The 72,089-nt window shown below is 35.4% G+C and overlaps 1 protein-coding gene and 1 long non-coding RNA gene across 3 annotated transcripts; both read left to right on the forward strand.

The window, feature by feature from the left end:
* The first annotated feature begins 13,604 nt into the window (after nt 1-13,604).
* On the forward strand, nt 13,605-15,624 carry LOC149919096 (uncharacterized). The gene has a single exon (XM_090135953.1). The coding sequence runs from the start codon at nt 13,620-13,622 to the stop codon at nt 15,156-15,158; it is 1,539 nt and encodes a 512-aa protein (XP_089992079.1). The 5' UTR covers nt 13,605-13,619; the 3' UTR covers nt 15,159-15,624.
* A 3,337-nt stretch (nt 15,625-18,961) lies between these two features.
* Nucleotides 18,962-45,014, forward strand: LOC149919097 (uncharacterized). 2 transcript variants are annotated; one of them, XR_016464433.1, is made up of 6 exons: nt 18,962-19,635; nt 28,877-28,972; nt 30,119-30,217; nt 30,569-30,700; nt 43,014-43,096; nt 44,748-45,014. It is a non-coding gene; the product is annotated as an uncharacterized LOC149919097 (long non-coding RNA). The 2 variants fall into 2 exon arrangements; XR_016464434.1 differs by lacking the exon at nt 30,119-30,217 and having other exon boundaries at nt 30,460-30,700.
* The last annotated feature ends 27,075 nt before the right edge of the window (nt 45,015-72,089 follow it).

Raw genomic sequence — 72,089 nt, forward strand, 5'->3', positions numbered from 1 at the left:
TTCCCCAATTTTCCCATACCAAGCTGGACCTACAGGCCAGATCCTCTGCCAGTAAACACTCCTGAGCATTCTCTTCCGGAGGTAAGCAACTCTGGAGGAAGGGGCTTTCCAATGTTCCCAGAGGGATGTCAATTTTCACACGGTAGCACCCATGACTTGCCTCCTCAGTAAATCATTTAGAGTCTTATCACAAGAAATACCTCAGGAAGCAAGCTTTGAGACAAAAAAACAAAGAAGGATTCTCACATACCCTTTACCACTTTTGCTCCCTTCCTGTAAGGAATTCTTTAAGGATACCACCACAAATTCTCATACTAAGGCATATTTTCAGTTATCCACTTCAAATTCACTGTTCTTCCCAAAGATATTCAGTGACCTTCAGATCCAAAATCTGGCAAGAAAGAACTGCATTCATTTGACCTAAAAACAAAGTTGTATACTTAATGGTTCTAAAGCTCTATATGCAAACCTCTGTATTCCCAGAATAATTCAAACTTTCTTTATGTCTACGTTATGTAAATAATTTTTTCCTTTACAATATTACGCATGGCAAGTATGGTCCTCATACCTGGGGAAGTATTTCAAGAATATCTTGAAAGAATATCAACGTATTAATTTGATTTCCTTCATGAAGGGAAGTGGTGGATGTAATTCTGTTGGGTTTTTGTAAGGACTTTAATACCACTCATCACAGCATCCTTCTGGACAAATTATCCGACGATGAGCTGAACAATTCCATACTATTATGGGTTTGCTGAATCAATGGTGGAGCTTAAAGTATTGAAGTGAATGGGGCTGCATCTGCTTGGCAGCTGGTCACTGATGGTGTTTCCAAGGCCTCAGTTCTGTTCAGTCTGTTCAACATTTTTATCAATGATCTGGATGCAGAGATAGAATATATTCTTAGCATATTTGCAGAAGATATGAAACTAGAAGGTTCTGTTTACTTCCTGGAGGGATGAGAGGCCTTGTAGAGGGTTCTAGATAGATTGCCATATCGGATTATCATGAACAACATGAAGTTCACCAAAGGAAAATGCTGAGTTCTTCACCTGAACAGAATAATGCCAGACAAAGGTACAGATTGGGAAATGAGTGACTGGAAAGCAGCTCAGCTAAGAAGATTAACAGTAGGCTCAACACGAGCCAGCAGTGAGCCCTGGTAAATAGTCTGACAAACAACATTTTGGGGTGCATTAAATAAAGAATATCCAGCCAGTCAAGTGAGCTGTTTTTCACACTATATTTAGTACTGCTGTGATCTCACCTTGACTATTGGATGTTGCTCTGTTTTTCACAGATATTACCATACTTGAATGTATCCAGAGGACAGCAAAGAAGTTGACAAAAGAGCTGGAAGTCATGTTCTATGAGGAGAGACTGAGGACATTTGGACTGTCTAGGCTAAAGAACAAGAGACTAAGAAGTGACATCATTGCTCTCCACAGTCTCCACAGGGAAGCACTGGTCTTTTGTCCCCAGGAACCAATAATAGGATGAGTGGTAGAAAACTGCACTAGGTGAGGATCAGACTAGATATAAGGAAAAAAATACTTACAGTGTAGGTGACCAAACACTGTAACAGGCTTCCTAGAGAGATGGTTGATGTCCTCTCAATGTGCGTGAGACATCTGGATAATGCCCTTACTAATATGATCTAACTTTCAGCTAGCACTGAAGCGGTCAGGCAGTTAGACTGAATGATCTTTGTAGGTCTGTCCCTTCCAACTATTCTACTTCTATTCTACTCTACAGTTTTCCACCTTTACATGAAAAATGTAGGGAGAAAAGAACCCAAATGCTAGAGCACATAGAAATTAACATTTCTTTTAATAGCCTAGGTATATAAACTAATACATTTCAGTGTAATGGGCAAATCAGTTTCAGAGGACTTCTGACTCTAATTCTGATACCAAGCAGCTGGCATGGTGGTTTGACAAAGACGCTAAATACTCTGTATTTTGATAAATACTCTGGATGCAGTGGTTTCTGAAAATGGAAACAGTTCTAACACAATAGCTTAGTTGAAGTGATACTCTACTAATAGGAACTAGGTTAAGATTGAACAGACAAGGTACTAATAAGAACTTTTTTTTTCAGTAACAAGAGAAGAATAGCATGGCAGAACTGTAAATAGACACATCCAGTCAAGCATGAAAAACATGAAAAAGAGCAGTACGTAAGAAAGGGATAAATCACTCCCTATTTATCTAACAATAATAGTTTCAAAATTATGAAGTTATTTCTTACCTTTGCATTTTAATATAACATACTTTTCTGCTTATATCTTGAAATATTAGAGATGATAAATGGATAATAATGGTATTCCAAATAAGCAATGCTACAAACCAGGTTTTGTTCAGCATAAATTATATCAATATATTGACAGAAATCATTAAAGCAATTTTTGCATAAGCAATAAATTTCTTAATAGTCTCAAACCAGATGGGCAGAGATTTTCAGATAAACTTTGTACAGGTTCCTAAGCAGAGTATAATCTATTTCAATAATTACAGTGCAAGAGTAAAACCTAGCATCCAGACCAGATTTCAATGTGCAGTTTGGGTCATTTTCTAAAACAAAGTAATTTTCATATTCAGTAATTTTTTATTAGCTTTTGGGTACCTTATAAAAATGGTTATAACTTTCTGATATGATATCAAATAATATTTCACACAGTGAAGAATGTTAATGAAAAAAGAATGACCAGTATCTTCACAAAGTACCCAAATCTCCTCCTTCATAGGCAAATCAAGTCTCAATAATCCCTTGACTTTATGTTATGAAGTGACACCATTAATGGACAAGGGAAGAGCAACTGATGTCTTCTACATTGATTTTTACATAGGAAATACTAAGTAACAGTTTGAAACAGTGAATGAGCATCTAGTGGGAAGGCAGGGTCAACCCAGGAGAACTCAGGTACGTGCCATTCACCTGAGTGACCGGAAGGAGTGGATTCTGGCTCAACTCCCAGACTTCATTTAAGGACTGATAGTGGAGGTAAGAGGTGGTTTTTGTTTTTCTTTCTTTCTTTCTTTCTTTCTTTCTTTCTTTCTTTCTTTCTTTCTTTCTTTCTTTCTCTCTCTCTTTCTCTCTCTCTTTCTCTCTTTCTCTCTTTCTCTCTTTCTCTCTTTCTCTCTTTCTCTCTTTCTTTCTTTCTTTCTTTCTTTCTTTCTTTCTTTCTTTTTCCTTCTTTCTTTCTTTCTTTCTTTCTTTCTTTCTCTCTCTCTTTCTCTCTTTCTCTCTTTCTCTCTTTCTCTCTTTCTCTCTTTCTCTCTTTCTTTCTTTCTTTCTTTCTTTCTTTCTTTCTTTCTTTCTTTCTTTTTCCTTCTTTCTTTCTTTCTTTCTTTCTTTCTTTCTTTCTTTCTTTCTTTCTTTCTTTCTTTCTTTCTTTCTTTCTTTCTTTCTTTCTTTCTTTCTTTCTTTCTTTCTTTCTTTCTTTCTTTCTCTTCCTTTCCTGGAGATCTCTGTATACTTAAGGCATTCAGAAGGTAGGCAGCTTCTTTCCTTTATGTCTATGTCTGTGCCCACAGCTGTTGCAGTTGAGCAAATCACCACTTGCTGAAGCCTGGGATCTTGCTATAATGCTGTCATTGGTATGCTTTCTATTGCATTTGATACTGTCCCTCACAGCATTTGTGCATCTAAACTGGAGAAATTTGAAAGGTTAACTGTTATGTGGATAAAAAATTGAATGGATAACCACACTTTAAGAATTGCAGCCAACAGTTCAATGCCCCAAATGGAAACCAGTAATGAGTGATGTCTTTCAAAATTCTGTAATAGATATAATACTTTCTAGTATCTTAATTAATTATGGAGAGAGTGGGATTGATTGAACTCTCAGATAGTTTGTGGATGGTACTAAGCTAAATGGTACTGTTTCTATGTTAGAGAGAAAATACTTCCAGAGGTACTTGAACAGGCTTGTGGAGTGGGTATATGTTTACCTCATAAATTTCCGTGAGGCAAAATATAAGGTCCTACACTTGAGTCAGAGCAATCCCTGATATCAGTGCAGACTGGATGATTAACTAATATAGGGCAACTCTACAGAGAGGGACATGAGAATACCAGTGGATGAAAAGCTAGTACAAGCCTTCTTGTAGCCTAGAGAGGCAATCATATTGTGGGCTGTATGGAAGAAAAAAAAAGTTCAAAAATTTGAGGTAGATGATTGTCCACTTATGAAGTTGTTTAAAAGGCTTCAGGAAGAGCCTTCTTATGGTATCTTCTTAATATTTAGAAGGAGCATTTAAAATATATGGAGTTTTTATTATGGCCTGTAGTGTTAGGACAAAGGATAGTTTTGAACTGAAAGAGGGTAGATTCAGACTGGATATAAAGAAAAAAGTTTTTACAATTTGTGTGGTGAAACATCAGAACAAATTGCCTGGTGTAGGTGTGAATGTTCTGTCCCTCTAGGTGCTGCAAGTTATGTCATATGGAACTTTGAGCAACCTAGTCTAGGGAAAAATATCCCTGCTCATGGCAAGGGATTGGACTAGATGATCTTTAAAGGTCCCTTCCAACTGAAAATATTCTGTGACTTTTACGTTGGTACAGAGTAAAAAATTAAGATTCAAAAGGGCTCTGTTCTAAAATGTGTTACTTAGATGCTCTGTTTTTCTCGTGATATTAAAAACATGTATAGAACTATCTGCAGTCTTAGAATCATTTTTTCAAAAGTTTTGTCAAGTGCAGATAACACTGGCACCTTTTAGCCTGCGAAAAACGTAGTGGCTTCTTTCTATATTTTTCAGAGTCTAATTATCTTTAAAAACACTCAACAATTATTTCCTCATTGCTTTTTTGTATGCTATTCCTGTGTTTTTATTAATCCTTCTCTTACTACACAAACAGAAAGAAGAAAAAGAGAATTGCACCAGCATTTCTTCCAGGAACTCCTATGGTTTTCAAGGCACTGCATACTTAGCAATCCAGAACTCAGAGATGATAAATTTCAGCATGCAAAAAAAAAACAAAAAACCAACAACAACAACAAAACCCAGAACCTGTGAACTGAAACATATTTGCCTTTGTTCATCAGTCTTGTTTTCCTTTTCTTTTTCTACCTAACAAGCTGCTTTTTGTTTTGTTTTGTTTTCCACACTTGATTGGAGTTTCTACTCCTTCCTGCAAATATACTATCTATAACTTATGTTATTACTGACAAAGCAAAAACACTCTTTTTACGGCCTTGTCTACTTGGTCACAGCTTAACTTTTAACAGTCCTGTATCATTTCAACTAAGCTGGAACTGTCTCTGCCTTCCAAAGCTAATATATCCAAAGTAAAGCATGGATTTTTCCACTTAACTCTTTTGAGTCTTTTACCTTTTTTTTTTTTTTTTTTTTTTTTTTTTTTTTTTTTTTTACAGTGTCAACATTGCTACTTAGGAAAACAAACAAACAAACAACAGTAAAGGTGAGTTTCCAACTCTTCCCAACTCTTCCAACTTCCTTCTGTCTAGTGATGTTTGCCAAAAGAGTTCTTGAATCTTTTCTCTTTATTATACTGCTATTTCCCTGACAGGTGACAAAATTCTTCTAGAGAATTTGTGACAACTTCACAAATTTCCGAATTTGAGGTGAAGAAGTGACTTTGAACATTTTTATCCATTTACTTTTACATTACTTATGATCTGAACTATAGTTCTGATAAGTGAATTTGATGTTACATCTTTTATTATATAAGTAACCCATTTCAAATTATTGAAATTCTCCACTACCTGAAAAGCTCTGAGAAGACACATTGTATGCATTTGTAAAAGAAATGTTTCAAAACAGCTTGTGTACAAAAAGCACATAAATAAAGATACTGTCAGAGTGAAATTAAAAACAAACAAACAAACATGAAAAAACCTAGAAAGTAAAAAGTTAGAATGTATGCTATTCCTTCCAGAGGGTTTCACAGTTTTACTGCAGTCACATTTAACTGATTCATATTTAGAGAACTGCATTTGAGTGGCACTCAAGAACTGAAAATTATTTAAATTAGTGACAGTATTTGAAATCTCATATCTTTACCATACAGTGTGACTTTCACATTTTGTCCTTCTTAAAATCTCCCATTTGCCTTTGTTATTTTAGAAGGCATTCAGTTTTCTTGTTTGGATTGAGTATTTTAAAACTGGTATTATTTTTCTTCTTCCTTTTTTTTTTTTTTTTTTTTTTTTTTTCCTGTTAGAACATTACTTTCATCAGTGTAAGGTGTGTTAACTCTCCTATCCTTACATACAATTATCTCTTAAATAAATAGTGGCATCTACTATTTATGAAATGCAATTTGTGATTAGATTTAAATTTTAAAAAGTAAATTAGGTTAATCTGTGATTCTTAAAATATATATAAATATTTTCATTTGATTATAGAAAATAATTACGTTGGCAAGCAATATATTTGAAAGTGAAAGTGGGGTTATGAAAAATTAATACAATCATTGAACTGATAGGTTTTGAAAATGTGATATGGTAAATCAAAGAGATGTCCCTTTTCAAAGCAGAAGAAGCAAGGACTGGACAAAAGTAAGTATGCTATGAACATCAAATAACATTATGAAAAAGGAAATGCTGTCATATTCAGATAGAATCTTTAGACATTTATTTCTGAAAGTCATACCACACAAAATTCCCATACCTATTTGCCTAGGAGATTTTACAAAAATAAAATTGCTACAAGGTGATTAAGTGAAATATCTGATGGTTTAAAGGGGACAATTAATTCTTAAATGTATGCTCTGCTATGAATCTGGGCTTTCCTAAGTGGTCTAGTCAATGAAATTCTTCACTCCATCTTAGAATTCATGTTTGCATAACATAGCCTCAGAAAGTATTTGGAACTTCAAACTAGATGCGAGAATGAATGGCATATAACCAGTGTTATAACCCTAATGAGTAAATAGGTAAGTAAGTAAAGTAGAGAAATTCTAATAGTAGAAGTACATGTTCCAGTTCTCTGCAATGGGAAACAGAATATATCAAGCAGTTCTGAATGGCACTACAAAAAGTAGCAAGAGAGGGTGGGAACTAGCAAGAGTAGGAAAGGCAGTGCGTGCCCTTAGCTAATAGGGAGTACTAAGCATACATTTTCCTTACAACTAAGTGTGTGGATCATTCCTCAAGGATGCATGCTGTTTCTGGTCATTAGCATCCAAAATAATTTGGGTAAATACTTTATTCAAAATGGTAATTAAAAATAATAAAAAACCAATACTGCTCACTTACTGTTTAGAGATAAAAGAAAGGTCTGCCTGATGTAAACAATAACATATATCTGCATGTCCTGTATCTGAAACTGTACCTCCAGTTTATGATCTTTTGACATGTCTAAGGCAGATTTTAGAGAGTTTTGGGCCAAGTGGCAGGATTATAACATTGCACTTCTTTCAGTAAGTACTTTCTTTTCTCTGTTTTATTAGGGAAAGATGATGATATTACCACACATCACAGTCATTCAGAATCAAAACATAACTTGCACTGCTCAGGAGAACATGTAAGTACAAAGAGGATTGGAGAATATTTTTCCTATTTAGATAGAGAGATAGAGAAGACTGGAAGAGAAAGAAAAGGGTTTTTTTGGTTTGTTTTGTTTTTTTTCAAGTACTTAAGGAAGTTATGAGGAAAATACAAACCAGAGTTCTGTTGTCTGTGTTCATAAATGAGTACTTTTAATACAATTATTTAGGTTATAATACAAAACATGAAGGAACTGGAGTACAGTACTTGTTTCCATAGACAAACCCCAAATGCTAAACAAGAATTATCCTGTCATCTTTTTTTTTTTTTTTTTTTTTTTTTTTTACATATTCTGAAGAAGTTCCTTTCTTATTCATCTTACAAGGCAAACTAGAAAAGATTTTCTATACTCAAGAAAGCAATCAGGACCTTTGATGAAGAACCAGCATTTCAGTTCTGAAACTTAGAATAATTACATTGCTTAATGTCAGTCACCCTAGAACACAGAGAAACTGTGTTTGCCTGTTATCAGCCCTGCAAGCACAGAGGAAGGATGATGGGTCAGTGAGCTATCTGCAAAGTTTTCTCTGCTCCTGGGTATGCTGACTAGTTTGGAGCTGATGGAGTGAGGGGAAGTAAAAGGTCAAGAAGAAGCTAAACATAAACTATTTTTAAAGTATGGTAGATATAAATCAGTCTGATATATAATATATACAATCAGTATAATTAATGGAATATTATTAAGACAATTCAACAATAGAATCATAAAGTGATATTCTTATTACTTTCTAATGCTTAAGCTTATAAATTCTCTGTTCTGCCTGAATCTACAGGAATACTAAATTCTTATTTGTTCTACTTTTCTACTGCTTATTTTTAAGGTAAATATAATTTTTTTTCTAAGTGAAAACGGAATTAACAAAAAAATTATCAAGGATTTAAAGAACATAATTGAAATATTTCATCAAAGGCCTAATCAACTAGGAATTTGAATTGATCAAACTCAACTCATTCATGGATATCATACTTATTTACCCTTTCACGTGAGGGGATTGAATGTCTTCTATGTTACCTACTTGAGATCCTAGGCTACAGTTTTGGTATTTGCAGAATCTGATTTTCAATTAGTACGGTTCTAGAGTAACAGTATCATAAATTCATCAGCATGATGATAATCACATTTAACAGTTTTTCAGAGTTCAAAACATTTTGTTAAGAGGATAATCATCCCTTGTACTACTTTAAATGTAGGTTAAATACAGCATAGAAAGTCAAAGTGACATGCTGAATTTTTTTGAATCTGCTCTTCATTCTTTCACTGCAGTTAATACAAACATACATTACTAGTATAGTTATGTCAAGATTTATTATCAAACATTTTTATGTGATTAACAATCTTCAAGTTTTACTTATTATTAGAAATTTTAACAGTTTTATATGATAATGTAGATGTTACTAATGTACCATGAATATGAGTGTCATCACTGCAATGATAGCAAAAGTCGAGTCTTTTTATCCACTGCAATAAATTAATTTGCCTATTTTATGTAATTATGGATTTTTCTTCAAAGAAAACTTCATTAGCTGTGAAGGGAAAGGAAGGAACATTTTAATGCAAGCTATGGCTCTAACTACTGACCTGTATGTACGATATTGTATTGCTTGTCTCAGAAATACACAGACATAATTTATAATCACAGAATCATAGATATTGATAGATATTGCTTTTGAAGTCTCTTTTAAATAATCACCAATCCAAAAACAAAACAAAACAAAACAAAACAAAACAAAACAAAAAAACCCACCAAACGGTTTTGCTTTCATATTCCATTAAAATTGTCTTTATTTTCACAGTAAATGCACTAGTCTTTGAAATGGACTTTCTCATAAGTAGGTGTAGTAGTAGTGTTTATAGCTTGAAACTGTGAAAGGCAGCAGATGCATACTACTTATTTTACTTATTAATGTAATATTGATTATAATATAATGTATGGGATGGAGATTGATGGGAGGACAAAGCAAAGAAGGAAAGAGAAAAAGAGGGATTGGGAAACAGAAAGAGGGGAAGGGAAGTGATGCGGTATATGTAAAAAAAAAATAAATTAAATTAATTGAGTTTCCAATCAGCAGAACTCTAAAAAAAACCCAGCTCATTCATGGACATTTTTATATTGTATTACTTTATTATGTTGGTGCTTAGTTAAATAGAGGGAAAAATATCCTGTTTCAATATAAAATTTTAAAAAGAAAACATGACAAACTGCTGAACTTTTTTTTTGAATATTTTGAGACTTAAAATCTTTACCATCTTAAGCTCATATAGATATTTTGTGAACCAGAAAGCCAGAAAGCACTGTTTTAAAAAAATTCCAAACAGTATATGAAGTTATTAATCAAGAAAAAATATTGTTTTAAACTTTACTTTAGAGAACAATTGCCCACTATCCATAGGAACAGATAATTTTCAGATATGCTATTCAGAGTATATTAGGTTTGTGAGTTACTCAGTTTGCATAAGTTCAAGAAATATGAATGCAATATCAAGTAAACTGTAATTCGAAGGTAGTTAGTGAAATAATATGTCCATACTGACAACTCAGTATAACTTATACTTTCTCCTTACCAGCCTTCAATTCCTACAAAGCATGAGAATTCTGCTTTAGGCATGCCAGGTATCAAATGAATAATTCCTCTCCATCCTTATCATTCCCTAATTTTCCAAATGAAAGGGATCACTGATCATACCGGATATCCTCCATGGAATGGAAGAACGTATTTAAAACAAGTCATTTCTTTTAATTATATTGGTCTTAACAAACACCCTCATATTTTCACTTACAGTTCAGACTTCGGAGGAGAAAATAAGTGGTTATCTTAAATGCTCTCCGCAACAAAATATAGTTCACTCAGATGGTTTATAATTAGATCTGCAAGGTGGACATGGATGTTAAAATACTAGACTGTGTCATGATTTGTCCCATCTAGAGCTTAGAATGGTGTTCAGAATGCACTCAATTTCCTACATTATTTATGAATGTAATATGAAATAGCCCTGAGAACTTTTTCAAAGACACTGTTTAATTTTTCTAATGAAATAATTATTTTCAAACATTCTTTTCTAATGTAAGTAGTAGTCTCATGATAAATAAAACATCAGCTCACCTTGTGATAGTATCAGAAAGCCAAGTCTCCACCAGAAAGTATGCTCAGTAGCAAGACATTCTTAAGTGATTTCATTAACTGTTGTGCAGACCTTGTTCCTTTTTCTCTGGGTGATCTGGAGTACTGAAAAGATTGGATTTGAACAGTCCCGCAGGAGAGTGAATGGGCTTTGAGTTTTTTTCAATTCCTCTGTGAATTCTATGTTGTATAAAAATGGGAATATTTAATTTAAAAAAAACAAAACAAAACAAAACAAAACAAAACAACAGTGACAAAGACTGAGGAAAAGCTAGGTGAAAAATAATCTAGATTCCCTAAGTAATGTGACTTCTGTGAGTGAATATGTGTATATTTGTGTGTGTGTGTGTGTGTGTTTAAAAGCATAACATTAAAAGTCAAAATATAATGTTCTTTTTCTTGGTTTTATTTTCATCAGAAAGTACAAAATAAAATAGTTCAGTTGGAAGAGACCTACAGAGATTATGGAGTCCATTTGTCTGAAGACTTCAGGGTTAATCAAAAATTGAAGTGTCTTAATGAAGGTATTGTCAACACTGACAGGCACAGTGGATCAAACATCTCACTAAGAAGCATGTTTTAGTGTTAGACCACCCTTGCGATAACAACATTCCTAAGGTCCAGTCTAGCATAGATTTGAGCTGTTCTCATGTATTCTGATATCAGTTACAAGGGGTGAAGGGGCAGCACCCTCTCTGCTTCCTTCTCTCCATCTCACTAAAAGATCTCACTAAAAGATTGACTAGTAGCCATCTTTCCCAAGAAAGAAGGAAAAAACACCTATAACTATTCAAATATAACAATTTTCCTGTCATAGAAATAAAGTACATTAAGAAACAGTCACAAAAATGTATCATCTTCCTTTCAAAACAAGTTAAAAACTAATGCATGTTTTCTTGAAATTAAGCAGTGTATTCAGACAGAAGTCTGGGATGTCTCATGAGGTGTACTGATCACACAGTTTTTTATAATACTCTACTAACCAAATTGAAATAAAATTTTAAGGTAAGTCTTAAAAGTACTCCTTTCTTCTCACCTTATTTTCCTTATTTTACCAAAACACAGAGAGAACTCCAGGGAAGAAAAACAAATGGGCAAACAATAAGAATACACAAAAAAATGCCAATAGATCTGTGCTCAGTAAAATGTATGTGCCAACACTGCTTAACTGTGATTTTCTCTATTGTCTTGTTAACACTGTAACAACAGGGAAATGAGATTCCTGATGTAGAAGTGATTTTCTCCTTAATAAAAAAAAATATTAGTGGAGGAATTATTTGCAAATATGAAAGAGGGATATAAAATAAATCAGGTAATAAAAAGAGATCCACATCTTCAAATGGTAAAAATTAGCATAATTCCACTGAAGACAAAGAAGACTATTTGTATTAGCAGAAAATTTAGCTATTATTTGACACTCAGAGAGCTCAGTGATGAAAGAGCTGTAAGGCAAACAGTGAAATAGAAAGTGAGAAAAGGAGAAGAAAGGAATGAGAAGGGATTAGAATACATATTGATTCTGACTGTGCAGATCATCTATCCTTCAGAAAGCACAGAGAAGCCTCATACTCACTGGAAATCCTATCATGTTTATCGAGAACTCATTCTACCTTATAGATCTTCTTGAATGTTGTCTGTCCTTCTGTGAGAATCCTTCTTTGTTTTTTGGCTCAAAGCTTGCTTCCTGAGGAATTTCTTGTGATAAGACTCTGATTGATTTGTTGAGGAGGCAAGTGATGGGTGCTACCGTGTGAAAATTGACATCCCTCTGGGAACATTTGAAAGCCCCTTCCTCCAGAGCTGCTTACCTCCGGAAGAGAGTGCTCAGGAGTGTTCACTGGCTGAAGATCTGGCCTGTGACTAAATAGCTCCAGCCTGGTAGGGGAAAATTGGGGAATGGTACCATCGTGTCCTGTGAAAAACAGGATGCAGATGGGCATCCCTGCTCCCTCTTATCTGCTGGCACGGCCCGGAAGGTGGGAACAATGGAGTTTCTGCTGAGATCCCAGAGCCAGAAGCTGTCACTCCAAGGAGAGCTGACTCAACCACTTTGGATTTGAGCTGCCACTCCAAAGACAGCTGACTCAACCACTTTGGATTTGAGCTGCCACTCCAAAGACAGCTGACTCGACCACTTTGAAAGCATTGAAAAGGAGCCATCATCACCATGGTCGTTGTCGTCGCCATCGTCGTTGTCAACAGAACAACAATGCCCGATGACCCACCACTATTGAAGATCAAAGGCTGAACTACGAACCTCGCTGGATCCATGGTGGTGACTATGTCCCTCTTGCTTCCTATAAAGACTCCTTGCTTCTTCTTTCTTACCTTTTCTATCGCCCTCCTTCCCTTCCCCATTACCCTAATTCATAATAGCGTCCGTCCTCCCCTTCCCCATCTCCCTAATTAACATCTGTAATAAACTGGTCGGACCAACATTTGAACCGTTGTTTCTTAATCTCATGCCGGGGATATAGATATTAAAAGAACCTCCTCTCCCTCCTGTAAATCGGAGCGAGACATTTTATTTAATGGCGTCACGGACAGGATCCCCACCGTGAGAGTGTTGTCCTTCCAGATATAGTCTGAAACTTTCTTTGTGTGTACCTCCTGGAGTTGCATGGAGCGATATTTTTGAAAATTTAAACGTGAGTCCTTCTCCAGGAAGACCGCTCCATATTCTGAAACTTTACCTTTTATGTGTATACCTCTCGAGGACGTATGAATTAATTTTGATTACGTGTGTGCCTCCTCGGGAAGACCTTTTCTGCATTTTTGTGATTTAAGTATCTTGTAACTTAAGTGTGAAATTTGAACTCTTTTGCGTGCTTCCCTCAGAGAAAGGGAAGAGTGATTGGAGCATTTGCATTTCTTTAGTAGGTGTCGTGTGCCTCCCTGGGGGGGAGGTGAGGAGTTACCTGAGCTTTTGAATACGTATACCTCCCTCTCTCTAAGTGTAGATCTTTCAGCGTATTGAGAAATGAGTGACAGCATTGCCACCAAGAAAAGTGAAGATGTATTATTTGATCTCTTAGAAAAACATGGTGCTCGACCCTCTTTATCAGGTGTGGATTGGGCACGACAGAACTGGTATAACTTGCAGAGTGTTTCGGACCGTATTCGTATTTTACAAAATGAGGCTCGTACCCGAGCCGGAAAAGGAAAGTCGTTTATTTGTGCCGTACTCGGGGCTGCTTTAAAAGCTGCCGTGGAGTTCCGAGAGGAAAAGCATTCGGCAGAAACCCAAACTATACAAGCACTACAGGAATCAGTTAAAGTAACACAAGAACTGGTAAAAACTTTGCAGAATCAAATAGTGAACCTTGAGGAACAGTTAGAAAAAGAGAAACATAATTCGGCTTTGTTGCAAATGGCTTTTAAGGAACTGTTAACGTCTAAGCTTGCCGACAATTCTAGTCTGCCTCAAGAAAAAACGTTTCCTCAGGAGGAACTGCAAGGAATGAAGGAAAGGCTATATAAATTAGAAATGCCAATAGCCCCATTGCGCCCTTTGATAAAAACTGAATACGCATTCGATAACGGTGAGGATCTAGATCCTCAGATGAACGTTAAGGAAATTCCCTTCTCATCCACTGAACTAGCAAAATTGAAAAAAGATTTTAGCCGCTTTCCAAACGAATCTGAAACAGAGTATGTATGGAGGGTTAGCCTCATTGGTGGAGACCAGATTCTGCTAACAGAAAAGGAAGCAGAAGGTTACTGGGGACCAGGAGTATTTTTAACTACTGGCAACAATCGTGCACCCTGGTCCTTAACACAGAGGGCTGCCTATTGGGCAGGTGGTCTCAACCCTTTAGAAAGGGGAGATCCTCTTGCTATTACTGGAACAGTTGATCAGTTAGTAGAAAGTGTTCAAAAAGCTGCTTGTCTCCAAATGATGTATGATAGAAAGCTGCAGCCACACCATGAGTCACCTATGATGATGCCTGTCGATCCTGAAAGGATGACCACCCTAATTAGGGGGCTTCCAGAGTCGTTAAAACCTATAGGTATACAACTGCAAGGAAAAATACAGGCAATGCCTCAGGGAGAGAGAGTCCGGGCAGCGTTGGAAGGAACAGTAACCCCCAACCATCTGCAGTCAGGATTCAAAGTATGGACATGGGGGGAGGTTGCCCAAGAGTTAATTAACTATGGGAGAAAATATGGGCCAGTGGTTTCTTCCTCCAGTAAATTTGAGCCTAGGGGAATAAGACTTGCAGCGGTCAGCCTTGCCCCCAGGCCACCTAGCCCAAAGCTCAGTGGGACTGGCAGGGTCTCGTTGCCAGTAAAAACTGGTAGGCGAAATATTGATCATAAACGTCATTGTCTCTGGACACTGGGCTGGCTAAAGGGTGTTCCACGAGATCTGATGAATGGATTAGCCACTGTCAAGTTAGAGAAATTAGTTAATTGGTGGCCAGAACAAAAGCTCAGGGATCTGGAGGAAAGCAAAACCCCAGGTCCTGGGGCCTCTCCCAGGGAACCTGAATGGCTATCCAAGCCATTGGAAAAATGATGTCTTCGCCCCTCCCAAGTGAGCGGGGTGGGGGCGGTGAAGGGTGGATGTATTAGAAAGCTCACAACAAAGGGAAACCTGATCCTCATTTAGCACCTTCTGTCCAAAGGCCTCACCACTCTTGCCAGTTATCCCTGTGAGTCACGATTGAATGGCTGATAAGCCAGGGAAACTCTTTTATCTCCCTGGCCAGACTGTGTCGATTGACTCAGCTAACCTGAGGCCAGTTTCCCTAACCTTAACAGAATCCCTCAACAATTATCCTTGGAAGGCTAAAGACACCCCGAAAAAGGAATATGAAATCAACACTTGCTGGATTGTTCCCTCATTTTTTAACCATGTTAACAAAGCCCAAAAAGGGCAAGTTGGTGTCTTGTTTTATTTTACAGAAGATCCCCGTGGGACCTTGATTGGACGCAAAAAAAAAACTTAATAGCTGATTTTAACCATTTGTGTTTTGTGAAGAAATACTGAAGATTTGATCATGCTAGAATACTGAATATACCTTGATTACATTTTTTGGTTGCAATAGCATTATGTTTTGTGTCATCATGAGTGCGAGTGGTGATTGATTTTAGTCCTTGGATCTGTTAAACTTCACAACTGGGTTCAGAGTTTCTTACAGGTCATCCTGGCTTACTGATACTCCCTGCACAGTGATAGCATTTCTTTTGAGCCCTTCTTTCACCCCTTTTTACCAAACTGATTATGATTTGCATGTAACTCCTCCACAGTGTTTCCAAATTCATAACAAACTGGGAAATGAATCAAGGGACCCATCTAATATGTGTTAGATGTGGTCACGAAAGAAATCTATCATAAATCCTTTTGCCCTGATGCTTTTCAGTGTCACACCAGTCCAGGAGTTCCATCCAAAACATGGTTGTTGGAAAGTACCTAAGTTTTGATAAGAGATGCATATGTATCTGGTATTACCCCTCTTTGATGGTTTATACTGTGGGGGTATCCTACACACACTATCCTGTGAAATGTTCTGTACACTGTAATAATACTTGAATTTGTCAAACTAGTATTTATATCTCTCAGCATTTGAATTGCTTTGGAAATGCTCACGTGGTGAGTTCTCATGACACTAAATCATCTTAGAAAACATTATGTTTTTGGGGAATTAACTCAAGTGTAATATTGTATGGCTATTCATAAGACCACAACCTCTACTGAAGAATTCCCATCCGGATCCTGGCTTACACTGGGAGTTCCTGGGTGGGGAAAGCAGCTGACACAAATAACTCTATTTGTTTTACTTATTTATTTATTATTATTGGTTATTGTTAAATGTATAGTTATTGCCAAATGAATGGTTGTCTCTTTTCACTTTCTACCTTTTATTCATTATAACATTTGTGTTACCACTCCTGAAGAGTCACTGGGTGGTGTCTGTGGCAAATTGAATGACTCTAATTGTTGTCTAAAGATTGATGATAATGGTAAAGTTGTTAATCAAATTGCCCAGGGTATATGGAAAATAGCCCATGTTCCTGTCCAAACCTGGAAGGGCCTACACTTTGACTTCTTATCCTGGCTTCCAGGAGGCCCGTGGGTGAAATGTATTCTATTTTATCTACTGTGTGTTGTTGGAACTCTTATGTTTGTACCTTGTATGATTCCATGTTTCATTCAACTTATTCAACGAGTTGTATCCTCCATGTACTTTGTAACCACTTCAACTGATTATGAACAAGTCCAACAGATCAGGGCAACATTTATAACCAAGCCCAAGAAATGTTTTGTAGTAATTGTGTAACGATTACCTTCCCCTTCTCCCCCTCCTCCTGCCCTCCTGCTTCTTTGCTGGTTTTATTTTCTCCCTTTTCTTTTCCTCACCACCATGGAGGGCCACTTATGCTTGATTTCAAGCAAGCTTTGAGCCACGGGGTGGTGTGAGAATCCTTCTTTGTTTTTTGGCTCAAAGCTTGCTTCCTGAGGAATTTCTTGTGATAAGACTCTGATTGATTTGTTGAGGAGGCAAGTGATGGGTGCTACCGTGTGAAAATTGACATCCCTCTGGGAACATTTGAAAGCCCCTTCCTCCAGAGCTGCTTACCTCCGGAAGAGAGTGCTCAGGAGTGTTCACTGGCTGAAGATCTGGCCTGTGACTAAATAGCTCCAGCCTGGTAGGGGAAAATTGGGGAATGGTACCATCGTGTCCTGTGAAAAACAGGATGCAGATGGGCATCCCTGCTCCCTCTTATCTGCTGGCACGGCCCGGAAGGTGGGAACAATGGAGTTTCTGCTGAGATCCCAGAGCCAGAAGCTGTCACTCCAAGGAGAGCTGACTCAACCACTTTGGATTTGAGCTGCCACTCCAAAGACAGCTGACTCGACCACTTTGAAAGCATTTGAACCGTTGTTTCTTAATCTCACGCCAGGGATATAGATATTAAAAGAACCTCCTCTCCCTCCTGTAAATCGGAGCGAGACACCTTCTCATTACAAGTCTTATACTAAAACAATTATCAAAGGATATAACCACACTATGATCTTAGTCTTTCTTGAGTTTTTTTTTTTTTTTTTTTTTTTTTTTTTTTTTTTGTGAATTCTATAAACCATGGTAATTAACCTAATCTCAATTTAAAAAAAAAATTGAAAAAATCTGAATTTTCTGAGTTTCTGCTTTATTGTTCTGGTCTTTTAAAGCAAACTAGTCTTCTGAAATAGCGATATTTATTAACTCACAGGAAAAAATGTGCAGTGTTTTTCACATTAAGAAGAAAAGAAGAAAAAAAAATATATACACATAATTATATGTACTGTTTTTTCACATACTGACATGAATGGAACCCATTAAAAAAAAACTAGTGTGTTTTATAAAGTGATGATTTCCATTTACTGCCATAAGTCACTATATTGGGACTTAACATAAAATAGGATATAACATACTATCTAATGCAAAAATGGGTTTTGGTTCTGTCCACAGCTGTATCCACACTTGAGGCTTATTGACAAATCTTAGCTGCACATTATATTTTCTAAATGCAGATCAGAATGAAGATAGTTTATCTGCAAATTTTCATGAGTACAAGTATGAGGCAAGTATGATACTCTCTACGCAGTGTGCGTAACATGTTTTCCTATGGTTACTGTATATCTGAGCTCCACATAGTATAATATGATATTTCTAACTTAATATTCCATTAAAAGCCTTCCTTAATATAACTAAGATGGTTCTGCCCATGTGTGAGCAGCTGCTGATTCTGTCACACATCTGTTATTTCTATGGACAAATATGCTTTATTCTTTATTTATTTATTTATTTATTTTTAGGATTAATATGGTCTTATGTCACCAGAAGTTGAATTAAAGACCAATATTATCTAAACAAATTAAAGATTATTATTTTCAACTCAGTTACTAAGTGGAGCTGTGGTGATATCTAGTATTATCTCCTGTTGAGTAGTAAAGTCTTACTCCTGTAGGCTAATGCTGCTTAATATTTTTGTATATAAATATCAATATGCCAAAGTAATAGTTCTAAACTAATAGAGATCAGCATGCCACTTTGTCATTTGTTGCAAAAAAATTTGAAGCTGTACTGCCAAAACCATTTGCTCTTGATAGTTTCCTCATGTCTATGAGAACAAGTTTCACTGACAGGAGTCCTACTGTCCATGTATGTTTTTCTCTAGGAGGTTGATACAAAATCAGATTTCAACTATATGTCAGAAGAATCTATGATTCTAACCATTCAGGAAACAGTCTACTCACAGGTGAAAAGTTAAAAATGGTTAAATATATATATATATATATATATAACAAAATCAAATCCTGAAACACGACTCAGATTTAAAATCCCCTTCTCTACCTCTGGTAGTATAGAGAACTTTCTCCAGCAATAGCACTTCTCATTGCAAATCGCTTCCCTTCTGTGAGAATCCTTCTTTGTTTTTTGGCTCAAAGCTTGCTTCCTGAGGTATTTCTTGTGATAAGACTCTGATTGATTTGTTGAGGAGGCAAGTGATGGGTGCTACCGTGTGAAAATTGACATCCCTCTGGGAACATTTGAAAGCCCCTTCCTCCAGAGCTGCTTACCTCCGGAAGAGAGTGCTCAGGAGTGTTTACTGGCTGAAGATCTGGCCTGTGACTAAATAGCTCCAGCCTGGTATGGGAAAACTGGGGAATGGTACCATCGTGTCCTGTGAAAAACAGGATGCAGATGGGCATGCCTGCTCCCTCTTATCTGCTGGCACAGCCCGGAAGGTGGGAACAATGGAGTTTCTACTGAGATCCCAGAGCCAGAAGCTGCCACTCCAAGGAGAGCTGACTCAACCACTTTGGATTTAAGCTGTCACTCCAAAGACAGCTGACTCGACCACTTTGAAAGTATTGAAAAGGAGCCATCGTCACCATGGTCGTTGTCGTTGTCGCGGTTATTGTTGTCAACAGAACAACAACACCTGATGACCCACCGCTATGGAAGATCAATGACTGAACTACGAACCTCGCTGGATCCTTGGTGGTGACTATCTCCCTCTTGCTTCCTATAAAGACTCCTTGCTTCTTCTTTCTTACCTTTTCTATCGCCCTCCTTCCCTTCCCCATTACCCTAATTCATAATAGCGTCCGTCCTCCCCTTCACCATCTCCCTAATTAACACCAGTAATAAACTGGTCGGACCAACATTTGAACCGTTGTTTCTTAATCTCATGCCGGGGATATAGATATTAAAAGAACCTCCTCTCCCTCCTGTAAATCGGAGCGAGACACCTTCAGAGTGTCAAAAAGAATTAGATCCTTTCCCAGAGGAAGAACCTTTACAGTACTCTATTATTACAGAGTATATATGAGTATCCTATTTTTTATATATAATTATTTAGCAGCTTCACTCATTCAAACTTGTTTCCCTTAGACATTGTCAAAGTCAAGGTGATAAAGGTTAACTGAATGGAAGAAAGGATCTTAAATTAGTTGTTAAGGAGTTATGTTTTTCGTATTTACCTATACATTACTTGTGTTTTTAAAGATATGTATTTTTTAAAGTGCATAAACTATAATATTGTATATTTATATCTTCACACTTTTTATATGTACTATGTATCTATAAAAACTATGTACGTATAAAAAGAGATCAAACTGAATATAAGAAGCCTGTTTTCGTACCCTGTTGACTTAACACACACTTCACCATGAATAAGAAACTTCTTACTATACTGTATCTGAACAGATAAAACAGTATTTGCTTCCCCCTAAAATATACAGTTAAGGTGGTAAGGAAATCCTAATATTAATAAATAAATTTTTACTGGTTGTTTAAACTGCATTCTATTATAAGTTTATTTATTTATTTATTTATTTATTTATTTATTTATTTATTTATTATTTTATTTATTTATCATATTTTCTATTATTATTTATTTATTATTTATTATTATAAGTTGCAGCTCGGAAAGCAAGTGGTATTCTGGGCTCCATCAAAAGAGGAGTGGCCAGCAGGGACAGGGAGATTGGCCAGACTGGATGGGGCCCTGGGCAGCCTGGTCTAGTATTAAATGTGGAAGTTGGTAGCCCTGCCTGTGGCAGGGGGGTTGGGGATTCATGATCCTTGAGATTGCTTCCAACCTTGACCATTCTGTGATTCTGTGATGTTTCCCTTTGTTCTGAGTATAAAAACTAAATATAAATATTTACATGCTGTGATTATGTTCCTATAAAATTATTTACTTTTAAAATATTTCTTTGGATGCAGTTTTGTTATTGAAAGATCATTCTAAAATAAAAGTAATAGACTGAATTACAAGAGACCAAGGCACGGGTTAAATCTACTCCTAAAAAAGAAGACACACTGTGAATTATATGTTTTTATATGTATCTTCAATATATTTCCTTTTACACCTTGCACAACTTTAGCAAGAAAGACTTTTAGATTAATATCTTCCCTCAGACAATAATTTGAAATCAATTTCTCATATAATCTAGAATGTATCAATGTCTATACTAATGATATGGAAATAATTATAGGGCCAATTCTGTTCAACATATTTATCAATGATCTAGAATGGAATGTGTCCTTAGTTTGTTGATGACACTCATCTGGGAGGTGCTGTTGACTTTGAGAAGAGATTGGAGTTTTAGTAAAGGGATCTAGATGGGCTGGAGCATTGAGCAATCACCAACAATTTGATGTTCAGCAAGAAGTGCTGTGTTCTGCATCCTGGAAAGAGTAACGCCAGACATAGGTACAGGCTGGCAAAAAAAAAAAAACAAAGTGTTTGGAGAGCACCTCAGCAGAAAGAGCAGAAAGTGATCTAGGGGTCCTCATGACAGACTTAACCAAGGGGGCAAAAAACATTTTGGGGTGTATTATACTCAGCATAGCCAATTGATTAAATGAGCTATTTATCACAATATATTTAAAATTGCTGTGGCCTTACCTTGAATATTGGATGCATTTCTGTTTACCACAATATAAAAATATTTTTCATTATGATTCTATGAATGGAAATAAAAATTATCAATTAAAAATGAGTTTGACTTCACACCATGGTTGAATAGCACAGATCACTGTAATATTCCAGAATATTCTTTTTTAACTCCAAACCTCAATTTCCGAATGAGTTTCAGTTTTTCTGATAGCTCTGATGAAAATTCCTAGTGGTGCTTCTTCCAGAGAACCTAGAAACTCAAACTAATTACTTAGCATTTAAAAAGGTTTAAACTAAATATACAGCAGGAACAGATGCTGTATGTATTTTGTTGTAACATGTTGTGCCTATAAGGAAACATAGTTATAAAAATGCATAACATGACTTTCATTTTCCAGATGATTAGTCTGCCAGAGGACAGCAGAAAAAACTTTTTATCGTTTCTTTTATTTCTGCATACATATGAGTTTCCTTGCTTTTGGGAAAAATAGTAGAAGTATTACATTTTGTCTATAAAGAGTATCCCACTGGAATTCTTAGCAAAAGTCATCATTATGACAAGGACATGTCTGCCATTTTAAAAGCAGCTTTTTTTTTTTTTTTGTGAAACTCAGGAAAATTCAGATGATATTAAGCACTAATCACCATCTTCAAAATAGAATTACTATCATTGATATGAGAGGCCTATTCCCTTTATACTGTCCTTTAATCAGAATCATTTCCTAGACTTCTGAAGATCATAAGACATGTCAGAATTTTTTAGCAGCATGAGTAATGTGATTTTCTTGAAATATAAATGAAAACTCACCTGTTCAACAAATAAGGAGAACTTATAATCTACAGCTAAACTGACAGCAAGACAGTCTGTGGGACATTTAATGACATAAACAGGCACTGGTGGATCTACAGAACAACATATTAAAATATAGACATCTTCACTTCTGTTAATTAGCATATTTTAACAGGTGCAAGTATGAAAAAGATGTATCTTCCTGGGAAGAATGAGAAGGTTCCATTTTATAAATACTTTTAAAACATAGCCTAGAAAACTTGCCCCAAAATAAGGACCTGCAGGCATATGCATTCCAGTTGAGATGATTTAGCACCTGTGCAGACGTGTATCGGATTTTGAAAAAGACATTAGCTATAAAACCAATCATCCAGTTTCCCAATGAATTAAATATATGCTAGAGGATGCTCTAATGGCTTGTGTCAAGGGAAAAGAATCTTTAAAAAATTGAAATGTAGGCAAGAGGACAAGGATCAATGAGCAGTCCAGGATACACCGGATGATAATAGTTAAAGTATGAGGTTTTTTCACTTGAAATTATTAGGACAAAACAATCTTCAGAATATATAAAGGAGACAAAAACAGGTTATATCCTGTATCTCAAATCACGGAAATATCAATCTGACGAGATCTGATCTGAAAATAGAAATTTGGATGAGAATCTGTAAAACTTTCTTACAGGTATTAATATTTGATTACAGTAACTTCTAAATCAATAAGATACAAATGCAAAAGTGCTAGAAGATGAAAGATACAAGCAAGATTAGCTTATAACTTAACAATGAGAGATGTTACAAGTATGTGAAAATCACTGTTTTAAGCACATATTTGAAAAACTGCTAAATACTAGAGTTTATTCTTTCTGACTTTTAATAAGAGAAGGTTTAGCCCACTGCTCAGTTCTATAATATAAACTGGTAGCCTGAACTAAATACCCAAACAAAATATTTGTCACTTAAAAAAAAAAAAAACAAAAAACAACCAACCAACCAAAGAAAAAAAAAAAACAGTTTAAATCATGCCCAGAGAAAATCAGCTTACAAAATGGATCATACTGGGATTTTAAGATTGAATTAAGCTACACCATTCCCTTGTGGCTACATAGTGTTGAATGCCTTAGTGAGAAGTTCAGGTTAGGGAATCATTCTTAAGTCCCTACATGGGCAAAAATTTATGAGATTGACACCAACAGAAGACAACTCAGATAAAAGTGGACTAGATTGTGACCAGAAGATGTTTGTCTTCTGTATAAACTCGATAGTCTTTGAAGGGGCCTTACAGTCAAACTACTCTGTCTTTTTTTCACTGCTAATATTTGTAGCACGCAGATAATCCACTTAAAACTTAGTATTTTAGTTCTGTGTCTAAGCTCAGATTGGATCAAAGCATTAATTCAGTATTAAGACTGATTTTATCATAAATTGATTCAAATATTTCAGTTAGAATAAAATGTAACAAATCCTTAGAGAGGCAGTTTAATTGTTATTTTTTCAATTATCTCCATCTCATGTAAAGTGTAAATGTAAAGTGAGTTTCTATGGCTTGAGCTGAAATATTGCTCTCCTTATCTAGTAATTTTTCAGCACAGTATCCTTTTTCAGTAGGTGTCATGGAGTTAACTAGATCAAACTATGCCCATGATCGTGGAGCAGTAGGCCCCTGGACCCCCCCCCGGCCCCACAAAATGGGAAGGAAAAGAAGAACAATCAAGGAGATTGGAGCCAGGCTCAAGGAAGGAAAAAAATCAAAAAACAAAAAACAAACAAAAAAAAAAACAGTGGCAATGATCTATGGAGAAAAACTTATTTTACTAACTATGATATCGGAATGCAAGATAACACAATATAATACAATCTCATTGAAATTGAGACTAATAAATCAAATAAAATAGGACAGAGAGAGAGTTCCTGAGACCCATCAAACCTGAAAAGCTTGGTAATACCCCCTGCAAGGCAGTAAGATACTGTCCAATCAGGAAGGGCCAGATCCCATGACTTTTGCGACATACAGGGACAGGTACCCAGAATTGGAGCACTGATACTTTAACTCCCAGTACACTACATGATGTTTTCGGTGGAATACCGAAAACCAAAAATCACAAAACCGTGACAGTAAGGAGAGCAGGAGGTGGATGAGTACCATGTGAGTCATAACTGATTGTGCAGAATTTTAGTGGATTTTAGTGAAGAGGAAGTCCTCTCATCAGTTGATGAGAAATACTCACTGAAAATTGTAGAGAAAAAGAATGGAGAAATTTATTGGTAAGTGTATGAAAACATCCCATACAAAATATATTACATAGTTATCATTTGCATATTATAGAATATAATTTATGTATTCCATATATTATATATATGTAATATGTCACATGCTATACATAATGTTGTTTAATAAATAGTACAATATATTTTATTAATTACAATTATTAATAAATTATTAATGTATTGGTACATATTGGTATATTCATAATTATATATTATTATATGATTTGTACATGCGGAATATGGATTACCTATTATTTATCTATTATCTATTTTAAGAAATGTTTATTTATATATTTATATACATATATGCATAACTGAGTTTCCACAACTGAATCTCTCCAGGAACAAGTAAGGTTATTAACAGTTACAGAAAGGAAGTTATAAAGGAATTAAAAATGTTGAAGTTACATAAAAGCTGTATTTTTGAAGTATTACAAGTAAATAAAATTAGTTACCAATTTTTGCAAAAGGACAGATCTAATATAATAGTGATGAAAAATATCATATTTTATAAAAATGAATACTTTTTCTCCATGGTTTAAAATCATATAATGGAGTTCACTAAAGAGCAAATCTAAACAAAATCAACTCAGGCAATGAATATTTTGGATCATGAGTCCTTGAATACTTCAAGAGGACCCTCAGTTCCTCCATAAAAGGCTGATGACTGAATGATTTCTGAGAAACAGGTTTCAGAACTAGGCCTACCCCTAAACATTTATAGTAGGATAATTCTTCCGTTCTTAAGTTGTTTTAAGTATACTAGCATATTGTGTTGCTTTAATAATCTTTATTCTATGAGATAAGTTCAATATTTGGTTAGTTTTACTGGATAGTTTTGCAAACTTGAAAATAAAACTGCTCCATCGCTTCAAAAGAACTGGAGCAAGAGTTAATTACTCTCAGACTTCACTCTATATTCTGTAATACAAAGACAGGTATGGGGTAAACTGTTTATTACTTAGGAAATTTAATTTTAGAATAAGTATGCTTATCCTGAACTTTTCACTCAGAAGATGCATCCAAATTTCTGAAGATATTCATCTTGTTTGGAGTCCTCTTATGTAATTTCAGTTGATGCATTCAAATGTAGCAGAAAAATAATTGCTTTTAGGAGTAATGCACAAACGACAAATAGCACAGCATATTTTAATTAAAGCACTTGATTTATTCTGGTCAGAATTTAGAATAAAACAGCACTTATTTTCTGAAAGTGTGAAGTGAAACTATCTATTTTATTCAAATTATAAGTGTTTCATATACTGCAAGAAATGACAATGATCTAACTACATAAACATCCTTGAGAGTGAACATGAAAAAAATGTTATTTTTTTATGAAGTTGATAATATTACTATTGAATAAACTGAATAAATTGAATAAATATACTTTGCATTGGTGTATGTGCTACACCTGCTTCTCAGGGCTCAGATGTATCATTCTTGGGATTGTACATATCCTTCAGTGATATTCTAGAGTCCACAAGTGAAGAGTCACACTGAAAGCTAATAAATCAGCTTTCTTCAGCATTTCCCAATCTGCTTACCTGCATCATTCTAATCTATAAGGGTTCTCTGATTAATTTTAAAGGGACATTTAAACACCACCTCCAGGAGTGATAAGTACTTTGACCAGTGTGCAACATGTAGGCTTCTCTCTCTTGCATTCCTCTGTCTAGAGAAGCGTGTTTATCATAAAGCATCTCTCATTTGCATAAAATGGCATTTTAAGCATATATACTGGTAGTTTTGTAAATGTAATGTGATCTTATGTGAACATTACACAAAACTTGATGAAAACTTTGGGTTAGAAGGCCATAAACCTTAGCCTTGCTTGACTTACTTGCTAAAGAAAATATTGGCAACACAGACTGCAATCTTCCTTTAGCATGCCAATCTCCTGGCAGGAGCTTCTAGAAACAATCAAAGTAAATTAGCAGTATTCTTTCACTACTTTATATTCTGAGCAAGCAGCAAATAATAGTAATAATTTTATAAAAGAATATTAAATAAAGTGTTAAACATGAACCATAAAAGTACACATTTCTATTAATATTATTTTGTCCTTTATTTAAGAAATTTAGATTTGTTATCAGTTACTTGAAAAATCTTGGTATTATCCATTGATTATACAGAATAATTTTATATTATCATATATATTTATATCTCATATACTAATATGCATTGTATAAGAGATTGTGCATCATATAATACAATACAGTTATATATTGTATAATATAAAATATTTCATATCTAATAATATAGTATTATATAATATTAAATTATTCTGCCTTTTCCACCCATAATTTCAGTGGATTTGTTAATTCACAACTCACCAAACTGCAAATTAAATGCATCAAAACAGTCATACCTGCTCTAAAAGATGTAAAGAAATACCAAAAATTCAGCAAACAAAGAAATTAGTAAACATATAAATAAAGGCAAGGCTAAAATCAAACTCATAAGTGCAAATATGTTGAATGCACAAATAGGAAGAAGATACGTGCATAATTCATAGTGAGAAAAATATGGAATGGATGAAAGAGCCAAAAGCATTCAACGGATTTTGACACCTGTAAGCTATACTTCATGGCTAACTGAAATGCAGACACTTAGCAGCAGGACATAAATCTCCCAGTTAGAGGAAATGTTCCATGGAGCTCTAGAGAGATCAATAGTTGAACCAGGTTACATACTACTGCTGATTTACACAACTCAGACAGAGAGACCAACTACAAAACTGATCATTTGTTCATGGTAGAATAAAGTAACCAGCAAGTTGAACTCTGAAAAAATTGGATTGCTAATAAATAAGACATGAATCTTGGGAATCGGCACTATACATTTAGGGTTTATGACTTGAATTTAATAGCCTACTCCTCTCTAAATATTCCAGACAATATGAAATAATGGATGGACTAAAAAAGTCAAGCACTGTTTTCAACTATGCACCCAACTATATGAACACAGTGGTGATCCAAATAATAACCAAAAAAGAAAACCAAATAAATGTAATTACACTCACTAGATTCATTTTCTGCATTTCTTCTTCTCATCCATTTTCACTATACCTTTTGTGTGTCTGTGTGTGTGTGTATTAAATGAAATAATTTTGGCAAAATATTAAACCGAGAGTTTTCTCAGAAATATATTGTTTAGTGTAAATATTTGCTTCCCAATTCTGTAACACAGCAAAAGTACTAACACAAATTTATCATTTAATAACATTTCCTGGAACCACTCAGATATTATAACACAGCTGATTCACACTCAGGATCGAACAATTATAATGATTGTAAGTCATATATAGAGAGAATTTTGTATGTAGTTTAATTATATGAAAAGTGAGAATGAAAAGCATTTTTGAAAGAAAGATGGAAGATAAAAATAAAAAACAATAGAAACCTGATAGAACTAAAAACTAGCTTCAGAGAAATGTCTTCACTTGAGCATCAGTTACATAAACAACTGTAATTCTCCCTTTCCTGAATATTATTTTAAGTGAAAATGGAAAATCAATAAAATAGCTGCCTCTTGGCAATGTGAGCCACAAACTACATACCTTTCATTTTATCTGGGGAGGAGTCAAATGAATACCATCCTCTGACCAGAAGCAAAAAGTTAGTGCAAAACTAGTGAAAATACAGGTCAATCAGATCTGCAAATCTGTAATTGAGAGAGGACATTAATATTTACAGTACAGACTTTCAATTACATTGCCAAACTATGAAATCATATTCTCTGTCTGGCATTTAGACACCATTATAATATTTGAAACTTCAGGGACATTATGAAGTTGAACCTAATCACTTTGCTAATACCGTTTGTCATGGTTTTGTGATTTTTAGTTTTCGGTATTCCACATCATAACATCATGTGGGGCACTGGGAGTTTAACTGTTAATGCTCAAGCTCTGGGTACCTGCCTGAAGAGAAGAAGAACTACATTCCCCAGGGGACTTTGCGGTCACAGAGAGTCTCGAGATATAACCCCTGGCAAGGTCACCTGATGTGCTCTTCTTCACCCGCTTTTCGTTGGCGCTCCTCTCTTTTCTCCCTGCTGCTCAACTGGACTGCACATCTCACCTCAGCGTTGTGGTGAGGCCTATCCACCTTTCGGACATTCTCTCTCTCTTTATATTTGATTTATTAGCTTCAATTTTAATTATACTGTATTATAGTGTGTTACCTTGCATTCCGATAATATATTTAGTAAATTAGTTTGTTTCTCCTCAGATCGTTGCCGCTGTTTCTAATTATTTTGGGGTCCCCTGTTCCCTTTTTCCAGAGGCGCAGATCTGTGGATCCCTCCGCCCTGCTAGTCATGGAACTGGGCCGAACCAGCCTGTAAACCGTTGACACCGTTGAATCATTAAATTTAAAGGTACAAAAATACTTAGCTTACATTGACCTTGGATATATTAGAAACATTAAAACACCAGCTGTTTATGCATATAACTAATGGTGGAGAATGGGAGAGGGGAGAGAGAGGGCTTTCTTCCTAATAAAAACTGTGGTAAGGTAGGCAGTCAGTGCCTTAGCCTTTTCACTGTCCTGTGTAACCAGGTACCCTGTTTCAGTCAGCAGTGGGCCTGCATTTTCCTTACATTTTTGCAAGTAAATTTTAACTATATTCATAACACTTTTCTAAATTACTTCAGTTATATAGACTTTTAAAATATCAACAGTAGTTTTAGTTTAATATGAATTGCTTTCTTTTGCCCAGAACAAGATTTTAAAAGTATAATTCAGCTATTAAAATAACTGTACATTCTCAGTAGTCCTTTAGGCTTAATTCAATATCATTCTTTACATTAAAAATAATGTCCTAATATCCTACAGAAATGATAAATTAAATATGTCCAAATAATGTACAAAGTTTGAATTCACTTAAAAACTACCAGTATACAAAAATCAGGAGAGATTAATTTTATTAATCTTGAACTTATTTCATTAATTTTCAGTTTCTCACCAATGCAGTCTAGTACCCTCTAGGACTACTTGTGTAAAGGTGTCTTTACCCTCTCAAGTAGGAGGCTTCAGTGATGCCTCATCTGCCCCTCTCATTCAGGTCTTCTTCTGGCTGCAGCAGATTAATACCCCATAATTCGCAGATTATTCTTAATTCTTGACTAGACCTTGAGATTCAGAAACAGCACACCGTTGATTATGAATTTCATAGTAGTACTCTTACACAAGATATAGTGAAGTCACTGAAAAAAACATCTGTCATGTTTTCACTGCACTTACAAATAAAATTCAGTTCTCAACTAACTGAATAGTTTTCAGAAGGAAGAAAGGCTGGCACAGCAAATTTCATACGCAGTAGAACAATAAATAACTTGTAATTGCAGAAAGAAAACTGCACAACTTTCTGTAGCTTGCTGCAAAGCAAAATCAAGACTGCGATTTATATAGAATGATTCCCTTTACAAACAAATGTTCTTCATGTCTCTTCCTGCATGGACAGTAGAAAGGAAACCTACCTGACTGAAATGGAAAGAATTGTTTCTAAAGACTTATCTTACAGGGTTTGCTGACTCAGCAACACCTAGGAAAAAAGGAGCAGGCATCTACACTGCCTACTGTGAAGTTCACTAGAGAAATAAATGAAATGCATGTCTTTTCAGTAAGTAGTGAATATATAAAATGCTAACTTGCAAATAAAAAATCAGTACTTTGGGGAAAGACCTTTCATCCACAATGAATATTATTTTAAATTGGAAGTGCTTTGGTATGAGATTTGTTTTTTTAAACCTTTATTTTTTTTTTTTCTGTCTAAAGCACCACTGGCATATGATTTATTTTAATATTAATCATGCTATTTGACTTTTTTTTTTTTTTTTTTTTTTTTTTTTTACTATTTGTAAGGGAACTGTTATGTTGCAGCCTGAATTGACGATTGAGTGTTTTGTGAAAGGAGTGGCTGGCCCAGGAAGCACCAATGCAAACAATTTACCTTTTCTTCCCACATGACCAGACGAGGTGAACTTTGTGTCCTCACATCCCTGGATTCATTTAATGGTTTACCTCTAACTGGAGGGTGTTTCCTGGATGAAAGCTACTTTCTGAGAAGGAAATTTCTATAGCTGGAGAGACTGTCACCAGTTGGGTGAGTCAACTTTTTCCTTTATTCATGTTACTAATGATACTTCACCTGGCTGCTGAACAAGAAATTTAGATGCTAGGAAATCATGATTAATTATATACTGAAGTGTATTACTTTCAAAAAGAGAAAAAAAAGTTTGTGGGGGATTTTATGGAAAGGAAGTAAGTAGCTCCTGGTTTTTTATTTCCATTTTGATTAAGAAACAAATGGACCTTTTAGGGAATTCAGCTGTAAGTGTGATTAATAGATAAGATGGATATGTTAATGAAGTAAGTGTTATGACTAACAAGCACTTATAGGTCATGGAACATACTTATGTTTAGGTATTCTGTAATAACAAATAACAGGAAAGCAAGAAAGGTTTTCTTTACGAATTATGCAGCCAATGTCAGTCTGCAAGTTGTAATCCTCAGTTTTATCTTAAATTAAAAAACAAACCAAAAAAAAACAAAAACAAAAAAAAAACCACTAATATAAGTAGTTCCTCATTGTCTTTATTTCACTAAATCAATTTATTTATGTGAAAGAATAAATGTATGTCCTAAAACTTGTTATTATATTATTTTTATATTTGTCTGAGAGTGCTGACAATGCATTTGATTCAATTAATGACAATAAATTCTCTACTGTTATAAGACCTAGATTGTAATAATTGTACAAATAAAGATGGAATGATCTGCAGTCAACAAAAATTAAAGTCAATTGAAAGTATAGTGTTTTTTCTCTATTCACGAATTTAATGGTAGGAATAAGAGTATGGCAAGGTATTAGGACCTTAAGACAGAATATAACTAAATAAGTAATTGGAGATAAGTAAATCATGTGGCCAAGGCTATGTAGTATAATCAAGTGCTGGTTGTAAGCCCCAGCTGTTGAAATACTAAAACATACCAAGTTTTAGGGTTTTCCAAGCTTTGTATGGGTTGTTTGAGCTTGAAAATATTTTAGCATGTTTTTGCATGAATTTGCAAAATTATCCTGCTGTGGTGTCAATTTGCTTTATTATGAGATGGCTCTTGTCTCGATTGTGGTAGTGTTTATGGAAGAATAGTGATGTCTACAACTTGACTTGTGATGCTCAGCTTTTTTACAGACATTTTTATGCAACTTCAAGTTTTCCTTATTTCTTTTGCAATTCATGGTTATAAAAAAATAAAATATATATTAATAACAACAACAACAATAATAATAATAACAGGAATAAGGAATTCAGTCAATTGGTTGTATTCAGTAAGAAAACATAATGATCAAAACTAGAGAATAATTAAACAGTAGAAATGCAGTGGTCTATCTTTGTTTTGATAATATCAGTCGAATTGGGTATTTAGGAATAGTATGTGAGGCAGGTGGTTATCTGTTGTCCCTCACAGTCACTGGATAAAGGTGTTTAGAGGATATCAAATAGTTAAAATATAGATACATGGTCCTGCAGTCCACAAATTTGTATAAACTTTTTTTCAGCCATCTGATACTAGCTGTCTTCAGACCTCTCTGTGGCAAAAGATTTCAGAAATTCATTATATGCTGTATAAATATATATATATATGTTTCTTTCTAAAGCAGTCTCCTACTATCCCCAGTGAAAGACTAGTATTATTATTATTTCAGAATTCAATAAATAATTTAAAAAATAATAATTTCAATAAATAATTAATTGAGGACTGCCGCAATGTATAGAGTTTAAGCAGTATGTAGAATCTCCTAAAGCAAATTTCTGACAGATCTAACAAGAGAAAGGATCAGTTTGAAAATAGAAATCAGACTTCTGAAGATAGTTTGGAATGATGGCCTCAGAGAGATGTTAAAACTGAATTTTAATGTCCTAAGTGTATTTCACTATTCTTATGAGAAATATATAATTCTGGTTACTATTAAATTTGAGAGAAATATTTACCATCCAGAAAAACGACAAAATGAAAAATATATTATGAAAAAAAAACCATGCAAAATTGAAAATTAAGAGAGAGAGGGGATAAAATGAAGATAAAAAGGAAGATGAAGAAAGAAATAAGGAAGAAGGAAATAAATGTCTGGCCTACACCAACAGATGGTTTTAGATAATCTAAAGGAATTGAAAAGGGAGCAGGATACTGTATTTCATTTTAATAGGAGGAAAACATACTTAAAATTATTTTAGTTAAGAGTGTAAACAAGTAATTGATCTGGATATAATCTGGTTTGCAAAGGAGAGGCACCTTCAATTTTATGTGCAAGGTAGATTTTCCGTCTATAAAATAATGTCAAAAAATTACAGTTGATAGTTTTGACTCTAAATTTGCACTTGCTACAAAAGAAGTGTACTTACAGACAACAAGAAAGGATCAGAAGTATCTGAGTTAAATATAAATTGAAAATGTAAGGTGCTTAAAGATAAAACGATCATTTTATAAAATCACTACAACTCTGATATAATGGTTTAAAAACACACCAGTATTTTTCTGTTTCAGTTTTATGTTAACTTTGTTTTTGTGGAATATTTGGTGTGTCAGGCCACTGATGTCAACGGTTTATGGCCTGGTTCGGCCCAGTTCCGTGACTGGTGAGGCGGAGGGATCCGCGGATCCGCGCCTCCAGAAAAGGGAAACAGGGTATCTAAAATAATTGAAAACAGAGGCAATGATCTGAGGTGAAACAAACTAATTTACTAAATATAGTATCAGCAAAATATAATGAGAGAGAGAAAGTGTGTGTGAAAGGTGGATAGGCCTCACCACAACGCTGAGGTGAGAAATGCAGTTCAGTTGATCTGATGAAGAAAAGCAGACGGAGAAGAGAAGAGCAGACGGAGAAGCGCAGGTGAAGAAGAGCAGGCGGAGAAGAGAACATCAGGTGACCTTGCCAGGAGTTACAACTCCTCGCTGACCGCAAAGTCCCCTGGGGAATGTAGTTCTTCTTCGCCTCCAGACAGGCACCTGGAACTTGAGCATCAACATTCAATTCGCCAGTGCATTACATGATGTTATGATGTGGAATACTGATAACCAAAAATCATAAAGCCATGACAGTTGAATAGTGACAAGACACTGAAAACAGTATAGAATGACACAAGATAAAAACATTTCTTACTCCCTGTATCTGCTAATCAGTAAGAAAATAAATAACGAAACAGAAGATAGTAAAAGAAATAGTAAAAGAAATGCTATCCAAGATTATATAAACCAAACAGACTATTTGGGTGTGAACTGATGGATTACTTAGTGTGAATAACTATGAACTTATAAGAAAGAGAGGAAAAACATCTCAGTGTTCGACTGCTTTCCTAGGTAAGTACTGTAGAGCAAAACACAACAAAACAAATGAGATGGAGAAAGATTCCTCTATGTTTCCTTTTTAAAAAGAAGCATTGCCTTATGAATGGTAATGTATGCAAGTAGATGAGAAACCTATAACAAAGCCAAGGTAAAACAACTGAATGGTATTTACAGTGAATGAGTATTCAGTGAAAATACTATCAGCCTATAACAAGGACAGCAAAGAACACAAGAGAGGCAAAGGAATTTGTCTTTTTCATGTCCCCAAAAGAGTTCTCCATGGGGATGGTCACAGAGAAAAGAGAGAAAGTGGAGTGGGCAGAGTAGTAAATCAGATACACTTTGGAATAAGCTGCAATAGATCAGGCCTTAGAACAACCTATATTTAATGAGCAATAAATAAATGCTATAGGAATTTCAAAGATATCAAACTGGTAATAATATCTACTGAAATGAAATAAAACAAGTTTTAAATCTATTTGCCATTTTCGAGAAACATAAAAGTCAGCATAACTGCAAACGTGATGCCTCCTATATTATTATGTTGGCCCACTCTGGAAGAGGCAGATGTTGACTACACGGGAGTAGAAGTTGAACCTTCCCACCAACATTCCATAAATTTTGTTGCTGTTAGACAGCAGGAGAGTACTAGTCAAACTGACATCTGACATGAAGTGCGTATGAAGCAAAGATGTGTTATTTAATTCTTTTATGTAGGGAGAAAAATGGATTCACTGACATTCATTGTCACTTGTTGAACATTTATGGGTACCAAACAATGGATGTGAGCACAGTTACTTGTGAGTAGAAGTGGTGACAGTGGGACACCTCCACTGGTGTAGATTTTGACAAGCATGGCATGCAGGCTCTTGTTCTATGTTGGTAAAAATGCATAGCTAACACTGGTGACTGTGTTGAAAAATTGTGTTTTATAGATTTGCTCTACCAAATATTGTCATTGTGCTCTTTGTATCTGTTGTAGTTTCCATGGAAATAAATATGAGGCATTACTTTTGGAACTAACCTCAGATTTATAATTATTTTAATTTTAAAAACTACCATAGCTCCTTGTAAATACTTTTTATACATAGCAATTAATCACTTACTGAATGATATGAGTTTTGCGGTTCCCTCAATAGAAGTAAAGTACAAGTTGAAATGTCCTTGGCTCTGCTCAGCAACAACTAGACCATCAATGTGTTATCAATATTATATTTTTCCTAAAGCCAAAACATTGCATCATACCAGACACTATGAAAGAAAAATTACCTTTGTCTCAGCCAATACCAGGACAAAAGTCTGTGGTAAAATGATATAATCTTAGGAACACTACTCTCAAGATTCGTGCAAAAAACATTCAAATTAAAAAAAAAAAATCAAAGAAATCACGATGAACTACTGCTGTAGAGGACTCTACAGCACCTGTCTGGAAAACTATTGTGAAGAAACATAGACAGTTACTCCAAACATTCACATGAGATTTACATTAGAATTGTGAATTTTCAGACAAATCAAAGAGAGCCATAATATCATCATGCAAGCAAATCACCCAGCAGGAGAGGATTTTAACAAAATATTCTATTTTCAACTTCTTTGAAGTCTCTTTATCAACAAAGAAAAATAACACACACAAAAAAAGTAACTAGTAAAACTTAGCTAAGAGAGCAGCATGGCTAGAACAACCATGACTAGTAATGACAATATAGTTCAGTCTCTTAAAGCTTCAGATGGATTTAGTTTTCTGAAGGTTTTTGAACCATCAGTGAAGTGACTCAAAACATTGTATTTGTAATGAACTTGGTCTTTCAAAATCCCCTCAGATAGATATCTTCACTACATTACTTTTTTATAGAATAAATGTTATTAGATAAGTTTAATGAGTTTTATGCCAAAACTTATCTAAGCATTACTTATGCCTTTAACTAGAGTATTGAATGATATTTGTTCTCTCAGAGCGTGACTACAAAGGGTTAGAATGACAGCAGACAATTTCATACTTACAGCTCAGTCTTTTAATCAGTCGTATTTCAGAGCTGTATTGTTAAAATGAAATTTTCTGCGTTTTTAAAACATCACAAATGCATATGCAGATATAATTGCTTGCACAGCTAATAGACTGTTTTAGTATCTTCTCTGTGGAGTGCTTTCTTGTTAACTTAGCCAGCACAATCCTGTCAAAGTGTAATGCTTCAGATGTAGCATATAATTTTAATCTAATGCACAGTACTTCTGATATTTCAAACATTATGATATGTGCACTGAGACAGAAATGTGTAGTTTGCTCAATAAGCCTTACACATACTGTATTCAAAACGACTTGATCTTTTAAATGATTTTGAGATTAAAGGCAAAAGTTATTTGATTGTGGGTTTTTTGTTTGTGTGTGTGTCATTTTTTTTTCTTCTGGGTGGTTTTTTTGTTTGTTTTTAGTTAGTTGGATATAGTATGTTTTGAGGGGGAGGTTGATGTGTTTTCTATCTGGTTTTTATTTCATTCTGCTTTATTTTATTGTGTTTTTTTTTTTTTTGCTTTTGTTTTTGTTTTTGTTTTTTTTTCTAAATTTGGCTAAGTAAAAGCCTGGGTGAGAAAATTCAGCAATACTCAGCTGAGGAAAATATGTGTTTATTCTGCTGGCAGTCAGTGTTAAAACTGAGTTTTTGAGAGATGGCTTTTTCTCTCTTGTGCTTTATAAAATATCCACTTAATTAGCCATTAATCTTAATCTCATGATTAAACATCATGATTTTTGATTATGACCTCAGACTTGTCATTAAATTGTCAAATGCATTCACAGAAAGAATCATTTGCATTATTCTCATGCTGAATATTGAAATCTTCAAAGAGTTACAATTTTATATTAATTTTCTGCCTTTACAGAGAAGCTGTAATCTCCTTTGTCTTTCTGATTAAAAGGCCATACCTTTGGAAACCTAGCAGAGATAACAGGCATACCTCGTATCAGAAAAATGTTTAAGAATCCAGGAACTTATACCTGACTAGAGTATTAATGTCTTGTTCTGAATTCCTATCTTATAGACAGATAAATGGACTATATTTCACGGTTTTTGCATAAACTATATAAAATGAACTCAGTGGGATTGAAAACTGTTTCCCAGTTAGCTTTTATCATCCCACTTATGCTTTGCAGCTGATTGTACAGATATAAGGAATGTATGCAGCATGATGGCTACAGCATCCCTGACAGCTCTTAGTTTTCCCTTTCTCCGAGGTACAGTCTCTTGTATTGATGATGTACAGTAAGCAAGTCAAAATCTAACACACATGGACCAAACTTATTATGTTTTCCGCCTTTTGCTTCTTGACAGTTTAATCTGTTCTGGAGGGACTATAAAATCCAATTATCATTTGCATTGCCAAAGAGTATCTATGCTGGTCATTTGCCCAGCCTTGCAGAGATAAATTAATGCAATTAATGAAATAGGTCTGCACTGGACAGCTTGTGTAGAAATAAATATAAGTTAGGTCACTCTGTGCTCATGGGTGTATTTATATGGACAGTAAAATACAAGACATTTCTTCTCAGTCTAATGACATAATCAGTATGGTGAAAATTATCTTTTAGGCCATATTTCTCTGAACACATTTTGAAATCACTCGCAAACACAGCTTTCAGATCCAAGAGGAAAAATATCTTTTTCACACGTTTTCAAAATTTACTTTTGTTTTCTAATGGTTGAGAATGAGACAAAATGTTTCAAAATACTTTACTATCATGTTTCTCAACCTGTGGTCCAAGGAAGAAGCATATTAAACAATTATTACTTACTCAAACATATTTTAATCATATATTCTCTGTAAGATGGGAGGAAGCAAACTAAGAGGAAAAAGATAACAGCTAACTGCTATGAACACGCAACTCAAAAATTTTAAGGAATGTGAAATTGAACATAACTGTTGAAATTCTGTGTGTGATAGCACAACTTCAGCAATGGATTTATTATTTTTCTATGAAACAAAGAGCTGTTTCTTTTCAATTTGGGAATAAGAGCTCCAGGGGATGTAAAAATACTAATGCTATTTTATTAAATAGTGCCTAAATTTAAATATTTTTCCTTCAACTGTCATATTTTATATTTTGTACTGTACAGGATATTCAAACTGATAAGTTGAAGAAAAACATGGCATATTTGATTCAATAAATACTGAAATTGAACTGTACCCGAATGCCTCTTTGCAGAAGAAAGGGTCCCTTTCACAGAAATTCAGATCTGCTCAAGGAAATTCATTGGTAAATGATTAAATATAACATCTGGTGTATTTAATGCATCAGTTTTTTAATCCTGTTCCTTTGGAGCAAGACTGTGGTGTAGAATATCCAGCTCATACCAGCAATGGCATTTGCGAATGCATGGAACTATCAACATGTAAATTGAATTCAACATTTTTCTGATAAAAATATACAGTTGCAGATATATAACTCTTTTACCTCATCAGGTAGTTATATATGGTATTAAAAAATAATTTTTGCACAGGGGTAGTTTTGTTCATTATTTTTGACTTTTACACTTAAGTCATTATCATAATTTAAATGTAGTTTTTGTACATGCAGTATAGGCATTGAAGCTCAGTTTTCTTCCAACTGGGCTGTAAGATACACTTTAAGACCAGACTATGTTTAGATAGTTTCAGCATATGTAAAATCACATTGAATAATGCCAATTATCTCTTGGAAGTTTCTCAAGTACTTTGATGCATTCTATTGCTCTATATTTTCCTTCCTCATCAAAGTCACAGTGAACTCCCATCAGAGGCATTATAAGATTATATCCTTGGGGTTATGATTTATTCTTAAGTAGTCTGACTAAAACTTAATTTTCTCCTTCTTCTACGCCACTATTATTCAGCGGGGATTCAGAAACACAAAGTCTCACTGGCTTAAATTCAAAAGGAATTTAGAAACGAAAGTGTCTGAATACTTAACTTTTAAACACTGGTCCCAGGGATGGATCCATAATGCTAATCTCCCTGTATGATATGTTTAAAACATTAAGCACTTTAAAATAGTATCCAGAAAAATAGAAGAGGAATCCATGCAAAGTGCATTTAATTTGTTCTTCTCTGTTTTGAAAAGATATTTTCATTTGCCATGTTCTTGTAGGACTGGTCTAACACCCTTGTTCTGGATGCAAGCACAAACTCAACAGATAAGCATTGAAAATTATAGAGTGGATCTAATATCACTCAGCCATAAGGAGTAGCCTGCTAGATTTTAGTCTTAGGACAAGAGCTTTCAAGGAAGAAGTGAGGAAGACTCAAAGCTATACTTTCCAGTTTTTCTGATCTTTATTCGTTGATTTTCATTTTGCATGTAGATACTTTCGTTATGTTTAGGCAAGTAAGAAGTATGGACTAAGACTGATATTGCTACAACTAAACTATCATCCATCCCTCAGTCTGAAGGTTGAACTTCAACCATACTGCATGGCAAGCGTACTCTTTGCTCTTCTCCAAAACCTCTTTCTTTGCTCTCCTCCAACCTTGCAAAGGCTTGCTTGTGTGTTACTTGTCATGAAATAAAAATTCCAAGGAACATGTTAATGATTAAACAGTCGTGTACTCAATTCCATGCTGTGCTCACTTTTGGTTTACTAATATAATAATTGTAGGATTGGGTGAAAATTCATTGCCTCCAGATTCTCAGAGAAAGAATTGCTATTACTCAGCTTAGTGGGCAAAGGATGTTTCTGATTCTCACTCTTGCATGGCAAGTTTATTCCCCTACAATTATGTGATGGATCTGGGGGCTAGGGGTGTGAAGACCCTTATCTAGCAAATAGATATTGATTTCCTCTATTTAAAAAGAGGAAGAAATAATCATAATTTTTCTCAAATTTCTGATGAACAATTTAACAAAAAGAAATCAGATCTTTTCACCCTGAAGAGATGATTCAAGGGGAATCTCATCACAATATTTCAATATTTAAAGGTTGAATACAAAGATTATAAATTCTGTCTTCACAAGTACCTACATGGAGAAAGCAAGTGGCAATTTGTGCAAGTTGTGAAGAGAGAGGTTTCATCTTTGTGTAACGAAAAAACGATTTTCAATTAGAACCATCCATCACCAACGTAACCTCCGAAGGGATGTGGTAGAATCTCCATTACTGGTGATTTTCAGGATGTGAATGTATGAGGTGCTAGATAATCTAATTTAGGCACAGTTTCCCATAAAATATTGGTCTTGGTGGTCTTTTGAGTTCCCTTCCAATCTGGTCTCTTTTATGAATCTACAGTGATGAAAAGGGAAATCTCAAAGCATATATTAGTAAAGACTGATGAGAAATAAGCTGTGGAACACTGAGTTTATGAATCCTAATAAAACATGGGCAAGGGAAGTCAATCAAGCTATACATTTAAAACTTATTTTTACCCATATGCAAAGGAAGATCAGTGCAGCAGATAGTTTTTCAGGATCACAGTTTTGAGCTAACATATTTTCTAGTTGTCATAACTTTATATTCTTTAATAAATTACATGCATTCAGGTTATTACAGTAAGGTTCACTTTCTCTATTTCAGTCTGAGTTGAACTTAAATTAGACATATAAGAATATGTCTAATTTAAGAAACGGATAAATATGCATATATCTTTGTGCTCTGATGTCATGATGGACCTGAGGCCCTCATAAAGCATTTAAGAAATTCACATAAGCAAATAATAAGAATCAAAATAGGACTCCCCTAGTTTTCTTGCAACCTGTGATACTCTAGTTTTATGGCAGCTACACACTTCAAAGCATAGCAAGGGAAAGCAAGCATGGATAACGTGGAAAAAATGGACTGCACTCTAAATGGTTGCATGATTCATAGTCTGAGAAACATACAAAAAAGCATGTATAAAAAAGGAAATAAAACATAAAGATTGCTGGAAGCTGCTGGTGGATAACTGAAATATTATGTATGTTGTAAAAATCTTACTTAATAGTTACAAAAACACTGTGATTAGGGAGTAATTCTAATGAAACCATGCACATAATTTATATTTATGACCTTAGTAAGAACTGGCTCTATTAACTTGAGTACAGATGGTCAGATATTTCCCAGGACAATATTTTCATTAAAGAATCTTTCACTGAGGCTGAATGTTTTGTTTGACTCATCTCTGATTTGACCACGTTTGTCAAATCATCCTGTCCTACCTGGCTGCTTTAGAGCAATCAATTTATTGCTGCCATGTTTTGGCAGGTCTTGTATTGATTGACAAAGACTACATCCAAAAGAAAGCCTGAAAGCTTTGCTCATCAGAAGCTAGAGCGAGTTCATGTAACTGTTTTTTTCTGGATCAGTCCACATAATGGATATGCTCTTACAACCACTGACCCTGGAAGCTGTTCACTATGGCATTTCCAGTTTGGAATAAGTTGCCTACTAATTGACAAATTATCAAGTTCCCGTGACTTGAGGTCTGCATTGCAAGGCTGATGGCCTTAAACTGCTCGTCTGAGAGCCTGGAAGCCACAGTGTGGCAAAGCTTGAAGAGGCTCAGGTAATCTCACAGAGATTGTAGTCCCCATGCAGAAAAGCTAGCACCTAAAACCCCTATATGGATTTCTCCAGCCTGCTTTCTAAAGATGATGTACATGGTGGGACATCCTCAAGACATAACTCCAGAGCTGCTCAAGAGTGTTGTTTTTCAACATCTCCTACCTACCTACATCAACTAGCTCCTAAGGCTCATATACAATTCATGGTAAATATTTATGTGTATATATACATATTGTTTACGTATCCATGTGTGCGCATATGTATGAATTCTGGGAATCAAGTCATTTAGAGGGATCTAATTACAAGAGCACATCAAAAGGACAGTCTCCGCAGAATATCATACTTAGGGGCGCACCTCATGAATGTAGTAAATATATATATTATACATATAATAAATACATATAATATATATTATTTTATATTATATATAAAAATATATGTATAAGATATATATTATATATATTATATAATTTACTTCCTTCCATGATGTCACACTATTTTATTGTTTATGAATCCAGTGTATATTATGTTAACACTGGATTCAGTGTTAACAGAAACAAATAATTACACCCAATAACAATAGTGCAACAGTATTATAGCTTGACAAACTGATTTTTCAGGGTTTACTGACAAATTTAGCTCATGATTTTTACCCAAACCATTCAGTCTGTTCCAGATCAAAATAAGAAAATGAGTATTTTTGGATCCTAAGTGTATTGAATAAATTTTATGCCACTTTTACTACTTTTTTTTTCCCCTAGAGATCTTTTCTTTCTTCTGCTACTTAAGAAACTTCCAAAAGTCTGGGAGAACAGTTTTAAGAATTGTGTAGAAATTATGCAGTTCTATTTTGAATGTTTAAAATGAAATATCTAAAAAAAAAAAAAGAAAAAAGAAAAAAAAGTGTGCTCTAAGAATTCTCAAATGGGGAAATCTGAAATCACTTGTTTAAATCTGAATTTCTGAAGTTTTTTCAGGTTCTTTTTTTCCCAAGACTTCTATTGCATTTGTGACAAAAAAATACACAAACCTAGTTACATGTAAGTTTCAGTGATAACACAAGTTAAAGTAATATAAGGTAATGCAGCAAGTCAGTGTCAGGCCAAAAACTGAACATCTTTTATTTGATCTAGATAAAAGATCACTCTGAAATGTACCAAAACAGAAGTGAAAAGGCAACAGAACTTATACAGCATCCTCAGTAATCTTTTAGAAGGATGACATCATGGAAAATAAACAATATTGGCTTATAATCAGAAATTGTAAAAGAAAAGTTCAGGTGTACCTGACCTACAGTAACAGAGAATAAAATTCAAAAGAGACTCTGCTTAGATATCAGCAGTTATATATAAATTTAGCTTCAGATCTGAAGTTGGAATCAAAAGATCTAAAATAAAATATCAAAACTTTAGCAGCTCACTAAAATTTTCTTCCATCAATTGCTGTCTCAGTGGTGAATTTTCTTCCATCAATTCCTGTCTCAGTTGGTTTTGATCTCATGCCACTTCAGAGACAGATGCCCAAAGAACAATACAGACTATTTTACTGTTTTCATTTTAGGAAAACTGAAGGAAGACCACACGCTGGGCAGAAGAGCATGAAGATTTCTTGATGATATTCCATTAAAGTGAGCTGACAGCAAGGTTAGAAGATAACTGGGAAAACCTTGCAGGGATAATATCTAGGAAAGAAAAAATGGGTTTGATATTTTCCAGGTTAAAATTTTCACAGTATCAAAAAGGAAGTCAAGTCTTTCTGCTTAAAGGCAGCTCAGCCACTTCTTGGATAATTAGCTCATTCTGGACTGTGGAAATCATTGTCTTCCTATGGTGAACATGACATATAGAGTTCTAAAATTGCACTAAGTATTGTACAAAATATTGCTGTAAGCATACTATATCTTCCTTTTTTTTTTCCTCTTCTATTATTGAAAGATTCATTTAACTGTTAAAACTTATTCCTTTTTTTTTTTTTTTTTAATACTCTGTCATATCCTCATTAACATCTCATTACTAAGCAGTTAGCTAAGGAAAAGGACAAAGAAGGAAAAGAAAATTAGATGCATCTCTATAGGGCATATTTTCACCTTGATGAGCAAGAATAACTCATTAGTGGGTACTCAAAGTCACACATATACTTCAAGAGAATAATGCCCTCAAGATATTTTGAAATGATTAAAATGTTAAAGTGACAATATTTGTTTTTTTACATAAAAGAGTAGTTAATCATAGATAGGAGTACATGGATTGAAAATATATTCACAAAAGAGAAAAATAATTAAGAGTTTTGGAATTCCTTTTTTTTTTTTTTTTAGTGAGGGTGGGAGGGAGAAAATGTGAGAATAAAATAGCATTGTAATTTGAAGGGTAAAATTGTTAAATATATTCACTAATTGTTCGCAACTTCATTGCTGCTGGGACTCATTCACTTTTGGAGATAAAGAGAGGAACAAGGATTGAGAGAAATATCTGAGGTCTGATTGAATCTCAAATCAAATGCAAAAGTTATCTGACCATATAAAAACTGAGCCTTTTTGAAATTAATCAGGGTTTAGTCATGAAAGGTACAAATGCTGTAGAACAAATATGTGTTTTAGCGCTCTGCTGGAATACATTCAGAATGTTTTAACAGAGAAAATGACCTGTTCTGACCTATGATAAATTCCTGAAAGATCCAGTACTTGTGGATGAATGGCCATTGGATACATTCTGTTAAGTTGCAGTGTCCTGTCAATATACTTTTTTTTTTTTTTTTCCAAACTGCTTTTCTTGAGCAGATGCAGTTCTCTCCTGTTTTGATGGCATACATGACCATGATGCATTCTTAGTAGAATTTCATGGAATTATTTTGAAGGGTTGAATTGAAAGGGTTAACTGTCATCACACAGGAGTGTATAATGGCACCAACATCAAATACTGGTACCACTTTTTGGGTATCAGAAGTGACAGGTTAGCAGCACTGGCTTCCCTCTGCAATGATAAAGAGGATATCTAGCTGCATTTGAGTGTAGTAGCCTTTTAATATCCATGCACATTTTTAGATGCTGGTTTTGCCAAAGGTGTGCAATTAACAGAACTGCCCCTTCACAGCACAGATCCCAAGGAACATTAAAATGTCTGTGTGCAAGAGCAAGATGAGAAAATTTTCAACTTTTTAAATTATTTTTTTAATTTTACAAAAGGAATTACAAGTAACTACACCATTCACAGTGAACTAGGAAAAAAAATAAAGGCCAAATTGAAACCATCATCCTAATGTTCGTAATTTTATAACTTCTATGTTTTATGATTTCAGACAACTAAGATAAAAACCAGTGCAAAACAGACATTGAAACAATAATGAAGAACTGAGATTGGAGAATAAATGAGTCAATCAAACAGAGAAATGCTACTTTGAGCCAGAAAACCATCACTATTGAATGATGTTGTTTCAGACACTGTTTCAGCAGGCCCAACAACAAAACTTCTGCAGATTAGAACTCAGTTTTTACGTCATCAGTCAAATAACTAAATAAAATGCCATATGATGGTGGAACTCCTCCATGCCTTCACGGATTATCTTCTGTGCACTGACATGTTTTAGAACATCATAAATTAGTGATTTATGCTGCTATAACAGGTCCTTAGTTCTTTTTCACTTCTTAAGGGCAGAACCAATCATACTAAAACCAAATAATGTAGCATTTCAAAGCAATCTTCATAGATAAGAAAGAAATATTTGATCATCATTTTGATTTATTAATGAATTTGATACCAGTAATGTCTTTAAAACCCCAGCATTTTTATGAATCAGCATGGAAATTCTTGGGATAGGCAAATAATTTTCTCCGCTTACACAACTAAGCTGTTAATACTGTCCACAATACTTACACAGCTGACTATATATAAAGCCACAATATAGGCAATGGTGAAGGTTAGAAATAACAATCTTAAAATAAGCTATTTTGGGTGCCAGCTTCAATTTAGCAGAGTTTTCAATCTTTTTTAATGTGGTGAGCTCTCTTGTCAAGCCTGAATGTCTACAAATAAACAAACTTCAACTCAGTAGATCTAGGTTTCCCTGACACTTTAGCAGCCACTTTGCATTGCAATCAAAATGCATCATGTGAGCAAAATGGGTCAACAGAAGGACTTAAGGGGAACTAATACTTAAATGGAGGTTTCTTCAGAATTTTAATGTGTAGGAAGAATTGATTAGATTTCACAATTTTTTTGTACCAATCAATTGTAATTTCACAGAATCTCTGAATGGATTGAATTGGCGGGAACCTTAAGAATAACCTAGTTTCATCCCCCTTGCCCTGAGCAAAGACACCTCCACCAGATGACCAGAGGGCTGGCTGAGAGAGCTGGGGCTTATCAGCCTAGAAAAGAGAATGCTCCGGGTGGTCCTTATAGCGGCCTTCCAGGACAAGGTGAAATGGCATTAGACTGGAAAAGGGCAGATTTAGACTAGGTATTAGGAAGAAATTCTTCACTGTGAGGGTGGTGAGACACTGGAACAGGTTGCCCAGCAAGGTTCTGAATGTCCTCTCCATGGAAGCATTCAAGGCTAGGCTGGATGGGACTTTGAGCAACCTGATCTAGAGGCTTGCCTATAGTAGGGGAGTTGGAACTAGGTGATCTTAAAGGTCCCTTTCAGTCCAAACCATCCTATGTTCTATGAGGTAGAAAAGTTAGACTTCAAAAAGTTGCATTCTAAACTTACAGTAGTTAGCACTGCAGACTTCTTTTGAGCATGACTTCTGCCATGCTAGTTGGCATACAACACTTACATTTAGCAGTAGAGAATGTTTCTAATTTCCCTCAAGTGTTTCTAAATTCAGTTTAAATACTTCCTAATTCTGACTTTATGCAGGGACCATCCTTTCATGACTTGAAAAGTCGAACTCTGTTACTCAGGCTGTTGTGCCTAGTTTGAAGCAAGCACAAGAATAACAGTGGGATAATTTTAGTTTTTTTTTTTAATGTCAGGGCATCTTAACAACCTGCCATGCCTAGACTGCTTCTCCCTGATGACTTTGGGATACACAACAAAAAGAAATAAAACAATCAACAGGAAATTGGGAAAATCTCCATAGCACACGGAAAAAAAAAAAAAAAAAAAAAAAAAAAAAAAGTTGTTTCATAATCATTTGAGATATTTATTTTGTCTCTACAAATTAATTCATTTTTTCTGCATATCTGTACCTTGGTTTTATGAAACTGTGAATATTCTGAGCTGGTTTAAAAGTCATAATTTTCAAAATATATAGAAAACTTTCCGATCAGTGCTATTCCACTAAGTGTTTGAGACACAAAATGGAATCAGTCTGGGTGGAAGTGAGCAATAACTTGTGCATCACTTTTATATACATACATACATACATATATATATATATATATATATATATATATATATATATTTGTACATAATTGTTATCCTTTTCTTTTTCTCTATCTTAGTAAATAGTTTTATCTCAATCCACCAGTTCTACTTTATTTTCAATTTTCTTCCCCGGCACACAGTAAAGGGGAAAAGTGAGAAAACTACTGTGTGGTGCTGAGCCACCTACTGGGTTAAACCACAACAGTTAATACGTGATACACATATCAATTCCCACAGGATACAGGGGCGCATATAGACTGAGTTGTGGTGTCAGATGATCTCTTTAAAAACTCTTTGAACTATGAATGGGAAACAGTGACATAAAAATAATTAGAAACATCACAGGATAGGAAAAGAGGGAAGGGAGAGAAGTCAGTATACAAAGCCAGCAAATGTAATCTATATGTACCATAGGAAGGCTGCTCCAAAAATGATGCCTCCCATTTTTTTTATGTTGTCCACTATGTCAGAGATAGGTTTTCATGATACAGCAGTAGAGGCTGAACCTCAGTGTCTGCATTACTCCTTTGCATTTTATACTGACTTACACAATTACCATTTTCTGTTTGCTTTGTCTAAACCCCATGAAATTACATCCTTAGAATACTGTTACTATGGAAGTTAAAAAGCCAGGTTCTGAAGAAAATTACAAGATTGAACTTGCACATGCAATTCTAGTTTTAAACACTTTTAGATATGGATCTCTTGTCAGTAAAGTTTAGGTAAGATTATTACATAGTTGTATGTAACTGCAAGAATGTAAGATATTTTCCAAATGAATTGTGTGTCATATTCTTCAGGAAACTGTTAATTGCCTAAAAAGTATTTGTTTACATTCTGCTTCTAACATTTAATGCTTTAGTTTTCATTTCACAAAACCTGTAAATGCAGTTATTTAATCTATTTGATTATTTTTTTTATTATTTTTCTTCCTTGATAGCAAATAATTTCAAAAACAAAGTTTCCTCATTGCCTTATGAGTGTATGTTCTGAAACTGTCACATCACTGCATTATAGTTTACCTTCTGTATAATTAGACAATAACTTCTAAGTTGGACTGAAGCAACATTCCCCAGAAATATCAAGAAAAAAAGCACACTCCAAAAGTCGCAAGACAGAACAAGTATCATGAAAACTTCATTGAAGAAAACTAAAACTCGTTTCATACATGGACTAGAAGCTGCCATATAGATATATGGTTATGTACTCTAGGAACCTGTAAAGACTTTAATTAAAGTATGCAGAAATCGCTATCAACTACCTTCACACACACACACACACACATGCACATGCACAAACGCACAAAGTGTTTCTGTATCAATAGTGATATTTGATCATACTCAACTGTCAGAAGAAGTATCAGCAAATACAAGAATTTTGTGCCCAGTGCTGCTTTTGTCTATTTTAATTACTTTAGCAATTAGCCATTGGAACACTAATTATTCAGGTAAAAGTCTCTCATTTTTTAATTAAGAAGAAGTATTTTTCATAATTATTTATTTTATAGGTGGCCTGTAGCTAAAAGAACAGAAGTTCATTTAAAAGATAAAGTGTTGCATTGCTTCAGTAAGGAGTAGCACCTATAAGTGTCCTATATGAAACTAGCTTTGCTTTAGTATAATGATAACTCAGGAATGAAAATACCCAGTAGAATTTTTGCTAACCCTGCAAAGTGTATGTAAAGCTTCTGCATTTAGAAATCTCATTAGATTCAAAATATACAGCTAATAGTTGTGACTATACTGAAAAATAGTGTTTTATAGGTGAAAATTTGCTCTATCAAGTAGTGTAATTGTGCTCTTTGTATCTATTGCAGTTTCCATGGAAATAAATAGGAGGCAGTCCTTTTGGAGCAACCTACATGCATAAATACATGAAAGGAGGGTCTAAAGATGACCAAAACAGGCTCTTTCCACTGATGACAAGGGCCAGAACAAGTGCACAAACTGAAACAGGATGTTCCATCTGAGCATCAGGCAATAGGCAACGCCTTTTTACTGTGAGGGGACTGAGCAGTGACACAGATTGCTCAGAAGGACAGTGGAATGTCCCTCCTTCGATATGTTCAAAGGTTGTCTGGGTATGGTCTTGAGCAGACTGCTCTAGGTGTCCCTGATTGAGCAAATGTATTGGACCAGTGGACACCCAAAGATCCTTATTCTGTGATTCTGGGATTCTGTAATTCTTAAAGAGGCAATGTGATTCATCAGATTAAGGAATATAGATAATCAGCTAGGAGAGTGATTCTCTTCCAGAACTATGTCATGTCCATTAATAAAAAACAGTCATCCAGAATTTCAAAGGAGAGGAACAGATATATTTAATTTGAAATATATATGACAAGATGTGCTTTTCCTGTATAAAAGGAAAAACATGAGAGGTGAATGAAATAATAAGCAAGTAATAATGGACTCTAAAATAACATCCTAAAAATACTGTTTAATTTTATGTATTCATGTTGGTTTAGTTCTTTAAACTGAATAATGAATATCAAGTCTTTAGATATTGATGACATTTTAGCTAGGCTCTAAAAGACATATGCACAGATACTGTCATACGTCTCCATGCAGTATATGCTTCCCATCATTCTTGTCATAAGAATCACATTAAATGGATAACTATTGTTATTAAAATATATAAACATTGAAATAAATGTCACACAAATAATGAATGTGATATAAGTAATATGCACTATAAGCAGTAAAATAGTATAATGGAATTTTTATTATTGAGTTGTAGAAATATGACAGTGGATAGAATCTCCTTATCATTACGTTCAGTCTATGCATGGACTCTTTCAACTCTGTCCTCCAGATTTATATGTAGATGGGTTTTCATTTTTTCTCTTCAGATGCAAGATATGAGAAATCTGTGAAGAATATGTAAGAGAGATTTCTTTTCTCTCTAGCAGTCAAACTTAATTGTTTGCTTTAGGCTTTTAAAGATCTATGAAAAAACTTCAGCATCATTCATTCCTTGAAATCCATTTTAAGTATTAAGGTCATGTTTCAAAATAAGAGGAAGATACAGAAAGATGAGTGTGTATGTGTATAGGTCTCTACAAAACTGGGGAACGATTACCCAAAAGTAAGAAAATTATCTATTAAATCATGTAATCCTGGATATTTTATTTGAAGGAATTGAACCGTAGTAACAGTTTTGCATTTAGACTGTTTAAAATGTTTTCAGGTAGTTGGGAAAAAAAAAAAAAAACCACAAAAAACTGGTCACTGTTCAGCCAAGTTTGTATTATGATTTTAAAGGAAAGTCTCATACTTAATTGACAACTGCAATTTGTGCAGCACAAATATACTTTAAATATATTATTTGTACAGATTTCATTAAAACAAATTAAATAAAATTAATCACTCACATAGGCACAGAATAACCAGACCAAGACAATTTTTATGATTCATTTATTAGCAATAAAATTGGAAAGTACAATTTTATGTCTACTCTATTTATTCCCTTTGCACTTTGTGGGAACATCCATAATGTATTGTACCTTGATAAGAAGAGTGGCCTAGTTACCATAATTTTTGGGTGCAACAAAGGAGGAATAAATATAAATATAACAATATCCAGAGTGAAATCTACATTGAATGTATTAAGTTAGTTAGGCTAAGCAAAATTGATATGGATAAGATCTTGTTTTCTCCCTGGGCATCAGCAAACTTCCAAGATTTTAGGCTGTTTCTGATAAAATTATCTTCTATCTCATTATCTGCTTCAATTTCTATTGTTCATGGAGAACTAAAACTTAACATTAATTTGTGTTTTGAATAGTCTTCCCTTTGAAATAGATGGCATTGACTTGAGAGGGCTTTTTGTTCCACTAGTGTCATGAGCTTGGACCAAAAGTAATGTGACAAATCTACTGAAACTTATGAATGAGTTATTACTGGAACATACAATTTTTGCACTTCACATCAATCTTTTGATAGCATAATTGCTGCTGATGAAAAAAAAAACCTGAGTCTCAGCTTTTGTTTTTATTCATGTGTTGACCTTAAAATACCCCTTTTCCCAGATGGCCAGTCATCTTTCAGTTCTAAAATGTTAACTGGCACCATTAAGCTTGTCATACTATTGCAAAATTGTACTCCTTAAATCCTGTACCATATGAAGCATTTTGTGACTATGTATGAAAAAGAGAAAAGAAAAAAGAGAGAGGAGAGGAGAGGAGAGGAGAGGAGAGGAGAGGAGAGGAGAGGAGAGGAGAGGAGAGGAGAGGAGAGGAGAGGAGAGGAGAGGAGAGGAGAGGAGAGGAGAGGAGAGGAGAGGAGAGGAGAGGAGAGGAGAGGAGAGGAGGGAAAATAAGAGATTATTACCATAGAGCAGATATTTTACAGATATTTCGCTGTTTTATTGAGATTTACTTAGATGAAATCAAATCTATTGTTATAGTGAAATAAGGCTATCACTTACATTCTTCTGAGTACAATTCATCAATCATTGAATCAAAATTGAGACTGATGGAGAAACAATTTTCCTCCTAAACATTTGGCTGAATAGTCTTGGCCACAGAATTGAACACAATTTTTTAAACATGATTCAGAAAGGAAAGAGTCACAACACAAAGCAGAAAATGATATGAAAATATTATGCCAAAGGGCTTGAAAATAGGATAAAGTGTTTGCCTTCAGCAACATTGCTATATTTTTCTCTGGCAAATATCATGGCCCACGTTTTAGCTAATGAATCTGGTTCTACTCATATAGTAGCGTCAAAATAATTTGAATTGGGAAAGACTATACAGAATATACTACAACTTGAGATAGCACTCTTTCTATGAGAAGCATAAACTGACCTGTTTATGATCTAAGTAATACACATAGTATCTTTTTTTTTTCATGTGATGTGAATGTTCCTGCATACACATCCGTTTTTCATTTCATGTGTCCAATATGCATTCACCAATTTACAGATACTCACTACTACTTATGAACACTTTGAAAAGATGTTTCCTTGTTTTCCCTGAGTACACTGTAAATTATGAAATTAAAGCTACATCCATAATTTAAATAAATCATTTTTTTATAATAAAACATATACATACATACAGTTTTAATCTTTGCATGTATATTGTTAATTACCCTTTGTTTAAAATCTCCCTATATTTTCTTCTTAGTTTCAGAAGAACTATTCATTTAAACTTACACTCGGAAAGCTACTTCATCATTTTCCAGATATCTGTTATTCTTTCTCCCCATTCTTTATTTAGCCTACTTTTTCATCTGTTCAAATTAATTCACTGATAAAACCCTTAAAGGAAACATTCTGTTGCTTGTGATATCCATTAAAAAAATCCTTTTCTTCACTCAATATATTTTTTTCCTATATATTTGCCACTCATTTATTAGTTTTACTTCAATAAATCTGTTCACTTCCCCAGAAAGTATCTTGCATTGCCCAACTCACTAGCTCTGTATTTCTACTAATGTGGAAATACATTCAAGACACCAAACTGATTCTCATGGTTCATCATTCCTGTGCTTACTCTTCCATGTACTCTGTCCAGTTTTCATTTCTTTCCTAATTTTCTGTATTTTCAGCAAACATTTTATTCCCAATCTCTCTGACTCAATCAAAAGAATTATTCCCAACTTATGTATATATTGATGTCTCTCATTCGATTATTTTCATATTTATTCAGAGGATATGGAAGTAGATTTTTTTTTTTTTTTTTTTGGTAGGAGAATGTGCTGTATATCTGTGTTGCTGTTGTCAGTGAAGACAAGAAAATATAAAATAGTAAGATAAATAATCTGATAGACACCAATGATATGATTAATTACACCAAATATTAAGAAAATAAAAAACAAAAAGCAAATAGTCTAATAATGTAAGACAGCCACTTAGGAGAGTCACTTTAAAAAAAGACATCTCAAGAGTTTATGCATTAAGAAAAACCAGAATCCGATAAATGTACTTCATACAATCAGAATGAAGCTCACAGTGTTTGTCTTGTTGGCATTTACACTTCAACTCATTATTGTAGGTTATTTTTTGTTTCTTATAGTCAATGGACAGAACTAGACATCTCTATGGCAGTATAAAGTTCTGATTTAGGAAGAAATATATATGGCTACATTAGCTGAAAGTTTAATTCTCTGTAATTATTTAACACTAAAATTATTAAAGTATATTTCTATTTGATTTCCTCTGAAATCTTGTTTGCAAAAGAAATCCACAAACAATAAAGGCTCACAGAGTGCAATTAGGACTAAAACTGCATCGAAACCCACAAAAATATACTGCATAACTAAAAACAAATGAAGTGAAAATCTGGAGGAAAAAAAAATAAAGCTGTACTATGCCCTCTCAATCAGATATCAATATCCACTCTAATAATATATTCCAGAAAAATTGAAAAAAAGAAAAAGCAAACAAAGTTTACATAGATTTGCACATCCATTTTATGAACTCTGAGCAGCTCAGCTAACTTCACTAGGACTACTTACAAAGCTAATCTTTGGCGTGAATCTACAGTCTTCTTCCATCTTATCTATTTAGAACTGGGAGAAGGAAAATCTGCCTGCTGTAAGTAAGATCAGGGTCAAGGCCATCTAAAGAACCCGAAGGTGCACAAGTCCATGAGACCTGATGAGATTCATCCCCAGGTTCTGACAGAGCTAGCAAATGAAGTTGCCAAGCCACAATCCATCATATTTGAAAAGTTATGGCTGTCTGGTGAAGTTTCCACTGATTAGAAAAGGGGAAACATAACCTCCGTTTTCAAGAAGGGAAAAAAGAAGATCCAGGGAACTAGCGGTCTGTCAGTCTCACCTCTGTGCCTGGCAAGGTCATAGAACAGATCCTCCTGAATGACCTACTAAGGCACATAGAAAATAAAAGTTGGGGTGATTGGTGCTAACCCAACATAGCTTCACTAAGGCAAGTCATGCCTGATGAACGTGGCTTTTTATGATGGAGTTACAGTGTCAGTGGATAAAGTAACAGCAATTGACATCATCTACCTGGATTTCTGCAAAAGCATTTGACACTGTCTCACATGACATCCTGATTGCCAAATTGGAGAAAAATGGATTTGATGGATGAAACACTCACTGAATAAGGCTGCACTTGGAGAGTTGTGGTCAGCGGCTTGCATGTCCAAGTAGAGACCAGCGACACGTGGCATTCCTCAGGATTGAGTGCTGGGACCAGTGTTATTTAACATCTTTGTAGACAACATGCACCCTCAGCAAGTTTGCAGACTATACCAAGCTGAGTGGTGCAGCTGAAATGCTAGAGGGAAGGGATGACGTTCAGAGGGACCTGGACAGGCTGGAGAGGTGGGCCCATGTCAATTTCACGAAGTTCAACAAGGCCAAATGCAAGGTCCTGCACCTGGGTTGGGGCAATCCCAAGCACAGATACAGGCTGGACAGAGAATGAGATGAGAGCAGCCCTGAGGAAAAGGATTGGAGTGCTCGTTGATGACAGATTCAACATGAGCCAGGAATGGGGGCTTGCAGCACAGAAGGCCAATCAAAAGAAGTATGACCAGCAAGTCAAGGGAGGTGATTCTGCCCTTCTACTCTACTCTCATGAGATCCCACTGTGTCCTGTTCTGGGGCCTCCAACACAAGGACACCAAGCTGTTGGAACAGGACCAGAGGAGGGCTGTGAAGATGATTAGAAGACCTGAGCACCTCCCCTATGAGGACAGGCTGAGAGAGCTGGGGTTCTTCAGCCTAGAAAAGAGAAGGCCTTATAGGGGGACCTTACAGCAGGCTTCCAGTACCTGATGAAGCCCTATGCAAAAGCTGGGGAGGGACTCTTTATAAGAGCACGTAGTGACAGAACAAGGGGAAATGGTTTTAAATTGGAAGAGGGCAAATATTAGGAAGAAATTCTTCACTGTGAGCGTGGTGAGACACTGGAACAGGTTGCTCAGTGAGGTTATGGATGCCCCCTCCCTGGAATCATTCAGGGCCAGTCTGGATGGGGCTTTGAGCAACCTGGTCTAGACAGAGGTGTCCCTGCCTATGGCAGGGGCATTCTATGATTTTTGTTCATGACAAAGTGTATTTTTAAGACACAGACTGATTTTTTTCATTCTTAAAATAGCTGTCAGTAACTTATATCTCAGCAATTTTTGTGAACATTCATTGTGAAGTGAACTTTCTCTTTTTTTTCTGTAACCCAACCTTCTAAAGAAATCTCAGTATTGTATATAAAAGGCTTTTGTTTCAGCATACTTACCAAATATAATGGCCAGTATGCAAAGTTCGATGAAAAATTACTGTAGTGACTAAGCAAACAGAAGGATGCAATATTGTCATAGGAATAATCATTCCCATTCTTTCCTTTCAAATTTAGAGCACTCTGTGCAAATTAGACATACCCAGTAAGCTTTGATGGCTCAGAATGATGGTAGTGTTTACACAGTTAGTGAAGTTGTTCATTTCCTAAAACCAGTATGATTCATAAGGTGGCTTATGAACTATTCCAGTAAGGCAAAGAAGTTGATCTTCCTTCTACTATATTTTTTTAAATGAACTTTTTATATCTTGGGTTTTTTTTTCTGCCTTTCTACACTTCACTTTGTATAAAAGTTCATATTTTGTCTTTGTATTGTTTATTCTGTAATTTATGTACAGACAGGAGAACAGGACCAAAGTTAACATCTTAAATTACAATATTTTTTTCTTATTATTATCTTCAGATATAATGGGTTCCCATGCTGCCTTTGAAAATCACTTGTTTCTTTGAATGTCACCTTTAAATGAAAAATTGGAACTGTTTCAGCTAAAAAAAATTGTGCAGACCTGTATAATAATGAAATTGCAGTACTTGGACACCATTAATCTCTTTGCTACTTAGCAGATCTGCACAGAATAATAAATATTGAAAAAAAAAAAAAACCCTCCAAAAAATCTTCTTATTCCAAAAGTTCATGAAAATGGTGACATCTAATTAGTTTATTACTTCAGGCCTTCCCTTGAGATATGGCTGACATCCATTACTACTTTCATTTAAAGTTTTTTCTCTATACTTTTTTTTTTTTTAAATTGGATTCTGAGTTGACATTTATAGAGTTCTTTTCCAGTCATTCACAGTGTTCAATATAGTGAGGGTCTTCACAGAACCATTTTGAAGTTAGCACAATTAATTGAACTATCATCCTCACTTAAAATTCATCTCCTCCAAACTCCTTTTTCCTCTCTTTTCTCCTCATGTAAGGAATGATGGTCAGGGCTAATGGTGAATTGTGAAGTGTAATTGCTTATTTATTTATTTGTTTGTTTGTTTGTTTTGCTTTTTTAGTCTGCACACAGTGTGTCCTGGTTTCAGCTGGGACAAAGTTGATTTTTTTCATAAGCCTGATACGATGCTGTGTTTTGGGTTTAGGAGAAAAACAATGCTGATAACACACTGATGTTTTAGTTGTTGCTGAGCATTGCTGTGTGGAACCAGGGATGTTCCAATTTTTCAGTGTAATGGTTTCATGATTTTTAGTTATCAGTATTTCACATCATTACATCATGTACTGCACTGGGAGTTAAAGAGTTAATGCTCCAGTGCACTACATGATGTTATGATGTGGAATACTGATAACCAAAAATCATAAAGCCATAATATTCAGCTTCTCATACGGTCGTGCTGGTGAGGAGGCTGGAGGGGTATAAGGAACTGGGAAGGGACAGAATCCGGACCGCTGACCTAAAATGGCCAGAGAGATATTTATATATATCTATCTCCATACCATATGACACTACAGAAAAAACAATAAACTGAGGGGAGTTGTCCGAGGGAGCTGCTCCTGCTCAGGGACTGATTAGGAATTGATTGGCAGGTAGTGAGCAATTGCTTTATGCATCACTTCATTATTTTATGTATATATTTCTCTCTTTTCTGCCTTAGGAAATAGTTCTTATCTCAACCTGCAAGTTTACCTTTTTCTCGCGATCCTCTCCCTCATCCCACTGGGATGTGATTGAAAGACTGTGTGGTATTTAGCCTGCTGGGGTAAACCATAACACAGGGCTAGGTTTTGTTTCCACTTTTTCATACAAAATTTGCTGTGCAGTCCACCTGGAATGTCAGCAAGCCTGTTCTTTCTGAAAAAGAGCTCTCTCTATCTCCCAACTCTTATCACTGACACATCAGAAGAGAACAATCAAAGATTGCAGCAATCATCTCTGATTTCTGTTAGTTTTCTCTGAACTCACAGGGCCCCAAGCATATTGTTTTTACACACCCATGTCGGGACACACAATTGAGTCTAAGCAATTGGCTATTAAAAATGTCTGCTTACTTCCATTCTCCTCTCTGCATTCAAGAACACTGGGTGTGGCAGCCATCTGTACAAATACTGCAGAAGAGTTTCAAAATTTTTCTCTGGACAAGACTTCGCAACTCTAGAAAGGCCAGGACTATTTATTCAAATACGTCTGTTGTTTTCTATGACTTAAATATTATATGGACTAATATAATGTACTGCATTGATATATATAATGTATAAATCTCTAAATCTTAATCAGTTGATTTAAAATCAATTTATCATAGCTTTTACACTGCTGAGGAACAGTACAATTGTTAGCTTGTAGAATGATCTTACTGACGGGTTTGATGAATTCTGTTTGCCCCAAGCTCAGAAAATAGCTTAAATTTAATTTTCAGGTAGTACTTTACAAAGTGGATATGTACTGATACATTTTGTCTAAATTTAGGGTATTGGTACTGAAGTTTTTCATTGGGAGCCTGAAGGACAGACCCTTGAAATGCATCAGTCACAATCTTTCCAATAAGGTACAGTTAAACAGCTCTGAATTATTAAAACAAAATGGAAAGAAAAGCAACTTCAAGACTAATATAGGAAAAAATGCCGTCAAACAACAATTTAAAAAACAACCTCGAGGAAAGACAAAGTGGGATTAGAATCCAATTAGTAGGATTACAAGGAGTACAAGTGTAGCACCTTTCCACTTTATGTACTTGTGTGGATATTATTTTTTCTTCAAGCAACCTTCCAATTAACATTTTTCATATTGTCTGGCCTACATAAAGCTCTGTGAAAGTCTTCTTGAGCCTTATGACAACCTTCTTTCTTTCCACCATTTCTGAGGCCTGCTATGTCCACTAAGATCTCACTTCAGCAAAGCATTCCCCTTCAATCTTGCCCCAGATGATGCTGCATATCAGTAATTTAGTTTAGCTATGAGAACAAGGCCAGATATCCAATGGTATTTGAGTTTGCTTAGAATTATCTCTACATCACATTGAAGTATAGAGCACTGATGTACTCAGTAATACTCAGTGTTCCCTCATGCTTGCTGCTAGAGCAGAAATAAAATTCTGTTAAACGAAATTAAAAGACAAAAACAAGTAGACATAAAGCTTGCATGGAAATTAGATAAATTTGCTTCTCTTGCTCTACTTACTAGTTGTAATTATAATTTCACACAGGGTTTGTTTATGTACAGAAGCAATGTCTGTTGGATCATATTAACTTGCATGTAGATGTGCGAGCAATCAAATCCTATTAATTTCAGAGGATTCTCAAAGGGGATTCTGTAGTTGATGCAAATTAATTAAATGTTTTTTTGACAACACTAGCAAAAATAACTTGTATTAAGACCAAAGTCTGTGAGCATGAGGAAACAGAAGGAAAAAGAACTGATAGCATAGCTCTCTTGCAGTTGGAAATCTTTTGCCTTCGTCAGCTGTTCTCGATTTCACAGGTAGACTGTTTGACAGATGAGGAATAAGATTGTACCCAAAGAGCAGTGATCAGTGGCTCACTGTCCAGATGGAGATCGGTGATGGGTGATGTTCTTCAGAAGTCAGTACTGTGACAGATACTCTTTAATATCTTCATCAGTAACACTGACAAGTGTGATCAAGTGCACCTTCAGCAAATTTGCAGATGACACCAAGTTGTGTGGGGCTGTCAACATACTCAAGGGACTGGATGCCATCCAGAAAGACCAGGCTCAAGCAGTGGATCCAGGAAAATATCATGGGGTTCAACAAAACCAAGTGCGGGGTCTTTCACCTTGGTTGCAGCAACTCCCGCTATCACTACAAGCTGGGAGATGAGATGATGGTGAGCATAGACCTGCCAAAAAGGAGTTTTGAGTACCTATTAATGGTAAAATGGACATGAGTCAGCAGTGTGCCCTCACAGCACAGTAAACCAGCTGTATTCTGGCACGCATCAAATGAAGTGTGCTTGGCAGGTCAAAGAAGATGATCCTGCCCTTTTGCTCTGTTACTGCTGAGGCCTTACCTGGAGTACTGTGTCCAGATGTGGAGTCCTTAGTAGTGGAGAGGTGTGGACCTATTGCAGCGCATCCAAAGGAGGGCTGTGAAAATTATCCAGGGGATGCAATACTTCCCTTGTAAGGATAGGCTGAGAAGGTTGGTGTTCTTCAGTCTGGAGAAGAGAAGGCTCCAGGGTGAAATGGTAGCAGCCTTTGAGTATCTAAAGGTGTACTATAAGAAAGAAGAGGACAGATTCTTTAGCAGTCTACTGTAAGATTAATGGTTTCAAATTAAAAGAGAAAAGACTGAGACTGAATATGAGAAAAAGGTTTTTTACAATGAGGGTAGTGAAGCACTAGAACAGGTTGCCCAGAGAGGTTGTGGACGTCCAGTCTCTGGAAACGTTTAAGGTCAGGCTGAACAGGGTCTAAGCAACCTCATCAAAGTGTAGATGTCCCTGTTCATTGCAGAGGAGTTGGAATAGATGATCTTTGAATGTCCCTTCAAATCACAGAATCATAGAATAGCTTGGGTTGGAAAGGGCCTCAAGGATCCTCAAGCTCCAACTCCTTTGCTGCAGGCAGGGACATAAACCTCCACATTTAATACTTGACCAAGCTGCCCAGGCCCCCATCCAACCTGGTTTTGAACACCTCCAGGGACGGGACATCCACAACCTCTCTTCCCACTCAAACAATTGTATGATTCTGTGATTCCAATTGCAAATTCAACTAAGAATATTAGAATCATAGAATCATAGAATGAATCATAGAATTTCTTAGGTTGGAAGGGACCTCAAAGATCCTGCAATTCCAACTCTCCTCCCATGGGCGTGGTTGCCAACCACCAGATCAAGCAGTAGATCACAGGAGGATTGCTTACCAATGATGACCACAGGCAAAACAGACTCAAAATCGTAGAAAATCCAAGTAGGAAGTGACCCACAGGGTTCCATTTAATTTACTGCCAACTACTAAAGGACTAGAGGAGTATGAACTAAAAGAAAACTAAGCAAACTTTTGCTTTCACTTGCCCTCTTCTATCTCCTCACCTTCAGCTGGCACAGGGAATGAAGAATTGGAGTTGAGGTCAGTACACGTTTCATCTCTGCCCCTTCTCCATGGTCACTTCACCCATCCCGAACTGATTCTGCATGGGCTTCCCAGAGGCTGTAGCTCTCCAAGCACTACTCCAACATGGCCCACCTCTCAGGCTGTGCTCCACATGAGTCCCCAGGGGCAACAGCTCCCCCAGTTCTCCCCTCCCACTGCAAGCTCCTCTTCACAGGCAACCGTTCCAGCCTGGGGATGCTCTTACAGACCTCTCCCTGGACTATGGCCTTCTCCAGGGCCCATCCACTTCCACACTGTGGGCTCTCCATGGATGCATGTTGAAGATATGCTCTGCATGGTGCCCATGAGCTGCAGGGAGATGCACTCCAGAATAGCACGGAAAAAGCAAAAACACTGCAGTAGCAACACAGAGGAAGCAAAAGAGGAGTCTAGGATTCCTGTTTGGTTTTCTAGACTAGACTATTCTTTACCTTGCAAGCAAATATCCTCATGTATTTTCCATGCAGTCCATTTAGTCTTCTGGCCTTAATGTCTTTCTTGTTCTTAGGTATTCTCACTTTCATCTGCTAGGCAAAACAGTCTCATTTTCCTGTGATCACTATAGGAAGTTGCCAAATTTCTTCCAATCTGTCCATATGTTCTTCATAGCCAATTCCATACATCCTTGAATCAAGGATTAGGATGCTTTCTGAATTTACTCAAGTGTTTATCTCCAGAGCCATCTCTCCTTTAAATATTTCATTTAAATAAAGCTGACTGAAGCTGTTAGAATCCTCTGTCCTTATCAGAGAACATGATGTCAAAGACTACCTAATTCACCAGGGATTTTCAGTGAACATCAAGTGTACCAAATCCAAATCCATACCTGTCCAGCAAACAACACTCATGACTAGCTTCATATTTGAATAAATTAAAGATTCCACTTGTGGTTGGAATACCATGCAGAGCTGAATTTTATAAGCTATTTCATAGCCACAAAATGTTTTATTTATATCGTTAGCTAATAATAGGATGTTTGTATGTTTACGTCATATTTTTTAAATAAAACTTACTTCAGTTCTTTAGTATCAGTACTGAAACACAGTACATATTCAACAAACACACAGTATGGTAAGAATTTGACCTGTGTTTGTCAGGCAGAAAATAATCATGTTATGGTTTATGGTTTCCTGTCCATCTACACTTTCAAATTTTATATATTAGACTAGAAAAGTGAACTGAAAGTAAAATAACAATCAGAAGACTCTTTGCCAGTTCCCCAAAGTGAGGTAGCTTTTTTCAGAACATTCGTTTTTCATGATGAAAACTATTCTCAGTTTGAGAACTACAGGTCAAATTCATCTGGCCATGTATGAATTTCTGTACATCTTCCACTAAGTAAGCTGCACTTGTGACTCAGAAAATTATTGGTTTTAATGTGTGATTAATATTATCTTAGAGTAAATATTTAAAATATTACATATCAATAACTTTTAAACACTTTCTTTTCCTAACATATGAAAGTTTGGGAACACGTATATGTCTTGTACCCCAAGTCAGGCTTTTGTATTTGTCTCTGCTTGCATCTTAGATAGCCATGTTCGACAGGGGTATAAGACACAAATCAGAAGAATTTCTGAAGTACTTATTTTACTTCTACTAATGGACACCAAAGTCTATAGGAAGTACTTCGTTTTAAATTTTAATTTCATTTTGCTAATGAAATGGAAAAAAGATATTTAAATGAAAAAAAAGAGAGAACTGATCTATCTGAAGAAAATGAAGTGAACAAACTGGTAATAATATATGTTTTTAGTAAATGTAGAATCAATTTCATTAGAAGTGAATGGCAGAGAGTAAGCATCTCTGTACCACTGCCTGTGCCATTGTGAATTTACAGCATTTCTCCTTGCAGTATCAGTTTAAACAAGTAAAAGCCAGCTTGTACTGGACGTTTAAATGAATGAGTCAGGGTTGAGTTGAAATAGCAAGGAAATCCACATTAAACAAAAGTTTTAATGAAAAGTTGTGAAGTTATGGTGAGTTGAAGATTGATTTTTTTTTTTTTGTTTGACTACGACAAAATATCTTACAAGTCTTTAATAAAATATTCAGGTCAGACACAGAGCAGCAGAAGAACCATATTTCCAAACGAAGGCTCATGAGCCTGACATCCTTAACTGAGAAACAGGCATAAAAGAATTCCATAACCCAAAACCAAGATTAAAAAAAAAAAAAAAAAAAAAAAAACACCTGTACGAGAAGAATATGCAACTTTCTTTCTACAAACCTGCTTCTGAAATGAATAAATATTTGATTTCCAAATGAAAGTGGTTGAAATGCACCACAAAAGAAAAAAAACCTTATTAGCTAGCATTAATGCTTAAAGATTATGTGTCCAGGAGAAAAGGTACTGTTCAGAACAGAACCAGTGAAACTTCTTTGCTGAGAAAGTGTCATTAAGCTAGACACCTATTACTAACAAACATCAGAAGACATAAGCATAAGCTGCAGAAAGTAAGGCACTTAAATTAATGAAGATGTGATGATCATTATTTCTTCACAACATTATTCAGATTAGTCTGATTACAGCTGTTGCTAATAATTTAATTAGAAACAAACCACTGTGACTACTGAAATAATTAGGAGAGGTTAGTATGCTATGACAAATAGCTAGGATTCAAAATCAAGTATCAGTTATGACTCCATAATTCCTGCCTTACACATCCTTATTGGATCCAATATGCTCATCACTTAAGCTTCACCTTTGGCACTTCCTTCATATCAGTGCACAAACAACCTTGTGATTTTGAGCTTGACAGCTGACAGAATGTATGCGGTACTAAGGACTCCATTCACAATGGTGCAGAAATGGCTCTGCCTTGAGGACAGTAGCACATCCTTCAGCAGAATTTCATGGTCCCTCAGGGGAAGTGGCTAGTGACGCTTCTTACATAGTCCAAAAAAACTGCTAGATCTGAAGAATTATCTAGGAGTTAGCTCTACAAGATAAACTTAAGATAAAGATAAAAGGGAAAGAAAATGTAAGATTGATCAAACAAAATAATGTTCAGTTGTCATGCTTTCAGTCTGCAACTACTGAAAAAAACTGGAGGTTTATCATTGCAGCCTCTAGCTATAGATCTTATGCAAAGAACAAATTTTGAGCCTATCATTACCTATTAATTTTGTTTGAAACTATTCAGTTTTCTACACTTCCAATTTAACACACCGGTATTCATTCATCACCACAGGGCATTATGGACAGCTGCAAAGTTAAGATTCAACTGCATATTGGCAGACTCGCACAGAAATGTAACGTTGCCCTGGGTTACAGCTGAAGGCTTATTTTGGCTGACTAACCACCCTTGAGTTTGGTTGTTTATTTTTTGATCATTTTTGGCCGATCTTTCCAATAATACTGACAAAAATCCCTTCTTTGTTATATGCCTTCTTTTCTCCATTCCTATTTCCCCTTTATCCTTTATTAGTATTGTCAAGCTATGTAAAGATCATATCTACTTTACCTTTTGTGCTTATTGAAGGCCGTGTTCCATGTTATCATTTTTTAATTTTTTTTTTGTAGGATGCTGCCAAGTCTCATAGTATCTACCATATTGCCCTGACACTGTGCAAGGCACAAGGCAAAGAATTTCAGAAGTTTTTCTGCTTTGCTACTCTAGTAGTTTATGAACTGTGCCTCAAGTCATTTATTTCAGTGTGAGAACAACAGATCATAAGCATCAAGAGTACTAAGATTCAGTGCAGAACAGTACTTCTACAGTTATTCTCCTTAACGAAGCTGAGCTGAATCTTGTCGTATTGTTCATGATGAGAACAAATGTTCTGATATATGTTTTCAAAAATGACTCAAAATTTGACTGAGGGTCGAGTTGACTTAGTTCATCAATGAAGCTGTCAGTTCAGAAGCTTTTAACAGGCTCTATTTATTTTTTTTTTTATATATATATATATATATATATATTGCCTTCTTAAAGGCAGTTGAAAAAAATACCATTTAGTTTGGAAGAAAAAAAGTTTTAAGAAGGATATATCTTTTAATCATGACAGAGCCAATCAAAACAAGACTGAAGAACTTTACTAATATTGGAAGAATGGAATGTGATTTCATTTAAAACACAGAAGTTTAAAAGGATAAAAGGTTAATACAATTCTCTAATTTGTGGGAAAAAAAAAAAAAAAAATCAGAGCTTATTTTGGCAAATAAAAATTCCTCCAGAGTCCCTCAGTCTGGAGATCATCTGATTAATCTTTAAACAATTTCATTGGCTAGAATGAGTACTTGTCCACAGCATTTCTCTTTGAGTTCTTGCAGCAATGATATTCTATTTAGTGATGAAATACAAGGCACTTTCTGTTGTAAGCTGCAGAATAAACATTTTTCAGAGTACTTTCAATTTACTCATGAAAGCATATGACATTTGTTTGGTGTCTTAGGGAAAATTATAGTCTGTGAGACATCAGAGCAGTGCCAAATGTATGGTTTATCCTACCTAATATAATGCTGGGTAAATGGCCACTGGACACTTCTCTGATTTTTATAGGCATCAGCAGAGAAGTGCCTGAAATTTTAAGTTTCCTCTCCTCTCCTCTCCTCTCCTCTCCTCTCCTCTCCTCTCCTCTCCTCTCCTCTCCTCTCCTCTCCTCTCCTCTCCTCTCCTCTCCTCTCCTCTCCTCTCCTCTCCATTTCCTTATGTCATAAAATAGAATAAGGATTAAAAATATTTAATAGTCATGCCTTGGTGAGATATAAAGGCTGAGCATCTCCCAGTCTGTTAGCATACCGGTTTGAAGTTTATCATTCATTTTTGAAATCTGTGTACAGCAACTAGCTGTTTGAAAGTACTGCTAGCTTTCTAACTACTCCATCTTAATTTATCCTGGAAAAGAAATCCAAAACAAACAAACTACCCTGAGAGTTTTTTATACAGCATTACCAAAAAGATTATTTTCCCAGTGTCAATCACTCACTACAGTGTCAAACTAAATACTTGCTTTTATGAGTAAGTGAATATCAGTTAATCAAACATGGTTCAACAATCAAAATGGTAGTCTTCATTTCAATTTATTTCTGTTGTTATACAGGGGTATTTTTAGCTGTTATCTCAGTGCACCTTGATTTTGTATCATGTAAGGAATAATTTTGCTATGAGTCATCTGTAGGCATCTGCTTTAGCACATGAAACTAAAAGCTCAGGCCAACCTGTGTTATTTATGACTGATCTGTGTTTCAGATCAGGCACTTCTGTACTCATATTTGTACTAATAAATTAAATGTGGCTAGGTATGCTTTTCAGTGCTAAGAACAATTGTCATGGAATGTTATGGACTTATTCATACATTAATCTCTCTAACTTCAAAAACAAGATGTCCTCCTTGAATTTGCTAACATCCCATGCTAATTGCTGAACTTTGCCTGGGAAATGCATTCCCAAACTCCATCTGATGAGGGCTTGTTGACTGAACCAAAATCATGCCAGGGACTAATCTAAAAGTTTATCAGCAGAGACAGTGCAGCAACAGAATCAATCATGTTAAGGCGCATGGAAATGTCCTGACTGTTTATTTTATGAGGGGCAGCCTTTGTAACCATGTGTAATAATGATAATTCAGGAAAGTATAAAGTAAATTTAAGATTCTTTTTTAATTCAGTGATCTTGAGGTGTTCCTCACAGAAAACCATTCTGAACAGAGCCCACTTTCTGATGTTTTCTTTCAGTTCAATAAAACTGCTGTTTTCAAACTAGGTTTCCTTTGCTGTTCTAATAGGAAAATGTAATATTCACTTGGTTGGGATATATCCCCCAGCAGGCCATCCTTTTCCTCTGCTGTTTTCTACTCATCACCAAAGGAAACAGTTATCTAATTACACTAAATATGAACCCCTTCCAGACAAGTATTATTAACAGAGCTTAAGTAAACACAAGCAATTTATAGTCCATTGCGATGAGCCTGTGTACTTAACCGTAATGGGAGGGGAAATATGATTTTAAAATTTGTCCTTTGAACCACTCCGTGTAGAATTCAAGTTATGAAGTAAGTTGTACATCCCTATGGACACTGTATAAACAAATTCCCCACATGGCATTTAACAATTAATTCTCATCTCCTTGAACTAAGCACAAACAATCTGACAACTGGTTTATGCAAATATGTTCTGAACTTCTTTGAAGTAGCTATTTTTAAAGTCAGATATCATCTCCGCTTGGGGCTGAGCACTGAAATGATTTATATTTGTTTCAGAAAAAGAAAAAAAAATGCTAGAAGTTATTTTCTACATGGCTTGATTCATTAGATACATTTATTCTGACAGGAAGTGCTGAAATGCTAGCAGTAAAGTGCTAGAATTGTGTATTTGAACTTATGATCAAAATCCAGCAAAAATTTCCAAGTGAGAAAAAGCATGTATCTTTGTACTCAGCTAGGAAGTAAATATTATTTAAACAACTGTGCAACCAAAAGCACATAGTTCAAGCAAAAATTTGTTTTCTGAAGGGTCAGGTATACATGGAAATGTCTTGAAAAGATGATGTGACCGTACAAATAAAATACATTATCTTGGTTTAGAATAGAAAAATGACTACAAAACCAAAAAGGTTAAAACCAGTTTGTTTGTTTGTTTGTTTTATATGGAGGCATTAGAATGGTTTTTAGTTTGAAAGTATTTTCCAAGGCACTTGGGAAACTACCTTAGTTAAGATACTATTAGAATATAGCAGAATAGTTGGAAGAAGATGACAAGTTTCTGAACATGGAAGATCCTCTTCTGAATTTGCACCTTGTTGCCAGCTATAATACTTGGTCTTAATCTACTTTATCTAATATTATCAAAAAATACTTGAAATGAGCTGACATGAACCTCATGAAGTTTAACGAGGAATTTCCAAGTCCTGCACATGGGGAGTAACAATCCTAGGAATAAGAATATCCTGGAAACCACTCTGCTAGGTAGAAGTCTTGCAGGAAAGAACCTGGAGATGCTGGTAGACAACAAGTTGAACATTGAATTGGCAGTGTGACCTTGCCACAAAGAAAACTAATGACATTCCAGGCTGCATAAATTGTTGCTAACAGGTTGAGTGAGGTGATTCTTCCCTTCTGCTCAGCACTGGTGAAGCCAAACCTGAAGCACTGTGTCCAGTTTTTAGGCTCCTCAGTATAAGAGAGACGTGAAGCAACTGGAGACAGTACAATGAAGGGACGTGAAGATGATCAACAGACAGGAGCACTTCTCCTGTAATGAAAGGCCAAGATGGTTTACCTGAGAGAAAAGAAGGCTCAGGGGAGTTTTTACCAGTATATATAAATACCTGAAGGAAGGGTGCAAAGATGGCAAAGGCTCTTTCCAGTGATGGCCAGCACCAGGATGAGAGGCAATAGGCACAACTCATGGCACACAAGAGGTTCCCCCTAAACATGAGAAAGTAACTCAGTATGCCATCTGCTGAAAGTGTGGTGAATGATATGACAAAATAAAACTCATCCTTATGTCCTCTATTAGCATTCAATTCCACATATCTTAAAAACTGAGAAATTACCGAACAGTCAAATCTGAGTAAAAAATGAAAGTACTTCTTTATATTCTTCTTTTAAAGTAGAACATACATGTAGCAAAAATTTATGGTTCAATTTGTACACTGAATCCTCTGATGAATGTTTTTTAGAAAGGTTTTTGGTATTTGTTTTGGAGAATTTTTTTCAGTTAAGAATAACACCTTCAACTATCTGTCATATCAAACTGACAAAATATGCAAAAGTCTAAAGAAGAAATGAGAAGGGGAAGAAGAGCAATCTGCATTCCGAGTGAACTGAGCCATATAAAATTAACCATCAGTGAGTGCTTACTGAGAAGTGATGGCTGGGAAAATACCTGTTTGTCAGAAATTCTTCCACAGTATAGATCATCACCGCTATTTGCTTACTCTCCAAAATCCAAACAGCTTGCAAAATGCAAATGAACTTGATTACTTTCCTGCCACTTTGATAATACAGTTCCTCAGCAAGCAGACTGATCAGATTACTGAGAATATCTGGAATCTTTATCCTCCTCCTTCCATGGAACTTATTTTGCACAATCCCTTGATACAAAAATCTGTCAATCTATTTAGCTAAAGCTATTTCCATCTTTCCGAAAAATCAGTCCTTCACAACATTCAGCCTGACTATGATTTCCTTATTCCTTATGGTCAGGGAAGTAAGCTATTTGTTTTGTCTCATTTCTTGGATTCACTACCAGCTACTGGTGCATGCAATGGTGTTTGCTGTGCAATTCAAATATTCTGCTCAGAGCCTGTAAAATCACAAGAGGTGAAGAATGCAGGAAATCTCACTCAAAAGGTTTTTGTTTGTTTGCTTTGCCTTGTTTTACCTAAAACACAAACATATGTCCTCAAACTGAATTTACTACGTTTTCTGAGCTTTAAAGCAAGTAAGTAAAAGAAAATTGTAAGTTTTCCAAAAAGAATACCTGAAGGAAGGGTGTAAATGTAAAATGTAAACCTATCTGATCAGACAAAAAAGAAATAGCAATTCTTATTATCAGTTTGAAAAACAGATAAAATACTGGAATGATACATGACTAAATGACCTGAATGACTATAATCCCAAATAATTTTCTTCATAGCTAAAAAAAATCAAAAACAAAAAACAAGAAAAACAAAACAACAGCAATGGAGAGAATACAGAGTGTTAAAAAAGTAATATTAATGGAATAAAATTCAAGAATATCAAACCAAACTTTGTTTTGTATCTTCTAACATTCTATTTACAATTTATTTATTTATTTTAAATTTGGTCTCACTCCAATTTATATGAGTGAGAGAAGGTTCTTTGATATATGTATAACCAATGTGAGATTAAGACACAACGGATCAAATGTTAGCACAACCAGTTTATTACAAATCCTAGTTGTTTAGGGGGATGGGAAAGGGAAGACGGGCAATGGAAAAGATAGGAAATAAAAGCAAGAAGTCTTTGTAGAGAGCAAGAGGGAGATAGTCACCACCATGGATCCAATGTGGTTTATAGTTCAGTCATTGATCTTCAGTAGTGGTGGGTTGTCGGGTGTTGTTGTTCTGTTGATGACGATGACTGTGACTATGGAGATGATGGAAATGCTTTCCAGTGGAAGTACAAAGTTATATTTATAAGTCCAAAGTGGTGAAGTCAGCTCCTTTTGGAGTGACAGCTTCTGGCTTTTGGTTCTCCGAAGGAACTCCTTTTGTTCCCATCTTCCGGGCCTTGCCAGCAGATCAGAGGGAGCATGGAGGCACCAGCTTGTATCTTACCTGCACAGAATACAATGGTATCATCCCCCAGTCTCCCATAGCAAGCTGGAATTATTTGTCACAGGCCAGATCTGCCATTAAACAGTCCTGAGCATTCTCTTCCAAAGGCAAACAGCTCCGAATAAATGCTTTCAGATGTAAAATTTTCCACACAGGGATGTTGATTGCCATATGGCAACACCCACCTGTCAAGTCCTAGATAAGTCAAGGTCTTATTGCAAGAAATGCCTCAGAAAGCAAGCTCTGAGTCAAAAACAAAGAAGGATTCATACAAATTTATGTGGTGTGCTCTTTGTCATGGAATGTAACATCACGAGATAGTGGTCCCTAGAAGAAAGAATAGTCAAACTCATATGGAGCCATGTTATAACAATTATCACTCTGCCTGTACTTGTTCTAAAAGTTTTTTGGAGTCATCTCAGCTTGTCTGTATAGTGCTCCCATTCAGGTATTCAGTTATAGTGTAAGAATTTTTTGTTCCACCTAATGTGCATAGTCTGGAAAAATTACCCTAAACCTGCCTCTAAAAGGAGGCAGGACAAGGGGAAATGGTTTTAAGTTGAAGGAGGGAAGATTTAGGTTGGATATCAGGGGGAAGTTCTTTAACAAGAGAGTGGTTAGGTGCTGGAACAGGCTGCCCAGATAGGTTGTGGGTGCCCCGTCCCTGGAGGTGTTCAAGGTCAGGTTGGATGGGGCCCTGGGCACCCTGGTCTAGTATTGAATGTGGAGGTTGGTGGCTGGTGGCCCTGTCTGTGTTGAGGATTTTGGAGTTGATGATACTTGAGGCCCATTCCAACTGAAGCCATTCTGTGATTCTGTGATTCCTTTGCACTAAATCTCTTATTGCTTCAATCTTGCATACATCTGCCCTATCTCTATGCTGGTGTAACATGTTTGAGTCAGCTGTACTTATGGTGATTCCATATTCCCTAATTCTGAACACAGTCTCTGCCTAGAGTGGAACCAGCAAGCTTGAATCAAGACATATCCTTTTTTTTCATAGATGTATTTCAATTTATCAGCTTGTTATCGGGCAAGAAAGGATGATATTCTGTGATTATTTTACACATACCAGAAAAGTAATCACAATGGTTCTTTCTGACTTTTACATCCAGGAGAACTATTGGTGGAGTGAGTTCAAGATTTTAATTTAATTTAATGATATTACCATTTCATATTATATCAAATTTCAAGAAGCAGATGAAACTGTAAGATAGTTGTGTTAGCAATTTCAGTCTTTTTATATATGCCATAAAATTTAAATGACTGAGTTGTTGGGTTATTCTAATATCTATTGTTAAGGTGGGAAAAATTACAACAAGCTTGCTGCTTTCTCTTCCAGACACTTTGGTCCAGAAACCTTTCTGCTTGGCAGTTGTGGCCCAGCCCAGTGCAAAGGGGCCCAGGGTTTTTTCCTAGAAATGGCACTTTTATCATGTTAGCCTGCCAATTAGTGTGACTGGGAGGTGTTTCTTTTGATAGTCTCTCACCTTAGAAGTCCTCAATCAGATGATACTGCAATTAGTGTGACTGACTAGTCTTGATTCTCATCACTGCCTACCTTTCTTGTTGTACTTTGTTGCCATGGAAAAGGTCCTTGTCCAGATACCTTAGAGGAGTGGACATACTCTGTCCACATGCACTTATGCCTTTGAATCAATTGGACTGCAGTGTACATGCAGATCATTATTTGTACCAAGAGTACTAATGTCTACCTTAGCATTAACTAGTGTTACTAATGATTATATTAGTCATAATAATATGGCATGGTTGATTTTTTTTCCTATGAACAATTGTTATTTGTTACAGCTAGGTTTATAATCTTGCCTGGGACATAAAGAGACAAGGAGACATCAGACAAGAATGAGATGTCACTGTGCAAGGGCAAAACCTTCATGTCTGATATACGGCACACACCATAACAGTATGAGAATTACTTACGATATATCAGAACTGTGAATAGATCTCACTTCTTCCATGTAAAAGTTTCCTGTAAGAAGAAGAATGTTTATCCTTCACAGCTGTCGCAGTTACACATGATTAGTTCAAAGAAACAAATAAGAAATGCATCTCGGATGGCTTTTAATTAAGTGAAAAATTGTTAGAAAGCAGGCAGAGATACTGCTTTACGTATTCCCTTCTAGACTTGTGAACTCTGTCACACCCTTCTGATGAAGTGAAGGGATGTGTGGCTATTTTGGTTCATAGGATCATGTCATGTATTACCTTGTCACTGACAAGACAGTGCTATGGCACAGAAAATGTCAAACACCAATTAATAGCATGTTAGGATTACGAGATCTCTTTGGCATATGGTGTCATGGAGCACAGAAGATGCCAAGACATATCCTGGAAAACAAAAACAAAAACAAAAACACAGAAATATCTTTGGGGCTGAATGGTGCTTGTCTTTTCTAATCATTAGGTTTAATGAGGTTAGTAAGAAGCTAGAGACATCAAAACTGCTTCACAGCCCATTCTCAGTACAGGAACACCAAAATGTCATTTCTTAGACACAGTATTTCTCAGCCAACACAAATCATTTTAAAAGGCCTGGTCAGGCTATGAAGTTGGCTTGTCAGTAGGCATTGTACTGTGGAGTGTTGTCTTGTTTAAATTTTGTAGGGCATACAGTTATAGATGGCATTTTGTAGTCATATACTTCTTTATATTTATTTAAGCAGAACATTGAA

Source organism: Phasianus colchicus, chromosome 2, assembly GCF_987193195.1.
Source record: "Phasianus colchicus chromosome 2, bPhaCol1.hap1.1, whole genome shotgun sequence".
Classification (NCBI taxonomy): domain Eukaryota; kingdom Metazoa; phylum Chordata; class Aves; order Galliformes; family Phasianidae; genus Phasianus; species Phasianus colchicus.

Bases quoted from the DNA above. Each gene is read 5' to 3' on its own strand.
- LOC149919096 (XM_090135953.1), top strand. From the start codon at position 13,620: ATGAGTGACAGCATTGCCACCAAGAAAAGTGAAGATGTATTATTTGAT.